Source organism: Mobula hypostoma, chromosome 16, assembly GCF_963921235.1.
Source record: "Mobula hypostoma chromosome 16, sMobHyp1.1, whole genome shotgun sequence".
Classification (NCBI taxonomy): Eukaryota; Metazoa; Chordata; class Chondrichthyes; order Myliobatiformes; family Myliobatidae; genus Mobula; species Mobula hypostoma.
In genome coordinates this window covers 17,507,287-17,579,375 of record NC_086112.1, presented here as the reverse complement: position 1 = coordinate 17,579,375, position 72,089 = coordinate 17,507,287, and positions in this window count along the sequence as shown.

Genomic DNA, 72,089 nt, shown 5'->3' with positions numbered 1-72,089 from the left:
CTTGCTTCTGCTACACCTCGCCTTTGTCTCCACCTCCTCCCGTCTTCACTTGCCAAGCCTAACCTCTGCATTGCTGGAGCTGCCCGTTATTCATAAAGTGTTATTAATAATGTGTTTAGCAGTTTTCTTTGTTTTGTATTTTGCTGCCAGTAAGCTAGAAACATTTGTACAGTGGAGAACGTTCTAACTGGTTACATCTCTGTCTGGTATGGAGGGGCCACTGCACAGGATTGGACAAAAACTGCAGAGGGTTGCAAATTCAGCCGGCTTCATCACTCGCCCTCCCAGCATTGATGTTACCTTCAAACAGTGATGCCTCAGAAAGGTGGCATCCATCATTAAGGACCTCCATCACTCACGAATGCTCTCTTCTTATTATTAGCATCACTGAGAAGGTACAGGAGCCTGACGACACATACTCAGTACTTTAGAAACATCTTCTTCCCTCCACCATCAGATTTCTGAACGGACCATAAAGCAGTACACGAACACTACCTCACTATTCTTTAGCAACACACATCAAAGTTGCTGGTGAACACAGCAGGCCAGGCAGCATCTCTAGGAAGAGGTACAGTCGACATTTCGGGCCGAGACCTTTCGTCAGGACTAATTGAAAGAAGAGCTGGTAACGTATACTCTCTTTTTGCACTACGTATTTGTTTTTTATATATATATATATATATTTATTATTGTTTTTTATGTATTGCTCTATACTGCTGCCGCAAAACAAGAAATTTCATGACATACTGCGTTCTCATTCTGATCCTGGTTCTGGTCCCAATTGTTTCAGAACACTGACTCAGAATTACAATTGCAAAATAGGTTTTCCACCTTTCCAAATACCAAAATTACTCCTGTTCAAAATTATTTACATCATATATGATGCCACCAGCCACTGTAATCTCAGCAATGAGGCCTGGATTAGAGACCATGTTTTAGGAGGAAAACTTCAGAAAGCTAGGGCTTTTCTCTTTGATGAAGAATAAGAGTTGACTCGATAGAGGTGTACAGGACAAAAAGAGGCTTCGATCAAGCGGATAGACAGACACTTTTTCCCCAGGAGAGAAATAGCTAACATGAGGGGGCATAACTTAAAGGTGATTGGTGGAAATTATGGGGTGGATACCAGATGTCACCTTTTTACACAGAGAGTGGTGGGTCTGCGGAAAACCCTGCTAGGGGTGGTAGTGGAGTCAAATACGTTAGAGGCATTTAACAAATTCTTAGATGGGCAAACGGATGACAGAAAGATGGAGAGAAGTGGTAGATTGATGCTGGAAATCCAGAGCCACACACACAAAATGCTGGAGGAACTCAACAGGTCAGGCAGCATCTATAAAAATGAATAAACAGTCAATGGGGGGGAGGAGAAGATGGCGGCGCTACGCGGTGCGCGCGTCCACTCCGAAACGATATCATATGTGTTAACTAGGGGCCATACACAATACTAATTTGACTGAGACAGACGTGAGAAGCACAGAGGAACACCTGGAGAAATTCCTGAAATGCCTGCTTCTCTGCTGCTGCTACTGTGCGATCGAGAATCTCCGGAGGGGAAGGCCCCAAATCCTCGGCTTTGCCTATTGCCTGTTGCCGGGGCCGGGGTCGAAGCGCACGGCAGAGATGGTGCTCGGCGCTCGGTGTCGGGGGGCTGGTCGGAGGCACGAAGTTTTCGAATGGACTCAGGAGTCGGCTGTGGTCGGGTGCTTCCAGGATGTTGCATCGGCAAGTTTGCGGCGCTGGAAGCTCATGGCAGGAAGAGTTTTTTCTTCTTCCTTCTACCATCTGCGTGAGATGATGGGACTTTCAAGAGACTTTGAGACGTTTTTACCGTGCCCGTAGTCTGTCTCCTCAAATTATAGTATTTCTTTGTACTGTTGTAACTGTATGTTCTAATTATGTGGTTTTTGTCAGTTTTTCAGTCGATTTGTCTTGTGTTTCTGTGATATCATTCTGGAGGAACATTGTATCATTTCTTAATGCATGCATTACTAAATAACAATAAAAGAGGACTGCGTGTCCTCATAATCTAATAATCTAATATAATAATAATAATGTTTCGGGCCAAGACCGTTCTTAGGACTGGAAAGGATGGGGGAAGATGCCAGAATATAAAGGTGGAGAAGGGGTAGGGGGATATTTTGGAATATGGGTGGGAAAGATAAAGGACTGGAGAAGATGGAATCTGTAGGAGATGAGAATGGACCATGGGAGAAAGGGAAGAAGGAGGGACGTTATGGGGACAAGATAGGTAGGTGAGGTGAAGAGGTAAGATGCCAGAGAGGGGAATAGAAGAAGAGGCAAGAGCGAGGAAAAAAAATTACCAGAAGGAGAAATTGATGTTCATGCTATCAGGTAGGAGGTTACCCAGACAGAATATAAGGTGCTGCTTGTCCACCCTGAGGGTGACCTCATCCTGGCAAAAGAGGAGGCCATGGATCTTTGTGTCAGAAAAGGAATAGAAATTGGAATTAAAATGTTTGGCCTTCGGGAAGTTCCACTTTTGGCGGATGGAGTGGAGGTGCTTGATGAAGCAGGCCCCCAATCTACGTTGGTTCTCACCACTGTAAAGGAGGCTGTATGGGAACACCGGACACAATAGACAACCCTTGCAGGTTCGTAGGTGAAGTGTTGCCTCATCTGGAAGGACTGTCTGTAGTCCTGAATGGAGGTGAGGGACTTGCAAGGATGTGCCAGGAAGGAGAATAGTTAGGAGGAACAAATGGATAAGGGAATCACAGAGCAAGCGATCCCTGTGGAAAGCAGAAAGTAGTAAAGATGTGTTTGGTGGTAGGATCCTGTTTGAGATGGCGGATGTTGTGAAGAATGATGTGTTGGATACAGAGACTCATGGGGTGGTAGGTAAGACAAGAGGGAGTCACTGTTAAGACTAGAAGGACTCTATCACTACTAAGACAGGAGAGACTCTATATCACTGTTAAGACAGAGGGAAGATGGGGTTTGCACGGATGTCTGGGAATTGGAGGAGATGCGGGTGAGGGCAGTACAATGGTTGAGGAAAGGAAAACCAGTTCTTTGAAGCAGTACACCTCTGATATCCTCGAAATGTGTGTAGTGTGTGTTACCCCTCTGATCTCAGCTTTTCTCACATTCTCTTATTCTAGTGCTGAAAATGAAGTATCAAAACATTTCCATATTATAGAAAATACATGAAAGATTAATATCTTCAGTCTGTCTTCAGATTCTAGGACAGAGTGCAATAGTGAGACATACTAATGTAAAAATAACAATCAACACACATAAAAGTTGCTGGTGAACGCAGCAGGCCGGGCAGCATCTATAGGAAGAGGTACAGTCGACGTTTCGGGCCGAGACCCTTCGTCAGGACTAACTGAAAGAAGAGCTAGTAAGAAATTTGAAGTGGGAGGGGGAGGGGGAGATCCAAAATGATAGGAGAAGACAGGAGAGGGAGGGATGGAGAGTCTGAGTCAAAATGTGGTCGAAAAGTTGAAGAGTCGAAGAAATTACAGATGGGGAACAGTGAGAGATGGTTTCACTGAACCCCCGTCGAAGAGAAGATTTAAACTTCTTCAGTGTAGGCATCACCGGAAGAGGCTTCGCAGTAGTGAATTTAAAAACACAAACACAAGGAAATCTGCAGATGCTGGAATTTCAAGCAACACACATAAAAGTTGCTGGTGAACGCAGCAGGCCAGGCAGCATCTATAGGAAGAGGTACAGTCAACGTTTCGGGTTGAGACCCTTCGTCAGGACTAACTGAAAGAAGAGCTATTAAGAGATTTGAAAGTTGGAGGGGGAGGGGGAGATCCAAAATGATAGGAGAAGACAGGAGGGGGAGGGATGGAGAGTCTGAGTCAAATAAAAATAGCAATGTCTATTTACTTGGGATCCTTGAAGGCTTGTTTCTGACACCAATAAAGATTAGTTAATTACATTTCCATTGTTGCTGTCAGGCAATGAATTTAAGTGAAACAGAAGGTATGAATCTTTATTTATCGATTGGACTGGAGGCCCAGAGGCAGCTTCTCCTGAGGCTGGAGACCTGTTTGGGTGGGAAGGTGAGAGAGATGGGAAAGGAGCATGTTTTGCTGTTGCTGTTTTGTTTTTAGACCATAAGACAAGAACTTGCCTCTATCCCCATCTCTAAGGGCTATGTGCACTCCAAAGCAAATTAAAATGCAATGCATCTCATTCTCTTTTCATGGAACATTTCATACCCATCTATATTTGGAACTATGTTGTAGGTATTAAAATAACAACCGGTTGAATCTCTGGGATCACTGGCGACAAGCTGTTCAAACACCAGCAAGACTTGGAGGTCACTCACACACACACACACACACACACACACACACACACACACACACACACACACACACACGGAAATCTGCAGATGCTGGAATTTCAAGCAACACACATAAAAGTTGTGTAAAAGTTGAACGCAGCAGGCCAGGCAGCATCTCTAGGAAGAGGTACAGTCGATGTTTCGGGCCAAGACCCTTCGTCAGGACTAACTGAAAGAAGAGCTAGTAAGAGATTCTCTCTCTCCTTTTTCTCCCTCTGTCCCTCTCACTATACCCCTTGCCCATCCTCTGGGTTTTTCCCCCTCTCCCCCTTTTCTTTCTCCCCGGGCCTCCTGTCCCATGATCCTCTCATATCCCCTTTGCCAATCACCTGTCCAGCTCTTGGCTCCATCCCTCCCCCTCCTGTCTTCTCCTATCATTTTGGATCTCCCCCTCCCCCTCCCACTTTCAAATCTCTTACTAGCTCTTCTTTCAGTTAGTCCTGACGAAGGGTCTGGGCCCGAAACGTCAACTGTACCTCTTCCTAGAGATGCTGCCTGGCCTGCTACGTTCACCAGCAACTTTGATGTGTGTTGCTTGGACATCACTGTTGCTTAGCTTGGTGCAGAGGACCAAGATAAACTAGAAGTCAGATGGTGTCTATCTTGATCTCCTCTTTTATTCTTTATATTTCTGTTATATAAAGAGTAAAAAAGAGTTGATATTGGATCAGTGGAAAATGACGCTGGTGAGGTAGTAAAGGGGGACAAAGAAATGGCAGATATAGTTAATAAGTACTTTGCTTCAGTCTTCACTGTGGAAGACACTAGCATTGTGCCGGAGGTCTGTGAGTTTCAGGAACCAGGAGTGTGCGCCATTACTATTTCAAAGGAAAAAGTGAATGATCTTGAGGTGAATGTCATCTGGACCAGATGGACTACTTCCCTGAAAGAGGTTGCTGAAGAGGTAACATGGTCATGATCTTTCAAGAATCACTTGATTCTGGCATGGTCCTGGAGGACTGGAAATTTGTCACTCCACTCTTTAAGAAGGGAGAAAGACAAAAGAGAGGAAATTATAGGCCAGTTAGCCTGACCTTGCTGTTTGAGAAATTATTGGAGTCTTTTATTCTTTTATTCTTTATATAACAGAAAAAACTTACAGTATCCTGCTTTATATTATTCGACAGTCTGTCCTCATATTTCATCTTTTCCTTTCTTATGTCTTAGTTGTCTTTTGTTGGATTTTAAAAGCTTTTCAATCATCCAACTTCCCACTCAGTTTTGCTACATTATGTGCCCTTTCCTTGGCTTTTACACAGTGCTTAACTTCCTTTGTTAGCCACGGTTGCCTACCCCTGCCATTTGAGAACTTCTTCCTCTGTGGGTCATATCTATTCTGCACCTTGTGAACTATTCCCAGAAACTTCAGCCATCTCTGCTCTGCCATCATCCCCGCCAGTATCCTCCTCCAACCCACCTGGGCAAGCTCCTCTCTCATGGCCTCTGTCATTCCCTTTATTCAGTTGCGATACCGATACATGTGAGTTATGCTTCTCCCTCTCAGATTGCTGTCTGGAGCCATGCAGTCAAGGGGAGAACATAGAGACTCCTTAAAGACAGTAGCTGGACTAGAAACCCAACCTTACAGCTGGCGCTGTACTCTGTTGTGCAAACTGCCATGCTACCATGGCACTAGTTCCTAAGTGACAAAGATGCCTTTTCTCAAGGCAGCCAAAACTGCACACAGTGTGCTGACCGGCTGCAATACAGCCAGGTATGGGAACACCAATGCCTTTGAGCGGAAAATCCTACAGAAGGTGGTGGATTCAGGCTAGTACATCACGGGCAGATCCCTCCTAACCATTGAGCACATCTACATGAAATGTTGCTGCAGAAGAGCATCCATCATCAAAGATCCTCACCACCCAGGCCATGCTCTTTTCTCGCCATCAGGTAGAAGGTACAAGAGCCTCAGGTCTCACACCACCAGCTTCAAGAACAGTACTAGACCGTCAACCATGAGACTCTTGAACAAAAGTGGATAGCTACACTCATTTAAGAACACTGTTACATTGTTATGTCATTCTTGTTATTTATTGCTATTTATTTATATCTGCATTTACGCAGTTTGTTTACTGTTAGCAGTTCCTGATGTTTACAGTTTACAGTTACCGTTCTATAAAAATGCTAGGTATGCCTGCAGAAAAAGAGTCTTGGGGATGTATGTGGTGACATGTATAATAAATTAACTTTGAACAATATAATGCAGGTGTACTCCTTGCAAGGCTCTGGATAATTGCTCCTATACTCAAATCCTGTTGCTATGAAAGCTAACATCCCACTTGCCTTATGAATGACATATGCATTTTTCTTTTGTATAATTATACAAGAATTGGTTTGTGCATTAACATTTTCCTATCCATCACCACTTAATTTATGCACTGCCTTGTTTTCCTGTAAAAGTGGATAATTTATTCATACCTGTCTCCATGTAACTGCTCAAATACTTCTCTGGAAGTCACTCACCATCCTCTGACAATCGCAATTCCACAGAATATCAAGTCATCAGCAAACTTAGAAATGTTATAAACACAAGATTATGCAGATGCTGAAAGTCCAGAGCAACACACACCAAATACTGAGGAAATCAGCAGGTCAGGCAGCATCTATAGAAAGCAATAGTCAACATCTGGGTCAAAGTGAAAGCCTGTGATTCAGTCACCGACTGTTGCCCTTTAAAACAGGAGTTCTCAACCTGGTGTCCATGACCCCCTTACTTAGTGGTATTGGCCCATGGCATAAAAAAAGGTTGAGAACCCCTGATTTAAAGGATCCATTTATTCCTACTCTCTGTTTCTTGTCCATCAACCAATTTTAATGTACACTCAGTGGACATTTTATTAGGTACACCTGTACACCTGCCCGTTAATGTAAATATCCAATCAGCCAATAATGCGGCAGCAACTCAGTGCACAAAAGCATACAGAAATGATTAAGCGGTTTAGTTATTGTTCAGACCTAACATCAGAATGGGGAGGAAATGTGACCTAAGTGACTTTGACCATGGAATGATGGTTGGTGCCAGATGCAGTGGTTTGAGCATCTCGGAAATGGCTGATCTCTTGGAATTTTTAAATGTATCAGTCTCCAGTTTAGAGTTTACAGAGAATGGTGCAAAAAACAATAACTGTCAGTGGCAGTTATATAAGCTAAAGTGCCTTGTTACTGAGATAGATCAGAGGAGGATGGCCAGACAGGTTCAAGCCAAGAGGAAGTTGACAGTAACTCAGATAACCACACATTACAACAGCAGTGTGCAAAAGAGCCTCCCTGAATATGCAGCCATAGAGTGGACGGGCTACAGCAGTAGAAGCCTAAACCAGGTTCCACTCCTGCACCTAATAAAATGGCCACTGAGTATATGTCAATAAACTCCTTGTCATGGTGGAGAGGCTTGTGAGTTCCTGCGATCCCGAAAGTGATGCCATCTGGAGCTTAGCTTCTGGTAGGGTCACCTGTGGGGGTAAGGTCAAAGGGGAAGTTCCAGACAAAGAGTGATCCAACCAAGACCTCAACAGTGGAGCTAGCAGAAGATGATGATTTATCACAATGGCAGTGAAGGGCTGCAGCAGTGAAGGGTCTCCAGTCGTCTTGGTAACATGCTATAGGACCCTAACCTGATCTGTCAAGGATCATGCAGTGGCTGCCCACACATCAGCCTCCCCATGTTAAACAAAGTCATGCACCGGTGTTCTACATTGACGGAATAACCCCTTGGGAGAACATCATCCTCAACTCGAGTGATTGGTCTACCATGTCAATACATTATTCTCAATTTCATTTATATTGCACTGTTAAAGACCTTCTGAGAATCTAAATACAATACATCCACTGATTTGCCCTGCCGTTATATTTTCAAAAAATCCGGTAAGTTGCATAGATATGATTTCCCTTCAATGTCAGTTCTGTCTAATCCTATTGATATATTCTAAATGTCCTGTTAACATACTCTTTACAATAAAGTCTCACAAAATATAAAATAAATTTAAAGGATATATAAAATAAGTAAAAAGTCTTGCTTCTTTTGCTGTAATATGCTTGGTGTCTTTTTTTTTGATAGGGTTCCTCTTTCGACTGTTATTCTACATGTACGTTGCATGACTTTGTAGGTTAAAAATCAACATTTTAAGTTTGATTTCTGCCACACTTAAAGTTCAAGTTTAAAATTCAAAGTGTGTTCATTATCAAAGTACCTATATGTCACCATACCCTGCAGGCATACTCAATAAATCCAATAACCATAATAGTTTCAATGAAAGATTGTACCAACATGCGGTCAACCAGACTGTAAAGTACAACAAGCTGCAAATACAATGAAAATAATATTTTTCAAAGTCCCAGGTAAATTTATTACCAAACTACACATAAGTTACCATATACAACCCTGAGGTTCAATTTCTTGCTGGCATACTCAGAAAATCCAAGAACCATCAATGAAACAACACAACCAACAGAACGAACAAACACCAAAATGCAAAAGACAACGAACTGTGCAAGTACAAAAGAAAGACAAATAAATATCAATAATCAATAAATTAGCAATGAATATTGAGAATGTTACAACCACGGATTCAGCAGCGCAGCAGATTTGGCAATTGTGTTCGTAAATATGTACATATCAACTAATTATTATTTCATTGTGATAGTATTTAACTCCATTCATTCTGTCGTAGTACTTGTTGAGACTTGGACACAGCACAGCAATGCTTCGCTGCCTGTTTGCATTCGGCCTTGCCTGAGAAACTGGACTGTCAAGTCAACTGACTCTGAAGACTAGCGGTATTCATTTAATATTTAGATGTTCTTTTCTGCCATAGTGTAGGCTTTGTCTTTTCACTTGAGAGTTTCAGTTAACGGCCCTGTTTGGCCTAGTGTTTATTGTTTTCTTCTTCCTTTAACACTGTTTGCATTAAAGTCTGTGAACTATCGACCTGCTTCAGTGTCTATCACTCCGCACTTGGGCTATATCTGCACTGGGTGACAGAGTACAAGAGATGAAGAGTCCTTGAAAGTGAGTCCATAGGTTGTGAGAACATTTCAATACTGGGGCAATTGAATTTGAGTGAAGTTCTTCTGTCGAGTTTAAGATCCTGATTTTTGAGGGGTCGTAATTGCTCCTAAACCAGGTGGTGTGAGTCCTGAGGCTCCTATACCTTCTTCCTGATGACAGCAGTGAGAAGAGAGCATATCCTGGGTGGCGGGGGCTTTCCCGCACCAACGCTCCCTGCAGCTGTGCTCAGAGGTGGAGATGGAATGGGCAGTATGAATTAATGGTGTAGTTTTTGATTACGAACTTACACTCTGCAATTATCGTCATCCATACTTTATCAAAATTGATTTAATTATAATGAATGGACACGGAACAATTAATAAGTTGGCTGATGATAATAAGCCAGGAGGGGGAGCGGCTGTTGACTTTGAAACAACATGCAATCAACTGCAAAGAGATTTTGATCAGTCAGGAAGATGAGCTGAGGAATGGCAAATGGATTTTAACTAAGAAAAGTGTGAGCTGATGATTTTTTGACAGTCAAAGTTGGGTAGGGCACATCCCGTGAATGGCAGGGCACTGGCAAGTATAGTGGAAACAAGGAACTTGGGGGTACAAGGGCACAGTTCACTGAAAGTGGCTTGCGAGTTGGCAGCATGGAGAACAATGTGTTGCCAGCCTTCTGTCGTCAGGGCAATGAGCTAAGGATTAAGGACATTATGATGCAATTATGTAAGTCATTAGTGAGGCCTCACTTGGGATATTATGCACAGTTTTGGTCATACTAATACAGGTTTCCCCCACCATCCGAAGGTAGAGCGTTCCTATGAAACGATTCGTAAGCTGGAATGTCGTAAAGTGAAGAAGCAATTATTTATATGGGAAAAATTTGTGAGCGTTCGCAGACCCAAAAAATAACCTACCAAGTCATATCAAATAACACATAAAACCTAAAATAACAGTAACATATAGTAAAAGCAGGAACGATATGATAAATACACAGCCTATGTAAAGTAGAAATACTTTTCTACAATCATTACCTCACTGTTCTCCGTAGCGAAAATCTCACGCAAGGGCTCTCGGCAGAAACACTCTCTCCAGTAACCTTTAAGCTATGAAGCTGCCAAATCATACCAAATTACATACAAAAATACACAGCCTATATAAAGTAGAAATAATGTATGTACAGTGTAGTATCACTTACGGGAATCTGGAAGACAGCGCTGAGCACACTGATGATGGTGTGTTAAGCTGAGTTGTCGGAGGGTGGGGTGGTGCAATGGTCCCCAACCTCCAGGCTGTGGACCAATACCGATCTGAGAAGCGTGCAGTGGTGCAGCGGTAGCCGGGATGCACCCAACACATCCTTAAGAAAAAAAATGAAATTACAAGCTAATTAATTAGGTGCCGCCCAGCACATAAATTGTTGGCCCAAATCAAAGGCAATTGTTGATTGCGTTGCCTCTGATCTGCACCAACATTTACATCCTGGGCAGCACCTAATTAATTAGCTTGTTTATTTCAGCTTTTTTCTTAAAGATGTGCTGGGTGTGTCCCGGCTACCGCTGCATTCTCTGCGGCAATGTATCGGTCTGCGGCCCGGGGGTTGGGGTGGTGAGACACTGGGGTGTCATCTCATCGTCGTCTGTTTCCATCAGGGCAGGCAGGTCATCTTCTTCTATGTCTGCCTGCCTTGATGTCGAAGGTCGAGGTTTGTCATTTGCTGTGGCTGATGTGGAAGTCTTGAAAAACGACAGTATGCCTCCCGCATTTTTTTATGATTTCATGCAGTTTCTTCACGTTCAGTTCCCGGACAACTTCACTTTCGGTCTGTTCACTACTGCATTCAGTTTCAATTGTTATCCTTTCCTCTTCCAGTTGCTCTTCATCTATCAGTTCTTGGTCATGGGGTGCCAAAACCTTTTCAACATCTTCTTCGTCAGCTTCCACAAGCCAAACTCACTTTGTCCTTACTTCGCAAACACAAGGAAATCTGCACATGCTGGAATTTCAAGCAACACACATAAAAGTTGCTGGTGAACGCAGCAGGCCAGGCAGCATCTATTGGAAGCTGTACAGCCGACGTTTCGGGCCGAGACCCTTCATCCTGTAGGTCTTTTGTAACAGCGAGATTTTGTAAAGCGAACGTTCGAAAAGTGGGGAACACCTGTATAGGAAAGGAATTGTCAAACTGCGGAGGGTGCAGAAGAGACTTATGAGGCCGCTGCCTGGACTAGAGGACCTGAGGAACAGAGGTTGGCCACTCTGGATCTTTATTCCTTGGTGTGTAGGGGTGACGTTACAGGTTTATAAAATCATGAGGCATGTGGATAAAGTGGACGGCCACAGTCTTTTTCTCAGGATGTGGTGAGCATGGACCAGTTGAGCCGAAGGATCTGTTTCTGTGATGTATTACTCGGCAAGTTTTTCTTTCATGGTGCATGACTTCACTATCTGCAGAAATATCTGTACATCCTCCTGTTGATGAATAGGCTTCGCCACTGCAGTATTTTAAAACCCAGAACGCAATTCCCAGTAAATATTAATGCTGGCTAATCTACAACAGAATTGATAAAGGTTGATAATGCAGGAGTTTCTTCTTCATGCTGAACAAATAATAAAGTATATTCATGAATGACATGATAGAATATCCAAAGAGATAAGACTGAATACTATTAAGGAATTAGAGTTTTATATTCATCCACCTCAGTAGGCAGCCAGGTAAATGAACTACTATAATAATAGACTATACAGAACTGTGCAAAAGTCTTAGACACATACAGTATATATAGCTTGGGTGCCTATGACTTTTGCACAGTCCTGTATTTGTCAATATGGAGCAGAGAGCAAGTTTGTAACCTGGTGGGAGCAAAGGATGTTGGGAATGACGAGGGTGGAGTTCTAGGGCAGAGAGTGGTGCAGCTGTAAACACTCCCAGCCCTGAAACACCAGGCAAGGTCATTTGATTCTAAACAATTGTTTTATTGATCATTACAGGATGCCTGTCTGGTGCTTCCCGCTCCCTCCCATCTCCCTTCCGCTTTTCCTCACCAGGATTCTCCTCTCCCTGGCCCATCCCACTCTCAGTCCGCAATACAAACCCATATCAGAATCAGGTTTAATCATCACTCACTACATCACAAAATTTCTGCTTTTTTTGCGGCAGCAGTACAGTGCAATGCATAAAATTACTACAGTACCATGCAAAAGTCTTGAGCACCTTAGCTATATATATATCTGTGCCTAAGACTCTTGCACAGTCCTCTATGTGATAGCTAATTCATTCAGAAGCCATTGGTAATAGGTTGTATCTTGTGGAGATGCTTGTACTGGTTGTGTGAGAAAGATTTGGACGCAAGATCTTGAAGGGATATATGAGGAGAGCTGAGAAATAACATGGCCCTGTGCCAACAAATCATTTGTGTAGAAAATGAGAAGCTGAATATACCCTTGCATCTGTTTTATTTATCACTGGTGGGAAAAGGTTTGATATTTATAGGGATGTAAACTACCTTTCATTTTTCTTTAGGATATATCTATATGGGTCAGAGCAATGTCACCGTTATAGTTTCACCACAATTCCCAGTTTAGAAGCTGGCCCAAACACTTCAGAAAAAAACTGGGCTAAATGTATTCTGTGTCTGGTTCATTTTGGTGCAGAGTATTTCTGGGCGCTATCGCATTGTCAAACAAAGACAGGTACCTCAAAGACCCAATGGTATAGTAGCCAACTAATTTGTAAATTGAAAGTGATTGATATCATAATTAAGGGATGAACTTTGCACTGACAAAGGATATCAAAGAACCAACTAGGTTTTAAAACAACTACTCATTTGTTTCATGGTCATTGCCAGTCTATGGGGGGGGGGGGGGTGGCTGCTCCACAGGACCGAAAGAAGCTACAGAGAGTTCTAAATCTAGTCGGCTCCATCTTGGGTACTAGCCTACAAAGTACCCAGGACAACTTCAAGGAGCAGTGTCTCAGAAAAGCAGCATCCTTTATTAAGGACAGCCAGCACCCAAGGCATGTCCTTTTCTCACTGCTACCATCAGGTAGGAGGTACAGAAGCCTGAAGGCACCCCCTCAGTGATTCAGGAACAGCTTCTTCCCCTCTGCCATCCGATTCCTAACTGGATACTGAACCCTTGAACACTACCTCATTTTTTAATATATATTATTTCTGGGTTTTTTTGCACAATTTTTAATCTATTCAATATACATATACTGTAATTGATTTATTTATGTAATTCCAGCAAGGTTAGACTTTTGCACGTAACTCCAGATATGCCCTAACAGCATTTCCAGCGTTTGGGTGACCCTTTGAACGTGACCATGGGGATTGCGTTCATGGAAAAACAGCCTGCCGTCATTCTAATGCTTCAGTGAAGACCCAATTATCATTATTGTTATTATATCACCTTATTCTACCTCCGTGCACTGTGGAGTGATCTGATCTGCATGAACAGTATTCAAGACAAACTTTTCACTGCAGCGAGTACAAGAATAATCCAATTCCAATTCTAAATCTGGTTCTAGTACCAAAAAATGGAGTGCTAATCATAAAGGGACAGAGATGATAAGCAGTCCACAATGGGTGGACTTCTGAATACTGAAGTACCAAGGGTCAATTAGAAAGGGGAAAAAAATCTGCAATTATACAGTATTTTGTGCATTTCTACAGTACAGGGCAGCACTATTAGTATATCACTTCACAGGGCCAGCAATTACCGAATGGGGTTCAATTCCCATTGCTGCATGGAAGGAGTTTGTACGTTCTCTCTGCGACCATGTGGGTTCCCTCGGGTACACCGGTTTCCTCTCACACTCCAAAGACATATAGTTAGGATTAGTAAGCTGTGAGCAAGCTATATTGGTGTTGAAAAGTAGCAATACTTGCAGGCTACCCAGCACAATCCTCGTGGATTTGCTTTGACGCAAATGTCGCATTTCACTGTATGTTTTGACATCTCAGTGTGCATGTGACAAATAAAGTTAATCCTTTTCTTAATCTTTAATCTCTTACTTGTTAGGAGCGCCAAAGTTCAGGACTAAAGTAATTTCCAACCTATATTCTTTGTTTAGCTTCTTGCCGAAAACGGGTGCCAATCTTCAGATCTTAATGTAAATTGCAAGTGAAAATCAGCCTGAAGTTAAAAGACGGCTTTGCAAAAGCACTGTCCATTGCAAACTTCCTGGTCCATGGCAAGAGGCTAACAGCTTAAGAGATGCAGCGTAGGAAAATGATGATATGTTAATTGACCTACATCAAACCAGACAATGCCAGCTAGGTTACTTATTTCAAGAATCCTGCAGACCAGATCACTTAGCACATCAAATAACTAATATTAATAGTTGGAAGTGTTCTCAAAGGGTCTGATTCACAGTATTATTTGTGGGTACCTGAGAATCTCTGTCCAAAGCTTTTAGACCACCTATGTGAAATGGTACCTGAAAAAAAGATCATATCTGTGTAAAGTTACCCAAGAAGCAAAAAAAACAGTATAGATGTAAGAAAGCAGTCAGGCTTGTTATGAATGGTAAGGAATATCAAGAACAATGACAATGACATAGAGTGAACTGAAATCCATTCCACCACCTTTGACTTTCCTGATGGACAACTCGTTCATCTGCAATGTTGATATGTTTTGTTAGCTTATAGGAATTGTACCTGTGTTTTGGAAATACTTCGTGTTTTAGAAATTGTTTGGAATTTTGAATTCCTTTATAAGATAGAAACTTTCTATGAGTTTTAAATGTGCTTCAAGAATTTTGTCTGGATTTAACATATATCAAGAAAACTTCAATTCTACCAATGCCTAAGAAGAACATGGTAACCTGGCTCATTAACTATCATCCATTGTATTTACATCCATTGTGTAAGTGCTTTGAAGGTTGGTGGTGAAACACATCAACTGCCTGAGAAGCAGCTCTGGATCTGCTCCGGTTTGCCTACCCGCACAACAGGTCCACAGCAGATGACATTTCATTAGATCTTCACTCAAGCCTGGAACATCTGGACAGCAAAGATGCAGGCATCAGGATGCTCTTTTTCAGCAACAGCTCAGTATTCAATACCATCATCCCCTCAAAACCAGTCAATAAACTGCAAGACCCTGGCCTCAATACCTCCTTGTGTAATTACATCCTCGATTTCCTCACTTGTAGTCCCCATTCATTTTGGACTGACAACAACTTCTCCTCCACAATCACCCGCAGCACAGATTCACCAGAAGACTGTGTGCTTAGTCCCTACACTATTCGCTTTATACATGACTGTGAGGCTAAGCACAGCCCCAATGCCAAATTTAATTTTGCTGATGACACCACTGTTGTTGGCAAAATCAAATATTGTTGCTGAATCAGCGTATAGGAGGGAGATTGAAATCTGACTGAATGTCAGCAAGACCAAGGAGCTGACTATTGACTTCAGGGGGAGGAAACTAGAGGCCCACAAACCAGTCCTCATCAGCATATCAGAGGTGGAGGAGGTCAGCAACTTTGAATTCCTCAGTGTTATTTCAAAGGATCTGTCCTGGGACCAGCACGTTAGTGCAATTACGAAGAAAACATGGCAGCACCTCTACTTCCTTAGAAGTTTGCGAAGATTTGGCATGACATCTAAAACTTTGACATCAAGAACCCCCACCATGCAGGCCACGCTTTCTTCTCACTGCTGCTTATTAGGAAGAAAGTACAGGAGACCAGGCTCAGGGCCCACACCGACCCATTCATAAACAGTTATTACCCCTCACCCGTCAGGCTCCGGAACCAAAGGAGTTAACTTCAGTAAACTTCGTTCACCCGATCACGGAACTATTTCCACAAATTAGATTAGTTTCAACGTTATTGTCATTGTGCCGGGTACAGATACAAAGCCAATGAAATGCAATTAGCATCTGACCAGAAGTGCAAAAGAATAGTGTTATTTACAAAATAACTGCGAATAAAAAGTAAGTGCTACAGCACACAAATATAAAAGTACTGAGACAGTACAATACAGATGCAATACTGCTTAGTGCTGTGATGTGAGGTTCAGCAGGGTCACAGTCTCAGGGAAGAAGCTCTTCCTGTGCCTGCTGGTGTGGGAGTGGAGGCTCCTGTAGCACCTACCGGATGGGAGGAGAGTAAAAAGCCCATGGTTAGGGTGAGATGCATCCTTGATAATGCATTTCGCCCTGCCCAGGCAGCATTTATGGTAGATCTCACAACACGCTGGAGGAACTCAGCAGGTCAGGCAGCATCCGTGGAAAAGATCGGTCGACTTTTCAGGCCGGAACCCTTCGTCAGGACTGAAGAGGGAAGGGGCAGAGGCCCCATAAAGAAGGTGGGGGGAGGGTGGGAAGGAGAAGGCTGGTAGGTTCCAGGTGAAAAACCAGTAAGGGGAAAGATAAAGGGGTAGGGGTAGGGAAGCAGGGAGGTGATAGGCAGGAAAGGTGAAGAAAGAATAAGGAAAAACACAATGGGTAGTAGGAGGCGGAACCAAGAGGGAGGTGGTAGGCAGCTGGGGGAGGGGACAGAGTGACATAGGGGTAGGGGAAGGGAGGGGGAGGGAATTATCAGAAGTTGGAGAATTCTATGTTCATACCAAGGGGCTGGAGACTACCTAGATGAGGTGTTGCTCCTCCAACCTGAGTTTAGCTTCATCATGGCAGTAGAGGAGGCCATTTATGGACATATCTGAATGGGAGTGGGAAGCAGAGTTGAAGTGGGTGGCTACTGGGAGATCCTGTCTGTTTTGGCAGACGGAGCGGAGGTGCTCGACAAAGCGGTCCCCCAGTCTGCGCCGGGCTTCACCGATGTAGAGGAGATGTTCTCAGTGGTGGGCAATTGGGTGCCAATAATCCGCTGGGCAGTTTTCACCACCCGCTGGAGTGCTTTGCGGTCTGATACGGGACAATTGCCATACCACACTGAGATGCAGTTGGTGAGTATGCTCTCAATGGTACAGCGGTAAACGTCCGTCAGTATCCTGGGACAGAGGTGAGCTTTCTTCATGCTCTGCAGGAAATAAAGAACTTTATTAAAATTATAGACTCACTTTCAAGAACACTTCATCTCATGTTCTAGATATTTGTTGCTTATTTATTTCTTCTTATTATTTAGTTGCTTTTCTTTTGTATTTAAAGTTTGTTGTCTTTCGCACATTGGTTCTTTGTCCTCTTGGTTGTGGTCTTTCATTGATTCTACTACGTTTCGAGGAATTTCTGAGTATGCCTGCAAGAAAACAAATCTCGGGGTTGTATATGGTGACATACTGTATACATGTACTTTGATAATAAATTTACTCTGAACTTTGAAAAATAAATGAGCTCTGTTCAAAATTATGTCATTAATTGAAAGTATCTCCTCCTTGGTATAGAGGTGAACAACTGCTGAAAAGTGGTTATTGGCAACTAAGCTCACCATGGCGGATAAACAACAAAGTGAAGAACTAGTCTGTGAAGGTTGAGTGGCTACAGTATAATCTCTCTTTCGTGAAGGTACCCATAGCTATTTATATTGGATAGGCTTAAAATCTTTGTTTAGAACTTTGCTGTCAGCAAAGCAAATAAGTATCATTACATTATGTAAGAAACACAGCAGTTTATTTACGGGCATTGAAGTTTTTAAACCAGACGAATTATTTTTAGGTGTTGGTTGAAGAATTTTTTTTGTCAGCATACTACAAACACCTCCCATTCTGCTCCCTCAGTGTTGCAATCTCATGTATATGCACCTGTAAACGCTGTGAGGGCCCCAGCTTAACTTCACTGCCAAATAATTGCATCTCTAATAGTGCTGCATTCCCTCAACTATGTACACAAGCCTCTGGAGCAGGGCCTGAACCAACACTTTCTGACACAGGGCCAAGAACATTACAGCCTGAGACAGAACTGAGGGAGAACTTGAAAGCTTTTGCAGCCTTTTGAAAGGCCTGCTGTCATTTTCCACTTTGAGGCTCTAGATGCTGAGCTGGAGGCTTCTAAACACAGAATTAATGTAGGCCTCAGTAGTAAGCTACGTGATTTCTGTGTCTTAGGCACATCAAAGCCTACTCTGGTTTCTAAATAGCCTGAGAAAGCTCACCCACCATGTCAGATGAGGAACTGCCTTAAGAAGAGAACACTAGCAGCTTTTAAACTAAGTAATATAGAAAGTCAAGCACACTCCAGGAAATGTGTTTAATTTTGCAGGACTCTGCACTCACACGAAATGTGCTGAGCACACAGAGTGTGATACCATGTCAACCAGCATGAAGGACCACTTGCTGGTCTTATCTGAAGGGGATATGCAGAGTGTGCAGCGAGGTCATTGGTTCACTTTTTCTAGCTAATGTTTTGCTTCTGAGGATATTTGTTACAATGCTTGCTTTTTTTTTTGCACCGCTGTTTCTCTTTCCCTCGCAGGTAGCCTGACCCGAACTGTTAGCAATAGTTCTATTGGGACAAAGAAAAAGGCAGATGAACTTAAGAAGTACTTTGCTTCAGTCTTTACTGTGGAAGACACTAGCATCGTGCCAGAGGCCCATGAGTGCTATTGCTACTACAAATGAAAAAGTGCTAGGCAGACTGAAAGGTCTTAAGGTGGATAAGTCACCTGATCCAGATGGACTACATACCAGAGTCCTGAGAGAGGACGCTGAAGAGATAACAGATGCATTGGTCATGATCTGTCAAGAATCACTTGCTTCTGGCATGGTCCTGGAGGACTGAAAAATTGCAAATATCACTCTACTCTTTAAAAGGGACGAAGGCAAAAGAGAGGAAATTACAGGCCAGTTAGCCTAACCTCAGTGGTTGGGAACATGTTGGCATCTATTATTAAGGACGAAGTTTCGGGATACTTGGAGACTAATGATAAAATAAGTCAAAGTCAGCATGGTTTCTGTAAAGGGAAATCTTGTCTGACAAATCTGTTACAATTCTTCGAGGATGTAACTTGCAAGTTGGACAAAGGAGATGTCATTTAGTTAGATTTTCAGAAGGCATTTGATAAGGTGCCTCACATGAGGCTGTTTAGCAAGATAAAATTCCTGTGATATTACAGGAAATACACTGGTATGGATAGAGCAATGGCTAACAGGCAGGAGACACCAAGCAGGAATAAATGGGGCTTTTCTGGTTGGCTACCAGTGACTAGTAGTGTTTCTCAGGAGCCAGTATTGGGACCATTACTTTTCACATTGTTTGTCAATGATTTAGATAATGGAATTGATGGCTTTGTGGCAAAGTTGGCAAATGATACGAAGATAGGCGGAGGGGTAGGTAGTGCTGAGGAAGACTGCAATTGCAGCAGGACTTAGACAAATTGGAAGAATGGAAGATGGAAAACAATGTTTGGAAATGTATGATAACGCATTTTGGCAAAAGGAACAATAGTGCAGACTGTTATTTAAATGGAGAGAAAATTCAAACATCGGAGGTGCAAAGTGACTTAAAAGTCCTCATACAAGACTCCAATAAGATTAATTCATAGGTTGAGTCCGTGGTAAAGAAGGCAAATGTAATGTCTGCATTTATTTCAAGGGGAATAGAATATGAGAACAAGTAGATAATGCTGATCAGACCACACTTAGAGTATTGTCAAAAGTTTTGGACCCTTTATCCCAGAAAGGTTGTATTGTCATCGGAGAGAGTCCAGAGGAGGTTCACGAGGATGATTGCAGGGACTCATGGCCACAGAATCCTCAGGAATCATTTCTCCTACCTTCACTGAAGATCAATGCGGTGCCTTTGTAGGTCAGATGGACTGAGGCAAGTTTCATCTGCTGCTCCAGGCTCAATTACAGCCTCAAGCCTCAGAGCTGACCACTCAGCTTTCAAAAAAAAAAAGACATGTCAGCTTCTTGCCCACTCCACCTATCAATAATTAGAATAAGTGGGCAACGTATGGTACATTCTGTGGAAACAGACAAGCTCAATTTGGTCCAACTTGTCCTAGATTATGTAATTCTAAACTCTTTGATCAGATTTCTCTTCTCTTTTCAGTAGAATAAAAGGTCTGGGTACAGATCCTGTTTTCTTTATTCATTCTTTTGTTCTGAAATCAATCTTTTGGTCTTGTTTCTCTACTCCCCGATGAGAGATATATAAAGCTTGATGTAATAAGCCAAAATGAATGAAAGTACCTCCCAAACAGCAAAAAGAGCTTTACTTCCAGGGCAAAAATATTGACCTTGTCAATAATCTGATGACAACGAACCGTAACAGTAAATGAAGCAGTGGAGAGCTGGAGAATCAGCACAATGCACATTACATTGTACATTACATTATATGCACACATATTTCCCTCCAAAGCAGAATTTCTAAGTCAGCAGCTTCTTTAAAATAAAAGATCTCGCTGACTCTATGTGGATTCTTTGCCATTCTGTTTGCCGCTGTCTTTGACGTATATGCCCTCCAGTAGCTTTGACCTATTCATAACAAACAATTTGATTGGTTACTTTAAGATCTTTGGTGGACTCTTTGTTTGCCTTTCAATTTTCATGTGTCTATGGATGGACATAAACAAAACTGACTGGAATATTGATCCCCTATTTACTTTTCTCTTTGTTCATTTTTCTTTCTGTCCACACAGCATCCATCAAGGACCCCCACTGGCCAGCCCATACTCTCTTCTCACTGCTGCTATCAGGAAAGAGGTACAGGAGCTTTAGATCCCATTCCACCTTTTTCAGGAAGAGTTACTGCCTCTCAACCATCAGGGTCCTGAGCGGGTGCAGATATCTTCACACTGGTTCACACTGGGCTAACTTTCAGGGGTTCTACAAATCATATTCTCAGTATTATTTATTTGTTTGTTTATTTGCTTGCACTGTTTGTCTTCCTTTGCTCATTGGTTGTTTGTCAGACTTTGCATGTAGTTTTTCACTTTATTATCTAAGTATGTATCCATATACAACTCTGAGATTCATCTTCTCCAGATAACCATGAAACAAAGAAAGAACATGAAAGTCATTCAGAGAGAATCATCACACCCAACCCTACACAAAAATAGAATGGCATCCTGACCAGCGGCTCCCAAACCTCCCCCATCCCCATACCAAATGGAACAAGAACATTGACTACAAACACCTTCCCTCCCAGAAAATGGAACAAGAATATTGAACCCCTCCCCCACCTCCCTGACACAAAGCAGAACAAGAACATCGTCCCCAAATCTCTATTCCATCACACAAAATGGGAAGAAATGGGTGAAAAGCACAGAATATAAAAACCATAAGTCTGAGATAGTCCAGTCCATAAACACAATATTCCAATTGATAATGGAATATCAATTGATATCCCATGTAACGTCTTCCTTCGTCAATAAAGAGAGATTATATTTCTTGGTCGATGAATGCCTGATAGAAAATGAATCTCAGTGTAGTATATGGTGACACATACGTATTTTGATAATACATTCACTTTGAACTTCGAGCTCAAATCTTCATTAAAGCATTACAGTGATGATGAACGATGTTGGAAGTGGTGCTCAATTTGTTACGTAGTTGCTTACATGTTAGGATGGATGTATTTAGACAAAGAAAAGATTATATTTAATTTAATTTCAAAGATAAGTGAGTATGTTTGAACAATTCATGACATCTGATTTTGGAAGGAAAACTGTATCTTTTTATCTGAAGATAGAGAATAATCATGATCCCAATAAATGATTTGTTCTCAAAACGTGAAGAATCGTAAAGGGAAATTTACTGAAACTTGATATTGCATTTCAGCTATGACACCTTGCCATCTGAATGTTTCTGTGTCCATATTAGGCATTGGGAAATAAAGAGAAAGAATGGTTTCCTTTATTAAATAGCAATCAGCCAGAAAGTAACCTTACAGTATGAGTCAGACAGTCCCTGAAAGACTCATTATAAATCAGCACTAATCCCTCTCAGAAGTAAGTGTTTCATCTACTGATATCCTAGAGGAAAGGTGCATAACGAAATATTGACAGCTGCCTGGATGTCCAGCTCCAGCAACCTGGAGGTACCTTGACAACATCCAGGGCAAAGTAGCTCATTTGACTGACACCTGTCAACCTCAATCCTTCGTGCTCTGCCTTGGTCACACTGTTTCCATTTACGAAGTGCACCAGTTACTCATCTAGGTAATTCCAGAGATATGAACCAAACCTGTGGTTTCTTCCAACAAAAGGTCAAGGGAATATTACCTGCCTGTTCTTTATTGAGTTACACACTATTTTTACTTAGAAATACATTGCAGGTCTAAATCCTGGAACACTCCATCCATCCGGCATAGTGGGAGGGTCTTCACAAGAAAGATGGCAATGGTGAGAAGGATACCTATCACACCTTCTTGCAGACTGGCAAGAAATGGGAGTCTTGTCAGTGATGCCCACATCCTGAAAAATGAGTAAAGGAAAATATTATGGAAAAGAGTACAGTTGACATTTCAGGCCAAGACAGTATCCTGATGAAAGGTCTTGGTCTGAAATGGTGACTGTACTCTTTTCCATAGATGCTGCCTGGCCTGAGCTCCTCCAGCATTTTGCGTGTGTTGCTTGCATTTCCAGTATCTGCTAATTTTCTCTTGTTTGTGAAAGGAAAAATTGTCTTGTGACAATATTGTGAGGACAAAATATAACAGCTGAAATCAGAATTTTGATAAGCCTTGCAGAGAGTATTGCAGCTTTCAACGAACTGACCTTTGGAAGAGGAACTTTAGATTTCTCCAGATGCTAACTGCCTCTAGTTACTGATTGAACTTTGACTCAGAGAATGCAGAACAGTACAGCTAAGGTACAGTACAGGGAGGGGCTCTTCAACCAACAACATCATGCTGATTGAGCTAAGGAGCAAATCAAAAACATTTCAGTGATAATCCCTCCTACCTGCACCATGTCCATATCCCTCCATTTTCCTTACATTCATGTGCCTATCCAAACACCTCTCAAAAGCCTCTAATGTATTTGCCTCTACCACCATACCAGGCAGGCATCTATGACTCTCCGAGCAAAAATCTTACCCCTCACATCCCCCTTGAACCCACCCCCTGTCTCCTTCAATGCATGCTCTTTGGTATAAGACATTTCAACGTTGGGAAACAGATACTCTCCGTCCACACTATCTATGACTCTCATAATCTTGTATACCTCAATCAAATCTCCCCTCAGCCTCCGGCACTCCAGAAAAAACAACCCAAGTTTATCCAGCCTCTCGAGATAGCATATGCTCTCTAAACTAGGTAGCATCCAGGTAGAACCCTTTTGCATGCTCTCCAAAGCCTCAACAAGCTTCCTACAGTGGGGCAACCAGAACTGTACACGTACTCCAGATGTGGCCTAAACAGAGTTTTATAAAATCGCAACATAACCTCTTGATTTTTGAACTCAATGCCTTGACTAATAAGAGCAAACATTCCATAAGCCTTCTTAACCACCATATCGACCTGCGTAGATACTTTCAAGGAGCTATGAACTTGGATCCCAAGATCTCTCTGCTCAGCAACACTGTCGAGGATCTTGCGCTTAACAGTGCACTGTCTCCTTGCATTTGACGTACTGAGGTGCAACATCTCACATTTATTTGTATTAAACTTCATCTGCCACTTCTCTTCCCATATCTGTGCAACTCAAACCTTACTAAAATCCACATAGGCAACATCCACTGCCCGACTCTAATCAATCTCTCTTGTCACTTTGTCAAAAAATCAATCAAGTTGTAAAGGTACACACTGCCACACGCAAAGCCATGGTGACTCACCCTAATTAGGATACAGGTTTCCAAATCCTCATATATCCTGTCTCGATTAATCTTTTTTCAGCAATTTCCCAACATCTGACATGAGACTCGCTGGTCTATAGTTCCGAAGATTTTCCCTTGTTTCCTTTTTAAATAGAGGTACAACATTAGCCACTCCTCTGCGATCCCACCTGTGGCTAGAGAGGACATGAAGACACCAATCAAGGCCCCAACCATCTCTCTCTTACCTCCTTCAATAACCTGGGGTAAACCCCATCAGGCCCTGAGGACTCATCCACTTTAATACTCATTAGGAGGCCCAACACTTACTCCTCCTTGATCTCTGAATACCCTAATATATTTATACACTCAGCACTGATCTCCTGGTCCTCCATATCCTTTTTCTTGGTAAATACTGAAGCGAAGTACTCATTAAATACCTCACTCACATTCTCTGCCTCCAAGCACATGTTCCTCCCCTTATCCCAAGTGGTCCCACCTTCTTCCTAGTTATCCCCTTGCTCTTGATCCATGTTTAGAATGTCTTGGGATTCATCTTAATCCGACTTGCCGAGGACTTTACATGGCCCCTCCTGGCTTTCCTCATTCCCTTCTTTAGCCTTTTCTGGCTTCTCTGTACTCCTCGTGTTCTTTGTTTGATCCTAACTTTCAAAGCTTTACATATTTTTCCTTTTTCTTCTTGATTAAATTCATCACCTCTCTGGATATCCAAGGTTATCTTATCTTTCCATCCCTGTCCTTCCTTCTAATAGGTACATACCTTTCCTGTATTCTGAGTGAAGGAATAAATGTATGTGATTTATTTTGAATGGTAATTATTAAAGGTAAGTTATCCAATATAGGACTACATAGAGCAATATTTCATGGAGAAAGGCCCTTCTGCCCAATGGATCTATGGCCACCACAGTCCCCACCTATGTAGTTCTAATATCCTGTATTTATAAACGGTTGTAGTTTATATCCCCCACAGCCCTTACCCTCTATCCCTCCATGTACAATTCCAAATGTTTCTTAAAAGATTCTGTTGTACCCGACTCAACTAACTTCTCTCTCTCTCTTGCTCTCTGTCATGAACTTGTGCAACAGCAGATATTCTTCAACCATGCCTCTACCAATTCTGTGAAATTGCTTGTCAACAGATGCACTGGTAATTTTCTGTGATAAATTTCCTTCTGCGGAAAAGAGATTGACTTCATTTGTCACCACCTCGGAAGAGACAAGTCACACATCCCATCATAGTGTGATACTCTACAATTGCACCACCCAGAGATATTAATGTCCCTTTTTGGATCTTCAGTGATTTATCATCCTTCATTGCTGAACTATCAACATAGCATAGATTACATATTTGATTAATATTTACATCACCCAGTTAGCCTTAAATCCCATTTTCTCTTGCTTTTGATACTATATTTTGTTTGATAAATCAAGCAAGCAGAAACATTATTAACAATTCCTGAAAGTTTTGTTCTAAAATTTACAATATCAGAGATAACAGGAAAATTAAAAGAGGTCTTTGTTTTTACCCATTGGTCCAATATTAACCAGTTGTTGTGACAGTGGCTCCTTAAGGTTGTTATAGCTGGGGATGGTAATGGGGACAAGTTCCCACTGCCTATTAAATGCTCCCAATGATGTGCACCTCAACTAGCCCCTGAATATCAAGCCCAGATCCTGGCCTTCACATGTGGCCTAGCTACTAATCCCGTCGAAACCATTTCTGCTGACAAGAGAAGAGGCAAAGTTGGGTTACCAGTACCTTAAAACCAGTCACTTCAGGCAGAAAGAGCTCATCATCTGTGGCAGCTAATCTAGGAGAAAGAAAACTCTGATCTCAAACCTCCACCAACTTATGGCTATACCCCTTCATGAGGAAGGCTTCAGGAGTAAACCCTGAGGGAAAAATATGGAGCTGGATTCCCTAAGTCAGTCCTACATTGAGTTCAATGCTAACTGGCAACTCCTGTGATGCTGCTGGTGCCAAACTGTATTGGTTTTTGCTGTTCCTTGGCACTTATCAGATGTGTGGAGGGGGAGCATTCTACATGGGCAACAGCTTGTTCTCCATATTGTACTGCCCTGACTTGTGTATCATGCAGACAGCTAGGCTGCACCATCCATGGTCAATTCACAAAGAGTAAACAAAAATACATGGAACATTAACTGCAGAGTTCCCAAAAGTGAGTCCACAGCCATGGAGTGCATTGAGTGCTGAGGGCATTAAATGTCAAAGAGCAGAGACCAAAAAGTGAGCCCATAGCCATGATTTCTGAGGTGATGGAACCTTGCAGCATGGGACCCAAGACTCCTGCACCTTCTACTGACTGCAGCGAAAGAGGCACCGGTCAAACGCAGACAGGGCACTGAATGGTGAATTCCTGTTCATTTCCACTCTCCTTTTCATCAGTTTTAATCTTGTTTGATGCTTTAATCATTGCAGAGTATTGGAGCCAACCGTGGATTCATGTCCTTCCATTAGGACTTGATGGCCACCCCTACACTCTCCATTCTCAACCTAGCCGCATCCCCCAGAAGTTTGCAAAAGCACCAGATTATTTCGTCGGCTCAAATAAACATCCTTAAAATGGAAATTACAGGCTGCAATTGATCACAGTTCAGATGAAGAAGTATATTTAGAAGAAAAATATCTTGCAGTTTCGTGAGCTCTCTGCAGGATGTTGCCATTGGTCACTGTTGCCATCTCACTGGAAGTGAAATATTTGATTCAGGTATACAAAATTATGAGGTGTATAGATCAGGTAAATGTAAGCAGGCCTTTTCCATTGAGGCTGGGTAAGAATACCATCAGGGGTCATAGGTTAAGAGTGAAAGGTGAAAATGTTAAAGGGAACATGAGATGAAACTTGTAGTGGTGAGAGTGTAGAATGAGCTGCCAGCGGAAGTGGTGAATGTGGGTTCAATTTCAACATTTAAGAGAACTGTAGATAAGTACATGGATGGGAGTGTATGTAAGACTATGGTACAAATGCAGATCGATGGGACTCTATGAAGGGTCTCGACCTGAAACATTGGCAGTTTATTTCCCACCATAGATGCTGTCTGGCTTGCTGAGTTCTTCCAGCACTTTGTGTGTGTGTTGCTGGAGAGTTATTTGCTCTGCAGGTGAGAAGGATTAGATTAACCTTGGAGTAGGCTAAAAGGACAGCACAACGTTGTGGGACAAAGGGCCCAGAGTGTGCTTACTGAGGTTATGGCAACTTGCTATGTACAAAATGGCTGCCGTATTTCCCTCAATCCTCATCATCGTTATCATGTGCTGAATTGTATGATGTAGGCGCTCATGGTCTTGACCATGATAGTTCTTAGCAAATTTTTCTACAGAAGTGGTTTGCCATTGCCTTCTTACAAGATGGCTGACCCCAGCCATTAGATAGATAGATACTTTACTGATTCCAAAGGAAATTACAGTTTCACAGTGGCATTACAAGCGCACAGATATACAAATATTAGAAGAGAAGTCAGAAAGAATAAAAAATTAAGTTACCACAAACAGTCTAACAGGAGGGGGCCATCACTTCCCAGGCTACAGGTTCACTCATCATAGAGCCTAATGGCTGAGGGTAAGAATGACCTCATATAGCATAATTGTCTTAGTCTATTAATAAAGGTGCTCCTCTGTTCAGCTAAGATGGCAAGCAGAGGGTGAGAAACATTGTGCAGAATTGCCAGGATTTTCCGTAGGGTCCTTTGTGTGTCCATAGTAATAGTCATACTTTATTGTTAACAACAATTGTTCATCCCAGTTTAGCAAAAGAATAAATCAAGGAAGGTAGTGCACCCGTGGCTGACAAGAGAAATTAGGGATAGTATCAATTCCAAAGAAGTAGCATACAAATTAGCCAGAGAAAATGGCTCACCTGAGGACTGGGAGAAATTCAGAGTTCAGCAGAGGAGGACAAAGGGCTTAATTAGGATGGGGAAAAAAGATTATGAGAGAAAACTGGCGGGGAACATAAAAACGGACTGTAAAAGCTTTTATAGATATGTAAAAAGGAAAAGACTGGTAAAGACAAATGTAGGTCCCCTGCAGACAGAAACAGGTGAATTGATTATGGGGAGCAAGGACATGGCAAACCAATTGAATAATTACTTTGGTTCTGTCTTCACTAAGGAGGACATAAATAATCTTCCAGAAATAGTAAGGGACAGAGGGTCCAGTGAGATGGAGGAACTGAGTGAAATACATGTTAGTAGGGAAGTGGTGTTAGGTAAATTGAAGGGATTGAAGGCAGATAAATCCCCAGAGCCAGATGGTCTGCATCCTAGAGTGCTTAAGGAAGTAGCCCAAGAAATAGTGGATGCATTAGTGATAATTTTTCAAAACTCGTTAGATTCTGGACTAGTTCCTGAGGATTGGAGGATGGCTAATGTAACCCCACTTTTTAAAAAAGGAGGGAGAGAGAAACCGGGGAATTATAGACCGGTTAGCCTAACGTCGGTGGTGGGGAAACTGCTGGAGTCAGTTATCAAGGATGTGATAACAGCACATTTGGAAAGCGGTGAAATGATCGGACAAAGTCAGCATGGATTTGCGAAAGGAAAATCATGTCTGACGAATCTCATAGAATTTTTTGAGGATGTAACTAGTAGAGTGGATAGGGGAGAACCAGTGGATGTGGTATATTTGGATTTTCAAAAGGCTTTTGACAAGGTCCCACACAGGAGATTAGTGTGCAAACTTAAAGCACACGGTATTGGGGGTAAGGTATTGGTGTGGGTGGAGAATTGGTTATCAAACAGGAAGCAAAGAGTGGGAATAAACGGGACCTTTTCAGAATGGCAGGCGGTGACTAGTGGGGTACCGCAAGGCTCAGTGCTGGGACCCCAGTTGTTTACAAAATATATTAATGACTTGGATGAGGGAATTAAATGCAGCATCTCCAAGTTTGCGGATGACACGAAGCTGGGTGGCAGTGTTAGCAGTGAGGAGGATGCTAAGAGGATGCAGGGTGACTTGGATAGGTTGGGTGAGTGGGCAAACTCATGGCAGATGCAATTTAATGTGGATAAATGTGAAGTTATCCACTTTGGTGGCAAAAATAGGAAAACAGATTATTATCTGAATGGTGGCCGATTAGGAAAAGGGGAGGTGCAACGAGACCTGGGTGTCATTATACACCAGTCATTGAAAGTGGGCATGCAGGTACAGCAGGCGGTGAAAAAGGCGAATGGTATGCTGGCATTTATAGCGAGAAGATTCGAGTACAGGAGCAGGGAGGTACTACTGCAGTTGTACAAGGCCTTGGTGAGACCACATCTGGAGTATTGTGTGCAGTTTTGGTCCCCTAATCTGGGGAAAGACATCTTTGCCATAGAGGGAGTACAAAGAAGGTTCACCAGATTGATTCCTGGGATGGCAGGACTTTCATATGAAGAAAGACTGGATGAACTGGGCTTGTACTCGTTGGAATGTAGAAGATTGAGGGGGGATCTGATTGAAACGTATAAGATCCTAAAGGGATTGGACAGGCTAGATGCAGGAAGATTGTTCCCGATGTTGGGGAAGTCCAGAACGAGGGGTCACAGTTTGAGGATAGAGGGGAAGCCTTTTAGAACCGAGATTAGGAAAAACTTCTTCACACAGAGAGTGGTGAATCTGTGGAATTCTCTGCCACAGGAAACTGTCGAGGCCAGTTCATTGGCTATGTTTAAGAGGGAGTTAGATATGGCCCTTGTGGCTACAGGGGTCAGGGGGTATGGAGGGAAGGCTGGGGCGGGGTTCTGAGTTGGATGATCAGCCATGATCATAATAAATAGCGATGCAGGCTCGAAGGGCCGAATGGCCTACTCCTGCACCTATTTTCTATGTTTCTATGTTTCTATTGTTCCTGGGGAAATTGGTTTTCATTACAGTTGCACCATAAATAATAAATAGTAATAGAGCCATAAATAGTTAAATAGTAATATGTAAATTATGCCAGTAAGTTACAAAATAAGTCCAGGACCAGCCTATTGGCTCAGGGTGTCTGACCTTCCAAGGGAGGAGTTGTAAAGTTTGATGGCCACAAGCAGGAATGACTTCCTATGACGCTCTGTGCTGCATCTCGGCGGAATGAGTCTCTGGCTGAATGTACTCCTGTGCCCAACCAGTCCATTATGTAGTGGATGGGAGACATTGACCAAGATGGCATGCAACTTAGACAGCATCCTCTTTTCAGACACCACCGTCAGAGAGTCCAGTTCCATCCCTACAACATCACTGGCCTTACGAATGAGTTTGTTGATTCTGTTGGTGTCTGTTACCCTCAGCCTGCTGCCCCAGCACACAACAGCAAACATGATCGCACTAGCCACCAGTGTGTCCAGTTTGACTCCTATAACAGAGCCAGCCTTTCTAATCAGTTTATTGAGCCTGTTGGCATCATCCATGTTGATACCATTGCCCCCGCACACAGCTGCACAGAAGAATCAATACTCTTCAGCGATTGTCTGTCCGGTGTCGGTGGTCGCATAACCAGGACTTGTGATATGCACCAGCTGCTCGTACGACCATCCACCACTGGCTCCCATGGCTTCATATGACCCTGATTTGGGGAGGTGGGTGGGGTAAGCAGGTGTTACACTTTGCCCAACGGTGACCTGCCGACTAGCGGAGGGAAGGAGCACCTTACACCCCCTTTTGTAAAGATATTTCTCCATCCCACCACCCAAATTTCCCACATTACAATACAGTAAATCAAACTCTCTGTAATCTGGGCACCTCCTGAGGGAGGCATTGTCAGACCGCCAGTGTACTTCAAAAAGTCAGTGAAGTGCTTTGAGATTTTCTGAGGTCATGAAAGGTGCAAATCTTTTTTTTCTTTCAGGGGCTCCTTCAGGCTGTATCAACCTGAGGGATATTCTGCTGAATAAAATATCATTTTATTACCGTATTTATGAGGTGGATCATCTCCAACAGTTCAACAGTTGTATAATGGACAGCAGCAGTCAGAATGCATATGAACACCAGCTTTCAGGAAGCAAGGTGAGCTCCCTCTAAGCAACAATGCCTCTCTTGTTGGAATAAGCCATGTGTCAGAATATACGGTGCTCCATTTATCATGGCTGGTCTGCCGGGGTCAAGGGGTCCGTGTTGAATGAAGTAAAACAAACAGTTGACCTTTGACAACACTTGAAGCTAAAGGCAAAGGGGTGTAAACAGGCCATTAATCTTTGATAGGACTTGCAGCTGAAGGTACGAGTTGTGTGAAGAAAGCAAATATTCATCCAGCCTGAGACCACAGTGAGGATCTGCTGGGCCTGCATCTGACTTAAAGAAACTGTCTAAGACCAATACCATTGACAGTTTCTACATTGAAAACAATTGGTATAAAAGGAATACAAAGCGGGAAGCTGCTGTGTTCTGTCTGTCAAGTGGACACAAATTTGGGCCTACCATTGCTTGTCTTAAATACTTTATACTTTATTGTTGCCAAACAATTGATACTAGAACGTACAATCATCACAGCGATATTTGATTCTGCGCTTCCTGCTCCCTAGATTATAAATCAATAGTAAATATTAAAAATTTAAATTATAAATCGTAAATATAAAATAGAAAAATGGAAAGACCGAGAGGCAGGTCCAGATATTTGGAGGGTACGGCCCAGATCCGGGTCAGGATCCCTTCAGCAGTCTTATCACAGTTGGAAAGAAGCTGTTCCCAAATCTGGCCGTACTAGTCTTCAAGCTCCTGAGCCTTCTCCCAGAGGGAAGAGGGACGAAAAGTGTGTTGGCTAGGTGGGTCGTGTCCTTGATTATCCTGATTAAATTTATCTTGATTAAATTTCAATGGACCTGCATTGATTCCCCATTCATTGAGTTTATAGATTCAAGATTTAAGATTGCTTATTGTCATTCTTCAGTTCAGAAGTGCAAAGAATGAAATGATTGCTACTCTGGATCCGAAGCAACAAATAAAAACACAATATAGTTCATTGGCTATATTTAAGAGGGAGTTAGATATGGCCCTTGTGGCTACGGGGGTCGGGGGTATGGAGGGAAGGCTGGGGCGGGGTTCTGAGTTGGATGATCAGCCATGATCATAATAAATGGCGGTGCAGGTTCAAAGGGCCGAATGGCCTACTCCTGCACCTATTTTCTATGTTTCTATGTTTCTAATATGCATAAAGAACACAATAAAAATGAATACATATGAATCCATAAGATTAGCTGATATACATAGATTGATTATATGCACATAAAGTGATGTTAGGTACAGAAATATCCAGTAGAAATGATAAAGTGGTGGTGGTGGTGGGTTAATGAGTGGAGGTGTAGATCAGCCTTGCGGCTTGGGGAAGTAACTGTTTTCGAGTCTGGTGGTCCGGGCAAGGGTGCAGCTCTATGCTGCAGAGCAGATGCAAGAAGAGACTATCTCTTCCCTGATGGGACAGAGACAAGCAGTCCATGGGCAGGGTGGGTGAGATCCTTCCTGATATTGCTGGTCTTTTTCCGGTACATTTCTGCATATACACCTTTCCTTATACAGTGTACAATATATTATTACATTTATTCCAGACCGACAAATCCATGGGATCAAACCTTCAGTAACTTGAGTGCATCTGGACAAGAGATATTGCTTGACCACCAAAATGATCTCCAACTACAAAATTCAAGCAGTAGATTGGGATTTTATGCAACTTACTGCTAGATCAGTTAGGAATGTGCATGGTTGGACATCATTAGTCAAAGGGTTGAGTTCAAGAGCCATGAGGTAATGTTGCTAGGCAATAAAACCCTGATTCAATCACACTTAGAGTATTGTGTTCCATTCTGGTTGCCTTAACATAGAAAGGATGTGAAAGCTTTAGAGTAGAATTTCCAAGATGGATTAGAGAACGTGTCTTATGAGGACAGGTTGAATGAGCCAAGTGTTTATCTCTTCGGAGCAAAGAAGCCCAAGGGGTGACTTGACAGAGGTGTGTAAGATGATAAGAGGCACAGACAGAGTGACTTTTTTCCCAGGGGTGGTAATGGGCAACCGAGCATATTTTTAAGGTGACTGGAGGAAAATGTAAGGGGGATGTCAATGGTAGTTTTTTTTTTACACAGAGAGTGGTGGGTGCACAGAATGCAGTTCATGGCAGAGGTAGATATTTTAGGGACATTTAGTAGACACTTGGATAGGTGCAAGGATGAAAGAAAGAATGGAGGGCTATGTGGAAGGGAAGTGTTAAATAGATCTGAGTAGTTTAAAGGTCAACAGAACATTGTGGCTGAAGGGCCTATTCTGTGTTCTAGATTTCTGTGGACAACTTAAATTTTGTAGTTAGGGGATGAATTATTGGCATAATTAAATATTCAGCCAGATCTCTAATAGAGCTCAATTCTTCATCGTTAAACATGTTTTGTCAAATAATTGTACTGTTGCCTATGATTTATGTATTAACTTACTTCTTCTAAGTTCCTTAAGGTTGTTATAGCCGGGGGTGGTAATGGAGACAAGCTCCCACTACCTATTAAATGCTCCCAATGGTGTGAGCCTCAAATAAGCCTCTGACAACCAAGTCCAGCTCTTGGCCTTCATGTGTAGCTTAGCTACTAAGCCTGACGGAACCATTTCTACTGGCAGGAGAAGGGGCAAAAGGCGGGTTACTGGCTCCTTAAAAGATTCGGCTCAGGCAGATGGGGCTCATTAGCTGTGGTTGGCAGCTCATCTAGAAGAAGGAAACTTCTGATCTCAAACTTACGCTGTCTTGCAGCTATCTCCACTCATGGGGAAGGCTTCGGAAGTAAACAGCAAGGGAAAAATCCAGAGCTGGAGTCCCTACGTTGAGTTCAACACTGACTGGCATATCCTGCAACACTGCTGATACAAAACTGTATCGGTCTCTGCCTTTCCTTTGGGTTCATCAGACGCATGGAGAGGGGGAGCTTGCTACATGGGCAACAACTTGCTCTCCACATTGTACTGCCCGGGCTTACGTACCTAGAGAGCTAGGATGCAACATCCATGACTGACCCTGACCAACGGAGGTCTCTCACTTGTTCTAAAGTTGTTTTTTCTGTTTATCATACTTCCTTTCTTGGGCCTTTAGATCCCAGTGGAGCATGGGCCATCAAGGACCTTCTCTCTCCATTGTCCTCTGAAGTCGATGGTACAGTTGAAGTTCATCAAAGCTTCTGCAAACCATTGCATCCACTGTACAGGAGATTGGCCTACGTAGCTTCGCTCAGCCTTATCCATTTCCACCTCTCACGATGCGGACGTAGGGCTAGACTTTGAGAGGCTCTTTTCATCATAGTGTGATGTAATACTTGAAGTATAGAGGATACAGTAGTAAATAAAGTTATGAAACTTAATTTTATTTGCTATGAGATCCTAAGATCATCTATGACCTATTGTCAGTCTTTGTTAGCCTTAGTTTGTGTGTCGCTTGAATTTCCAGCATCTGCAGAATTCCTCGTGCTTAGTTTGTGTGTTGTTTTTCATTGACTCTACTGTGTTCTACTGTAAATGCCTGCAAGAAAATAAATCTCAGGGTTGTACATGGCGACATATATGTACTTTGATAATAAATTTGTTTCAACTTTGAAGGTAGTTGCTCTATAGCCAGTTTAAAATGAAAACTGGGATTGAGCCTTTCTTTATCCTCTCCTTTGCATGCAGTGCATTTAATGTTCCTATCATTGACTCTACCAAGAAGTGGCTATGCACAGAGAAATTTAGAAGCATCTAAAAGGTCAATAAAAAATTCTGCATGCTTTTTTCTCAGTAATTTATTCAAGTTGCAGCATATCATTCGAACATAAACTACTTCTGATCGTCATGTTAAATAAATGACATTTTCAAGGCCTGAACTGTATTGAAACCATCGTACTCTGAGGAGCATTTAATAATGCTCAGATCCCATTCTTAATCAAATTTTTAGCCTTTTCTTGAATGATGTGAGAAAGAAAATCTTATATTATCACTTCATCACAACTCCCAGGAAACTGAGAAAACTTAATTGCTTTCAGTGGGAATCATTTACACAATTGATGCATTCTAAGTCATAACATCATTTATATTTAGTGTACAGTGTTCATGAATCAGTCAAACATCTCCTCTTGGTCCAGATCAAGAAGCCATTTTATAACTACAATTTCAGTGCCTCTCAGCAGTTTAAAGAGCTAAAATCAGAAATCCAGATCATGTCCCTCAGTATCCATTTTTCTCCAGTGGAGACAGAGCTATGTATTCTCTTCATGTAAGAGTCTTAAATCGGAAACCCCAATTTATCATGAGTGAAACATTCTCCTTTGTGTGAAGTAGTTAAATGTTATATGTAAATGTAATTATGGAATGCAATTGAATCACTGCGTATATTTAAGACTACATGCTAGTGTTACTGGAATGAACTACACATCCATTTTTAAAAGCTCCCAATACTCTAGACAAAGTGCAATTGGAACTCACCAGCCTTTCCAGCAAAGACCAAGCCCATGTGAAAATACAGCTGGCACTATTTAATCTTTAGTACAGACTGAGATCAGTATTGGCGGAAAAGTTTTCATGGACTAAAATGCTGCACAATCAAAGAATAGTTATCTGTAAATTCACAATAATATGAAAGAGAAGAAACAAAAATGGGGAGAAAAACAGTTCTGAACATCAAAGCTCCCAGGTACAGAATCTGTAATATCTTGTGCACAGGTCAATTCCGTTAAGAGAGGGAGAGCGGGAAGGAGGGGGTGAGGGAGAAAGGGTGGGGGGGAGAGACAGAGAGAGAGAGAGGGCGAGAGAGAGTGAAATAGAGAGGCGGAGGCAGTGGGTAAAGAGAATTGCAAATGACAGAAAAAAACTTTAATACAAAAGGTGCAGCGATTGCTTTCAAAATATCCGAATAGACTGCACACAAGGGTGTTAGAGGAAGTGGCAGCAGATATAATGAACCCATCGGTTGAAATTTGTCATAACTCATTTCCTTTTGTGAGCATTGAAGCTAGACAGGCAGTGTTAGGATGGAACATCTAGAAACACCCAGAATGTAAATACAAATACACAATAGGCTGAGGTACAGTGGCACCATTTTGGCAGCAGAAGAAATGAAATTGCTGCTGAAGCACAAGGATATTTCACAGGCAGTCTGGGATGGGTTAATGGTTTATGGTGGAATAACCAGGCATGCTGAAGAGGGTGGAGAATCGGAAACAACTGCAATAAATACAAAAATAACAGAAGTGCTCAAAGGCCAGGCACCATCTGTAGAATGAGAAACAGAGTTAACTTTTCAGGACAATGTCTCTTCATCAGAGCACTATAAAGGAGTGTGAATGTGTTTCAAGATAGAAGTCCTCGAGTTGGAAGATGCAGTTAAGATTGCAGAAGAACTGAATGCCTCAGGCAGATAAGGATACAGAATTGTCTGAAACCGAAAAGATTCTGCAGACGCTGGAAATCTAGAGCAAGAATCATACAGTGCTGAAGGAACTGCTGCCTGAACTGTGAGAAGTTATATTGCTGTGCTAAAAGCCTATTAATACACTACAGCTTTTAAGAAGTCTTATAATCACAAACCTGGAAACAGGTTACATGGCAATGGGCACAAGAAGCAAACACAGAAAGGGAATTTGCACAATTTTACAACTATCACGGATGACACATAAATTACTTTGTATCAGAATCAGGTTGACTATCATTAACATATATCGTGAAGTTTCATGTTTTGTGGCAGCACTTCATTATAATATATTTTAAAATTACTAATGTGTTGTTATATATAAGTTAAAATAGGAAATTCTTGGTTGGTGCAACTGTAACGAAACCCAATTTCCCTCGGGATCAATAAAGTATGTCTATCTATCTTGTCTAAATATAAAAAAACAGAAAGTAGTGGGAAAGAAGAGTGAAATAGTGAAGTGGTGTTCATGGTTCCGTGAACCACTCAGAAATTTAATGGCAGAAGGAAAGATGCCGTTCCTAAATTATTGAGTGGCACAATAGGAGACCGCAGACCAGCATGTTGGAACGGGAATGGGAATCGGCACTAAAATGTTTGGCCACTGGAAAGTTCCATTTTTGGCGGATGGAGCAGAGGTGCTTGATAAAGCTGTCCTCCACACTGAGAGTGCCGTGATGAGGCTTCCCTCAGGATGGAGGATATTCTGTCTGGGTAGCTTCCAAACTGATGGCATGAATATTGATTTCTCCTTCTGGTAAAAAAAATGTTTCCCTCTCCCTCCCCTCTTCTTCTATTCTCCACTCTGAGCGCTTACCGCTTCTCATTTGCCTATCACCTCACCTTAGGTCTCCTCCTTTCCCTACTCTTGTGGTCCACTCTCCTCTCCTATCAGATTCTTTCTTCTCCAGCCCTTTTCCTTTCCCACCCACCTGGCTTCATCTAATACCTTCTACCTATCCTCCTTCTCCTCTCCAGTGCTGAAGAAGAGTCTGGACTGTTTATTCATTTCCATAGATGCTGTCTGACCTGTTGAGTTCCTCCAGCATTTTATATGTGTTGTTTTGGATTTCCAGCATCTGCAGAACTTCTCATGTTTTTTTGTATTTTGAGATAATGAGACTGTACAATGATAGTCCAGGACACAGGTTGACATTCCAGGAGGTTGTTCCAGTATGGAAAAAAAATATCCATGACAAGCATCCTCTCTCCTTGATGAGGAGTATGGTCCACTTCAAAACTTATTCAGAAGAACCAATGGAAGTTTTATACCCGATATAAATCATGGTATGCCATAATGGGTAGAGCACTGATTTACCAAAAGTTATGGTGGACCTGCTAGAGAGACTTATAGACACGTATATGGAGGAATTTAAGGTGGGGGGGGGGTTATATGGGAGGTAGGGATTAAGGGTCAGCACAACATTGTAGGCCGAAGGGCCTGTACTGAGCTGTACTATTCTATGCCTATGTCTATACCAAACTTCTGATTCTGATAGGCATGGACAAGATTCAAAATTAAAACTCATTTGAAATAACATATTCAGCATTCACAAACACTGGCCAAGTCTTGTTTTCAGACATGTTCTCCAAATACAGTTGTATTGTCAAAGAGCATAAGACCATAACACCATAAGACAAAAGAGCAGAAGTCGGCCATTCGGCCCATCGAGTCTCCGCCATTTTATCATGAGCTGATCCCATTTAGTCACACTCCCCCGCCTTCTCACCATAACCTTTGATGCCCTGGCTACACAGATACCTATCAATCTCTGCCTTAAATACACCCAATGCTGCCCATGGCAACAAATTCCATAGATTCACCACCCTCTGACTAAAAAAATTTCTTCGCATTTCCGTTCTGAATGGGTGCCCTTCAATCCTTAAGTCATGCCGTCTCGTATTAGACTCCCCCATCATGGGAAACAAATTTGCCACATCCACTCTGTCCATGCCTTTTAACATTCGAAATGTTTCTATGAGGTCTCCCCTCATTCTTCCAAACTGCAAGGAATACAGGCCAAGAGCGGACAAACGTTCCTCATATGTTAACCCTCTCATTCCTGGAATCATTCTACTGAATCTTCTCTGTACCCTCTCCAACATCAGCACATCCTTTCTTAAATAAGGTGACCAAAACTGCCCACAGTACTCCAAGTGAGGTCTCACCAGCGCCTTATAGAGCCTCAACATCACATCCCTGCTCCTATACTCTATTCCTTTAGAAATGAATGCCAACATTTCATTCGCCTTCTTCACCACCGACTCAACCTGGGGGTTAACCTTAAGGGTATCCTGTACGAGGACTCCCAAGTCCCGTTGCATCTCAGAACTTTGAATTCTTTCCCCATTTAAATAATAGTCTGCCCGTTTATTTCTTCTGCCAAAGTGCATAACCATACACTTTCCAACATTGTACTTCATTTGCCACTTCTTTGCCCATTCTTCCAATCTATCCAAGTCTCTCTGCAGACTCTCCGTTTCCTCAGCACTACCGGCCCCTCTACCTATCTTCGTATCATCAGCAAACTTAGCCACAAAGCCATCTATTCCATAATCCAAATCGTTGATGTACAATGTAAAAAGAAGCGGCCCCAACACGGACCCCTGTGGAACACCATTGGTAACGGGCAGCCAATCAGAATAGGATCCCTTTATTCCCACTCTCTGTTTCCTGCCAATCAGCCAACGCCCTATCCACGTATGTAACTTTCCCGTAATTCCATGGGCTCTTATCTTATTAAGTAGCCTCATGTGTGGCACCTTGTCAAAGGCCTTCTGAAAATCCAAATATACAACATCCACTGCATCTCCCTTGTCTAGCCTACTTGTAATTTCCTCAAAAAATTGTAATAGGTTTGTCAGGCAGGATTTTCCTTTAAGGAATCCATGCTGAGTTCTGCCTATCTTGTCATATGCCTCCAGGTACTCTGTCACCTCATCCTTGACAATCGACTGCAACAACTTCCCAACCACCGACCTCAAGCTAACTGGTCTATAATTTCCTTTTTCCTTCCTTGCCCCCTTCTTAAATAGCGGAGTGACATTTGCAATCTTCCAGTCCTCTGGAACCATGCCAAAATCTATCGACTTTTGAAAGATCATCACTAATGCCTCTGCAATTTCCATAGCTACTTCCTTCAGAACACGAGGGTGCATTCCATCTGGTCCGGGAGATTTATCTGCCTTTAGACTATTCAGCTTCCTGAGTACTTTCTCTGTTGTAATTGTAACTGGGCACACTTCTCTTCCCTGCCACCCTTGAGTGTCCGATATACTGCTGATATCTTCCTCAGTGAAGACTGATGCAAAATACTCATTCAGTTCCTCCTCCTTATCTCCCATTACAATTTCTCCAGCATAATTTTCTATTGATCCTATATCTACTCTCACCTGTCTTTTACTCTTTACATACTTGAAAAAGCATTTAATCCTCTTTGATATTATTTGCTAGCTTCCTTTCATAGTTAATCTTTTCGCTCTTAATGACCTCTTAGTTTCCTTTTGTAAGTTTTTAAAAACTTCCCAATCCTCTGTCTTCCCACTAATTTTTGCTTCCTTGTATGCCCTCTCCTTTGCTTTAACTTTGGCTTTGACTTCTCTTGTCAACCACGGTTGCATCCTTTTTCCATTCGAAAATTTCTTTTTTTTTGAAATATCCCTGTCTTGCACCTTCCTCACTTCTCACATAAACTGAGACTGAGGTCCTTTAACATCTGCCGGACGATGCTGAGGATGTTCTACAAGTCTGTGGTGGCCAGTGCTATCATGTTTGTTGTTGTGTGCTGGGGCAGCAGGCTGAGGGTGGCAGACATCAACAGAATCAACAAGCTCATTCGTAAGGCCAGTGACGTTGTGGGGATGGAACTGGACTCTCTCACGGTGGTGTCTGAAAAGAGGATGCTGTCTAAGTTGCATGCCATCTTGGTCAATGTCTCCCATCCACTACATAATGTACTGGGTGGGCACAGGAGTACATTCAGCCAGAGACTCATTCCACTGAGATGCAGCACTGAGCGTCATAGGAAGTCATTCCTGCCTGTGGCTATCAAACTTTACAACTCCTCCCTTGGAGGGGCAGACATCCTGAGCCAATAGGCTGGTCCTGGACTTATTTCATAATTTCCTGGCGTAATTTACATATTACTATTTAACTATTTATGGTTCTACTACTATTTATTATTTATGGAGCAACTGTAATGAAAACCAATTTTCCCTGGGATTAATAAAGCATGACTATGACTATGATAAACTCCAGCCACTGCTGCTCTGCCGTCTTTCCCGCCAGTGTCCCTTTCCAGTCAACTTTGGCCAGTTCCTCTCTCATGCCACTGTAATTTCCTTTACTCCACTGAAATACCGACACATCAGATTTCGGCTTCTCTTTTTCAAATTTCACAGTGAACTCAATCATGTTATGATCACTGCCTCCTAAGGGTTCCTTCACCTCAATCTCTCTAATCACCTCTGGTTCATTATCAATACCCAATCCAGTACAGCCGATCCCCTAGTGGGCTCAACAACAAGCTGTTCTAAAAAGCCATCTCGCAGACATTCTACAAATTCTCTCTCTTGAGATTCCTTGCCGACCTGATTTTCCCAATCCACTCGCATGTTAAAATCCCCCACAATTATCATAACACTGCCCTTCTGACAAGTCTTTTCTATTTCCTGTTGTAAATTGTAGTCCATATTACTGCAGCTGTTTGGAGGCCTATAAAAAACTGCCATCAGGGTCCTTTTACCCCATGATTTCTTAGCTCAACCCATAACGGTTCTGCACCTTCTGATCCTATGACACCTCTTTCCAATGATGTAGTATCATTTCTTACCAATAAAGCCACACCACCCCCTCTGCCTACCTGCCTGTCCTTCCAATACATCGTGTATCCTTGGACATTCAGCTCCCAGAGACATGCATCCTTTAGCCATGTCTCAGTGATGGCTACAATATCATACCTGCCAATCTGTAGCTGTACAACAAGATCATCCACCTTATTCCTTATGCTGCGTGCATTTAAGTACAACACCTTAAGACTAGTATATGGTACTTTTCGCTTTGATTTCACTGCAACTTTATTGCACTGCAACTCATCCCAATGGCTACAAATTTGTCCCATCACCTGCCTGTCTTTCCTGACATCTTTACTGCTCACTATCTTAGAGTTATTTCTGTTTTCCCCTTCCGCCACTCTATCATTCCGGTTCCCAACCCCCTGGCAAATTAGTTTAAACCCTCCCGAACAGCTCTATTAAACTTTCCCGCCAGGATATTGGTCCCCTTCGGGTTCAAGTGTAACCCGTCCATTTTGAACAGGTCATACTTCCCCCAGAAGAGATCCCAATTATCCAAGAATCTGAAGACCTGCCCCCTGCACCAGTCTCTCAGCCACGCATTCATCTGCCTGATCCTACTATTCTTGCCCTCGCTAGCACGTGGCACAGGTAGCAATCCCGAAATTACTACCCTGGAGGTCCTGCTTCTCAGCTTCCTTCCTAACTCCCAGAAATCTCTCTTCAGGACCTTCTCCTTTGTCCTATCTATGTCATTGGTACCAACAGGTACCAAGACAACTAGCTGCTCACCCTCCCCCTTCAGAATATTCTGGACCCAACCCGAGACATCCCGTACCCTGGCACCTGGAAGGCAACACACCATGCGGGTATCTCTATCAGGCTCACAGAATCTCCTGTCCGCTCTCCTGACTATAGAATCCCCTATGACTACCGCATTCCTCTTCTCCCTCGTTCACACATCTGATACAAGACATACACATAGACATAATCTGATGTCAGTTGAAATCCCAGGTCAGTTCTTTGTTCCGTGAAAACCCAAGATGAAGAGTAAGACAAGGACCTGAAATGAAATGACATTTTGATCAAAGAACTCATAGCAACTTGCCAAAGCTGCTAATATTTGTTCACTGGATGGAGAAAAGCATATATCTGTACAGCAAGTACAAATGTAACTCTAAAAGAAAGTACATTTTGAACAGTATCCTTTACCAAATTCCTGATATCCAGATACACAAAATCCACAGTATATTTTATGTAATTTGATTTATCACATGCTTGTTTGGATGTACACATTCAGAAGTACCTCTCAGAGTTGTTTTTCTACACCATGTTGTTCTATGAAGTTAAATCATTCTCAGAGATCATGCAGTTCACCACAGAAATAAACTTGCAGGCATTGTTCAACCAGGAGGATCACCTTAAAACTGCAGTTAGCATGGGAAATAATCTGCTTATTTTGTAAGAATCATTGAAGCAACATCATCATCTGAATTTGTAATTGAAAGCTCTGGAGTGCCTTGGCAAGGGATAGTCTTGAAGTAAATGCCAACAGACTGAAGCCTGTTCTAAAGAAAGGTCAGCAATCTGAAATATTAATTGCTTTTCTCTTCACAGATTCAAACCCAATATTTTCTACTTCTATTACAGATACACCTGGTGCTCTCTTGAAAGAAAAGCACCCAGAGAATGTTGTAGACTTTCACTTCTCTAAGAATTATGCACCATCATTCCAGATTCATATCTGACCCATGGAGGATGCTTACACTGTTCAGCCAACTTTTTAAGAAAAATCAGAGATCTAAGTTCAAAGTAATGTTTTTATTAAAGTACATAAATGTCACCATCTACTACCCTAAGATTCAATTTCTTGTAGGTATTCACAGTAAATACAAGGAAACACAATAGAATCATAGATAAACTTCACACAAAAAAGATGACAAACAACCATGTAAAAAGGAAGAAAAACTGTGGAAATACAAAAGATATAACAAATAATAATAATAATAATAATAATAAATGATATACAAACAGGTTTGTATAACATACGTATAATATTGAGAGTGTGAGTTGCAGAGTCCTTAAAAGTGAGTCTATAAATTGTGGAATCAGTTCATATTGAGGTGAGTAAAGTTATCCATGTTGGTTCAGGGGCCAGATGGTTGACGGGTAATAACTGACCCTGAACCGGTTGGTGTGGGACCTCCCAGAGTTGCTTTTCTACACCATGTTTTCCTATAGAGTCAAATCTTTTTTTTAGAGATCTTCCAGTTCACCACAGAAATAAATTTGCAGGCAGTCCATGTTACAGATCACAAACAGTTCTGACTAAGGATGCTAAAGCCTTCAATCATGGGTCTTAGAATCTTACAGCACCAAAACAGGTCTATTAGCCCACCATGTTCATGCTGATTGTTTTGTACATTTATACCCTCAACATTTTAGGAACTGTTTCTTCCCATCTGCCATCAGATGTCTGAATGGTCCATGAACCCATGAGCATTATCTTCTTATTCCTCTTTTGCACTATTTACTTATTTTTGTAGCTTACAGTATTTTTATGTCTTTCACTGTACTGCGGCTAGAAGACAACAAATTTCACGACATATATCAGTGATAATAAACCTGATTCTGAGAGGCATAGAGCATTCATAATCTTCTTATCATTTGATGCCTTGCCTATTCAAGCACCTGTCTAAATGCCTTTTAAACAGTTATTAATATTTCTGCTATCTCCCTGGCAATGTTCCAGATATCAACTGTCCTCTGCATAAAAAGCTATCCCTCAAAGCCTCTCCTTGAAACTCCTTCCTCTCACCTCATGCCAATTTCTTCTTCTTCTTATTATTATTATTATTATTCTCCTCCTCCTTCTCTTTCTCCTTATTCTTTTTCTTTTTCTTCTTCTTCATCACCTTCATCTTCTCCTTCTTCTCCATCTCCTTTTTCTTCTTCTTCTTCTTCCCTCCTTCCTATAATTAAATCCCTTCATTCTAAGTAACATCCTGGTGAATATCGGCTGCACTCTCTTCAGTTATAATGTATAAATGACATTTAGATAGGTACATGGATAGAAAACACAGGCAAATAGGATGAGCTTTGTTAAACATCTTGGTCCGCATGGCTTAATTGGGCCAAATGGCCTATTTCAGTGCTGTATCACTTTGACTGATGAACAGAACTGCATACAATACTCCAAGTGTGGCCTTACTAGTGTTTTGTAAAATGGCAACGTAATATCTCAACATTTAAATTCTGTCCCCTGATGTATGGAGGCAAGCATGCTATATGCCTTCTTCACTACCCTTTATAATTATGTTGCCATTTTCAGGAAACTATGAACTTCAACCCCAAGGTCCCTCTGTTCATCAACCTTTCTTTGCATCATGCTATTTATTATACATGTCCTACCTTTCCTGCCCTTGCAGTGGGGATTAACAAAGCTATGTACTGAATTAAACACCGTCTCAAAAATCACCTGAGATGGAAGCTTCCTGCAGGGTTATTAATGAGATCTTACTTGTGAAGCTGCAGAAAGTTAAGTATAGTATGTACTAAATTCAATACAGAATCATTGTGTGCCTGAATATAGGAATACTATTGATTATTCATGCGTAATACAAACACACAACCCTCCATAACCATGCCATGGGAACAAGAGTAACTCGTGGCAAAAAGATATCTCAATAATGATAAGCGACAGAAATAATATTTCCTTCAAAGTATATCTATTAAATGTTTACTGATATTGACAAGAACTTAAGATTCGCAGATATTACTGTTTCAAGGGCAAATAAAGAGAGGAAGGAGACAGATATCTTTCAACTGTGTGTTTCGAAATAAAATCCAAATTAACCTACGCAGGGAACAATATATATAAAAAAAGCTTACATACAGGAAGTGATGTTCATACAAAATGAACTGCATACAAAACAAACTGCACCTCTAGTGGCCAGAATAATACCTCATTTGACTTTTCAAAATAGATCATCTTGAACTTGTAGGGAATAAATTTCATCTGACAGCACTGCGCCCAATTTTCAAATCGAACTGCATACTTAGAACCTCTTTCACTAGCTACAGCATTGTAAGTTTTCACAAATAAAAACAATGGAGGCGTTTTATGTTTAAGGAAAACCATAACAACTCATTTATTATACTTCAAAAAACAGAACACGAAGTGCGGCAAAAGTACTTTAAGTAGTTATGTCATCATGTCAGACCAGCCTCTTAAACTGAATCCCCACCTTGCGTCAGTGTTTGTGAATTTTGTAAGTTTCTGCCAATTACATTACCCTACACAGCCACACCACGCGCCCCCCGCCCCACCAAGAATTCACTAGCCCTCGCACTGTGAGCCTGTCTGGAGCTCAGATGAGCCGCCCAGCTTGGGTCCTATGTTCCAGGGGTAGAGGAAAAGCAGAGGTCTCTGGCTCACCCAGAGATATGTTGGCATGCTCATGGTCATGCCGCACTGCCAGAGGCATGGGAGTGGAATCCTCAAAATCGTTTTTGGCCAGTTTAAGACGATCTAGAACATAGAACATCTACCAAAGTACATTAATGTTTACCCCTCTTATCTACGATAAAAGCCTTTTCCCTCCATTCCAAAACGTGGAACAGGCCATTGTTTAGTGCGTCCTTGGTGACTCCCTTGCTTACATCTTCGGAAACAGTTCCAGTTCCATCTTTAATGTCTCTATTCTTCCCTTTCAGGGCTCTTTTGTAGACCTTGACCCGGAGTTACACACTGACTTCGGTTCTTTACAGGAATGGGACCCGTTCTCAGAGTGCCACGACTGGCCGTTATCCGACACAGCAAGTGCGAGGCCTAAGAGTTCGGCTTGCCTTTGGAGGCCTAGGATCTCGGGGCTCTGCAGATGGGCAGATCAAAGGTAGGTGTCCCAGACCGGTGTGTCGTAGGAGATGGATGATCTTGGGCTGGGTGCCCAAAGACCTGAGATCTTTGGGCACGGAGCTCGGAAAAAGCGACGCACCACCATTATAAACCAGTGAGTTGTTTGTTATGTCTCCTCTCTCACTGTGAAACGGACACATCTCTTTCTCCCTGATCAGGGAGAGAGAGAGAGAGAGCCTGTGGTACGTTGAATACCATGTGAATGTGTAATCTTCAGAGTACTGCAAGTCTGTGTCTTTCCTGTTGCTTTTGCTGTATGCTTGAGTGCTCAGTGGTGGGTGCCGTCGCTTTTTTTTGCCGGAGGGGGGAGGCGAGATCATTGCTTGCTGCCGCTTACGCGCGGGAGGGAGGGGAGCTGGGGGGCACTTTGTGGTTCTAACATTTAACTGCCATGTTTTCTTTGGGGCACTCCTCTGTTTTCGTGGATGGTTGTGAAGAAAAAAGCATTTCAGGGTGTATATTGTATACATTTCTCTGGCATTAAATGTGCCTTTGAAAACTTATATGGAGGGCTAGGGGGATGTTGTTGTGCATCGTGGTGGACAAAAACAAACAAGGCAGATTTAGGTCGATAGGAACCCAAGAGTGCTGTACGCCATGATGGGAGGTAGGAGTAAGTACAAAGGAAATGATTTTACCGAGGAGGGTGGAGTGCTGTTGAGAGGCCGACCAGGTGGTCGTGGCATCAGGAATAAAATCACCTGGCACTTGTAACAGTGGCTCTTACACCAACTCAGCCACGAATGGTGGAAGGTCCTCCTTTGGAGCTGTTCTGAACCCTAGTAGGACCCACGATCATGTCAACACTCATTGAACAGGGAGGCTCTCAGGGCAGCCTCCAAGGAGTGGTGAAACCGCTCACATAGGCCATTGGACTGCGGGTGATATGCTGTGGTGGGGTGCAGCCTAATGCTGAGGTTCTGGGCCACTGCAGCCCAGTGGTCTGATACGATCTGGGGACAGCGGTCAGACGAGTATATCAAAGGGGGGTGCCAAACCGGGCAACCCAAGTGCTGATGAATGCCTAAGCTATGTCCGCAGTCATTGCTGATGCTAAAGGGATGACACCTGGCCACCTGGTCCACCATGGAAAGGAGGACCGTGAAACCATGGGAGGGGGGAACGGGGACCAACAAGGTCCACATTGACATGGTTAAGCCGTCGCTCAGGGACCTCAAAAGGCGCCAATTGCGCCTGAACACGACAGTTAATTTGTGTCCACTGGCACTCCACACAGGCTGCAGTCCAATCACACACATTCTTTCTGAGGCTGTGCAATCAGTTTCTGTGAGGTCTTCGGGCCCAGGTGCGAGAGGCCATGCGTGGAGTTGGACACAGTCCACCGCCAGCTTGCAGGCATGATAGGGCAAGGGTGACCAGGAGAGAAACTTAAGATCCCCGAACTTAATATCAGCCAACCATAGGCACATGAGTGCATTTCAGTAAGCCTGGACCTCTGGGTCAGTAGCTTGGTCGGCTGTCATGCCGGCATATTCAACCCCCATGTGTATGGCCTCAATAGCTGGCCATGAGATGCAATCGGCCACGGCATTATTTTTCCCCTTGGTATGTTGTATATCCATTGTGAACTCTGAAATGTAGAATAGTTGACGTTGTTGCCATGCAGACCAAGGGTCTGACGTTTTGACCATCACTTGCATGAAGGGTTTGTGGTCAACGAAAGCTGTAAAATGGCAAAACTCTAGAACAGCGGTACCCAACCACCGGGCTGCGGACCGGTACCGGGCCGCAGAGCATGGGCTACCGGGCCGCGAGGAAACGATATGAGTCAGCTGCACCTTTCCTCATTCCCTGTCACGCACTGTTGAACTTGAACATAGGGTTGCCAACTGTCCCGTATTTGCTGGAACATCCCGTATATTGGGCTAAATTGATTTCTCCCATATGGGACCGCCCTTGTCCCGTATTTCCCCCACTAAGGTAGAGCATTTCTATGAAACCTTTTGTGCCGAAATGGCGCGAAGTGAAGAAGCGATTACCATTCATTTATATGGGAAAATTTTTGAGCGTTCCCAGACCCAAAAACTAACCTAGCAAATCATACCAAATAACACATTAAATCGAAAATATATAACACTAACATATAGTAAAAGCAGGAATGATATGATAAATACACAGCCTATATAAAGTAGAAATAATGTATGTACAGTATAGTCAGGAAGATGAAGGCAAAAACGACTTGTGGGGAAAAAATCGGCACGTACGGGTATGCGCACATCACATGCGCACGTCACGCGTGTGCACATAGGTGCCCGCACAAGGCTTCGTGGTCATGGTAGTCCTTCCTGGGGTAAAGTGTCCCGGGATTTGACTGCTATTTCTGTCCCTTATTTGGGAGTGAAAAAATTGGCAACCCTAACAGTAAAAGACATGTTGAGGTGAGTTTAACCCTACTTGAACACCCCCCACCCGGTCGGCTGGTCCGCAAGAATATTGTCAATATTAAACCGGTCCGTGGTGCAAAAAAGGTTGGTGACCCCTGCTCTAGAAGAAAACAAAAGTGGCAGACGGCCAGGAGCTCACAGTCAAACATGCTGCACTTCCTTTCGGGGGGATGGAGCTGCCAGCTGAAGAGAATGAGCTGCTGCCACATGCCTCCAACCAACTGCTTGTGCACACGTACAGCCTAGTCTGAGGGGTCAGTAGCAATGGCTATGGGTGCATTGGGGAGCCAGTGCGCCAGGAGGGTCACTTTAGAAAAAGCTTGTCATCAAATGCCCTGGTCATACCCGCTGACCAGTCAAGCACATGATTCAGGGTATTGCCTTTAAACACACTATACAGGTGAAGCATAAGTTCTGCAGCTCGCAGAATGAAGCGGTGATAGAAATTTCCCAGGCCTAAAAACTCCTGTAGTTTTTTTTCAGTAGTGCGGGGCAGTGGGAAATCCATAATAGCAGCTACTTTTAATGGGAGGGTGGGTGGTTTCACACCTTTGGCAGAGATGCGATGGCTGAGAAATTCAGTGGTTGACAAACCAAAATGGCATTTAGCAGTGTTCATAATCAACCCATCTTGGCTTAAGCACTGGAATAGTGTGCGAAGATGGGATATGTGATTGGATTCGGATGCACTGGTGACAAGTATGTCATTCAGGTAAACAAAAAGAAAGTCTAAGTCTTTTAATACAGAGTCCATCAGCCATCTGTGCTGCATTTCTCAGCCCCAATGGCACGTGTAGAAGCTCAAATAGGCCAAACGGGGTTACTACAGTCGTTTTGGAAATGCCCTCCAAGCACACAAACACCTGATGGTAGCCCCTAAGTAGAATGACTTTGGAAAAAATTAACTTCCCAGCTAAACGTGCCAAAAAGTCTTGGAAGTGTGGGACCAGGTAACCATCAGGGGTGGCGGCCTCATCAAGGCATCAGTAATCACCAAATGGGCAGCAACCACCATTAGACTTAGGGACCATTTGGAGGGGCAAAGCCCAGGGGCTATTCAGCTCGCATACAATGCCAAGTCTTTCCATGTTGACAAGCTCAGACTTCACCGTTGCCCGTTTTTCTGGGCCCAGTCTACGTGCGTGGGCATGGACTTGAGGGCCAGATGGGGGATTAGAACATAGAAATCTACAGCACATTACAGGCCATTCAGCCCACAATGTTGTGCCGACTATAGAAACTGCCTAGAATTTCACTAGCCTCTATTTTTCTAAGCTCCATGTACCTATCAAATGTGGTGCTCGACCCCATGTTTTGCAACTGTAGTAGAGAACGTGGGCTTGGCGAGGTCTGAGTATTCACGCAGCAGTCGAGAAAACTCACGTGCGGTGGAGCATGCACTAGGCAGAGTTGTTGTGGAGAACCTACTGGGGGAGCAGGGTAACGACCCAAAATCCTTGATATCTACATACCAGCGTCCCTTACGATCAACTAATAGTCCTAGGGCACACAGGAAATAATCTGCACCAAGCAGAGGTCTAGCCACTTTAGCCAGGATGAAGTCTCATGTGTAACGTCGCCAACTGAAGCAGAGCGTCACTTGCCGTGTCCCGTAAGTCTGGATCCTGCTCGTCTCTCATTGCCTCCTCATCAATAGGCGATGCTGGCAGCACATTCACTTGAGAACCTGTGTCACCCTCAATGGGTGTCTGTAATGAACAGTAGATGTTCCTGGCAGCTGGAACCCATGGTGTTTACAGACTTCGGGTGTCCCGATGCGCTGACACCGTCGAAGCTGCAAGGTGGTCGGTGTTCGTACGTTCATACCAAAGTGAGTGTGGTAAAAACACAGGCTCAGTGGTGCCTGTTCTGCAGCCACAGGCCTCCTTATTTTGGAGGCCTTGCTGACCGGGCTTATTGAGGTGGAGAAAGGAGGAGGAATAATGCATCACTGCCTGGCTGAGTGTAGACTATCAGCTATTTTAGCCATCACGGGTGCATTAGTGAGGACTATGCGAATTTGATCAAGCATTTTCTGAATGAAGAGTTCTTTAAAAATAAAACAAGGATGGTGATTCCCCAGGAGAGACAGCATGTCATCCATGAGCTCCAATGGCTTAGCATCGTTGAGGCCGGGCAAGGAGAGCACTCTGAGCATTCAGACTCTCAGAGTCCAAAAGTCTGTCAGAGGTTTCCAGGATGGGTATTTATTGTGTTCAGGCCGAGTCACCATTCTCGCAGACGTGGAATTGCTGAGCGACACTACCACATAGAAATATTTAGTGTTGTCAGCACTCGCAGCACAATTGGGCCTCCGCTTGTACAAACCAAGCAATGGAATTTTGCTCCTAAATCTCCAGCAGTTTTGGCCAACATGTTCAATATCTCTGGAATAGTTCTAGACGATCAGGGTCTCTAATGTAGATTTTCACAAATAACAATGGCAGAGGCATCTTCAAGTCAAGACAAGTCAAGTCAAGCCACTTTTTATTGTCATTTCGACCATAATTGCTGATACAGTACACAGTAAAAATGAGACAACGTTTTTCAGGACCGTGGTGCTACATTAAACAAGACAAAAACTACACTGAACTACTTAAAACAACACAAAAACTACACTAGACTACAGACCTACCCAGGACTGTATAAAGTACACAGAACAGTGCAGGCATGACAATAAATTATAAACAAGACAATAGGCACAGCGGAGGGCAGTAGGTTGGTAGTCCGGTGGCTTGGGGGAAAATCTGTTACATAAATAAACAGCTGAATGGCGGAGTCCAGGATCATGTCCGTTTCTGCACTCCTGCCGAGTATTTTGTTGGAGTCAGATGTAGTCCAATTTAATGTCCATTGGAAAGCAGAATGGACAGGAGAGCCAGCCGGCTAGGTCTTGCTTTTTCCTGGCACGGACTCCTGCCCGCTCGCCTTGCTTCCACTTCCTCACACACCACTTACGACGTCCCCACCTCCGGCCACTGGCATCAGGTGACTCTGAGGACTGCGGGCCCAATTCTCTCAGCAAGCCGAGGTCGCGCAATTTAACCAGCAGATCTTCATGAAGGATTGTTTTTGGGCAATCTCTGTATTGTAGCAGTATCTGGCGATGGTAGATAGTCACTCTGTTATCCATTGCCCTAAACCCTAATTGTGCCTTAAAATTAAATTAAAAAACTAAATTAAAGTAGCAGCAGATCCGAAAGGCCGCTGCTGCCGTGCCGCGCTGCCTGCTGGATATATGAGATATATATATATCTATATATCTTATGTTTAAGGAAACAGTAACAACTGATTGTTGTACTGCATCGAACTGAATGTAAAGTGCAGTAAAAGTACTTTACATAATTACGTCATCACATCGAACCAGGCTGTTAAACTGAACCTCTGCTCAATGTTGATGGCTGTGAACTGTGTACATTTCTACCAATTACATTACCCTAAACACTACTAATTCTGTCATCTGAAAGCTTACGAATCATATCACCTACATTCACATCCAAGTTATCAATGCATATCACAAACAACAAAAGTCCCTCTACTGATCTCTGCCCTTGGCAAGTCCCTGGTTGTAAAGGTTTGTTGCTAGTGGTTGTATGGTAGAATGCCATTCATCAAAGCATCAAGAGATAGCTGTTGCTCTCTCCAGATTATCACGGTGAGTCCTCTGATGTAGGTAGCAGGATATAATTCCCCATTGCAAGGGATGGTCACAGCCATAGGTTTTGTTCAAGTGACTCAGCAGGACGTGCTCCTAAAATAAATCTACAAACACATTCTGAGCAAAGGAACCAATGTAGAAGGTAGAGTGTTGAAGCCAAGGGCAATAAGTCAAGACAAAGGAACACAATTTTGACTAAGTGAACAAGTTAGGACAGTAAGTAATATTACATTTAGCAAATGAGTGAATCAACCTAAGTGAGTTACACTTGCTCAAGAATCTACTAGATTCTACTATCTGCCGGATCCATTGACATTTATCTATGTGTTTTTTGCCCTCAGTCAGAAGGTCATGGTGCACTGATTGTGCTTTATTTTGAATACACCTTTTCAGAAGTCTCTTTTACTGTTAGATTTAGAAGAAAATTAGATTTAGAGATATAGCACAGTAACAGGCCCAACAAGCCCATACAAAGGAAGGAAAAGAGAGCAACGGGGGAAACCCATACAATCACAGGAAAATGTATAAACTCCTTCCAGACAGCAGCGGAAATGAACCTGGGTTGCTGGCATTGTAATAGCATTACACTACCATAATTGTACCTCTTTTACACCCTCAAGTGGAATGAAAGATTCCATCTTCATACTTTGCATAAGAGCAAGGGAGCTTATCCACAAAAGTCTAGCCTACATCAATCCCTCAAACAGAAATCTTGAACAAAATTATGAAAGGAACACTGAAAGAAACTGGATGAACTCAGCAGGTTAGGCAGCATCTCCAGAAGGAAATGGACCCACCAGCTCTTGTCCCACCCCTTTTGCCCTCTCTTTCTCCTTTCTTTCTTTCCAGTTCTGATGTAGGGTCCTGGCCCGAAACATCAGCTGTTTACTCCATTTCACAAATGCTGCCTGACCTGCTGAGATCCTCAGCATTTTGTGTGTGTTGCTCAAGATTTCCAGCATCTGCGGATTCACGTATGAGGGGTGATTGATAAGTTTGTGGCCTTAGGTCGAAGGAGATGAGTTATTCAGCTCTTTTTACATGCACGTGCAGTTCAACTCCTTGAGTGAAAATGCAGAAAGTTTGAAGTTAATAACTCATCTCCTTCTACCTTAGGCCACGAACTTATCAATCACCCCTGCTGTGGACCACCTCTGGAGGTCCAAGACGCTGACTTCTACAAAGAAGGGATCCGTATGCTCCATGGCTGCTGGACTAAGTGTGTAAATGTAGGAAAAATAAATGTGCTAGGTTTTCTAAAATTGACTCCTTCTACCTTAGGCCACGAGCCCCTCGTATCAATCACATCAATCACCCCTTGTATTTACACTAAGTGAATGTCGTCAAAGTTGAAAGCTCATTTATTATCAAAGTACATATACGTTATACAACTTTGAGATTCCTCTCCTCACAGGCAGCCTCAAAACAAGTAAACCTGTAATAGAAAAGGAAACTGACAAACAACCAACGTGCAGAGAGAAGAAAACAAATAGTGCAAACATTAAAAGTGAGCAAATGGCACTTAGAACAAAGGTGAGCCCCCAAACATGAAGCTGGAACCAGTCCGCAGCCTCAGCCTCAGTTCAGCACGGGGCAGAGTAAACGGCGTGGAGTCTGCAGACACAAAGTTGGTACCAGCTGGATCAAGTCAATGAAGTGATCTGAATCTGCCAGCCGAATGATATTTGGTACACATTGGAAATAAGGTCAAAAATGTTCACGTTGGTCAGATGAGCACGCTGGATGGGGCGTTTAGACTAACTGAAGAGACGTGTGGTGATTAATTATAACTTACAATACTGTTCAAGAACTACAGAACAGTAGTCCAGTCAAGATTCAAGATTGTTTATTGCTATTCTTCAGTACACGATTATAAAGAAGAACGTAATGATTGCTAATGCCCCAAACATTGACTTCTTTAACTTCCGCTAATGCCCCACCTCCCCCTCGTACCCCATCTGTTATTTATTTATATACACACATTCTTTCTCTCACTCTCCTTTTTCTCCCTCTGTCACTCTGACTATACCCCTTGTCCATCCTCTGGGTTTTTTCTCCCCCTTCCCCTTTTCCTTCTCCCTAGGCCTCCAGTCCCATGATCCTCTCATATCCCTTTTGCCAATCACCTGTCCAGCTCTTGGCTCCATCCCTCCCCCTCCTGTCTTCTCCTATTATTTTGGATCTCCCCCTCCCCCTCCCACTTTGAAATCTCTTACTAACTCTTCCTTCAGTTAGTCCTGACGAAGGGTCTTGGCCTGAAACGTCGACTGTACCTCTTCCTAGAGATGCCGCTTGGCCTGCTGTGTTCCCCAGCAACTTTGATGTGTGTTGTTGTAATGATTGTTACTCCAGATCTGATGCAGCATAAAAATAAACACTATAGGCATGAAAAACACAATAAATATAAATATAAAAGCACTTCTATAAAACAGAACATGTAAGTAACTGTTTGAATGTGGCCATATATATATAAGATTTGTGTATGTACATAGACTGAATGCATATATATATAAAGTGGTGATAAATCAAGCCAAGAGGTTGGAAGATCTTCATTTTAAGGAAATAAAACATTAAAAAAGATGAATTTTCTAAGGAAGCCAGTAAACAACCATTCTAAAGTGGAAAATAATGTAGTGTATTTAAGTTTAGTCTGTATTAAGCCATGTGGTTATGGAATACAATGCATGAGGTATGTATACATAGTACCATAAGACATAGGAACAGAATTAGGCCATTCAGCCCATTGAGTCTAATCTACCATTTCATCATGGCTGATTTATTTTCCCTCTCAACCTCATTCTCTCCTCACAATCTTTGACACCCTTACGAATCAAGAACCTATCAACCTCTGATTTAAATATACCCAGTGACTTGGCCTCTACAGTCATCAGTGGCGATGAATACCACAGATTCTCTACAATCTGGTTGAAGGAATTCCTCATCATCTCTGTTCTAAATGGATGTCCCTCTGCTCTGAGGCTGTGCCATCTGGTCCTACACTCCTCCACTATGGTGGAGTGGTGGGAAGATGGCGGCGCAACGCAGCTCTCAGCGGCCACTCCGGTGGTGATGTCCGTTATTTGTCAAGTAGGGTGCCGTGCACAACCCTGATTTGATGGAGACAGACATGAAAGCATGGAGGAACATGCGGTGAAACTTCTGGAATGCCTGCTTCACTGCTGCTGCTACTGTGTGGTCCAGAATCTCCGGAGGAGAAGGCCCCGAGTCCTCGGCTTGCTTGTTGCTTGGCGGCCATTATCAAATTACGGTATTGCTTTGCACTGTTGTAACTATATTCTATAATTATGTGGTTTTGTCAGTTTTAGTCTTGGTTTGTCCTGTGTTTTCTCGTGATATCATTCTGGAGGAACGTTGTATCATTTTTAATGCATCCATTTCTAAATGACAATAAACAAAACTGAACAGAACTATGGGAAATATCCTCTCCACATCCACTCTATCTAGATCTTTCAATAGGTTTTAGTGAGATCCCCCTCATTCTTCTAAACTCAAGCAAGTACAGGCCCAGAACCACCAAATGCTCCTCATACATTAACCCTTACACTCCTAGAATGATTCTCGGGAGTCTCTTCCAGACCCTCTGCAATGCCAGCTCATTTTTTTCTTAGATAAGGGGCCCAAAACTGCTCACAATACTCCAAGTGAGGCCTCACCAGTGTTTTATGAAGTCTCAATCATACAACCTTGCTTTTGTATTCTAGTCCTCCTGAAATGAATCCAAGCATTACATTTGCCTTCCTCACCACCGACTCAACCTGCAAGTTGACCTCTAAGGAATCCTGCATGATGGAAGAGCAATGTGTCGGTGTGCTTGGTATTAGACCAGGTTAAGGTTCATGCTCTTGGTCAGAAGCTGCTGGAGCCTAAGAGACATGATTACCAGCACTCTCAGTACAGCCCAAGGCCCACACCAAACACTGTACTTACCACGTGTACTTTTCAAAGCATTGCATCTGAGATCTGGAGCAGGCACTTCCCAGTTTCTGCACCAGGATACATGTCTTCCAGAACTTCAGAACCAGTGCCTCAATTAAAACTGTGATTACAAGATGTCACATGTGTACAGTCGGGGCCGCACAGTAGCGCACTGGTTAATTTAATGCGATCACAGAACCCAGCCACCCGACTTCCATTCTGCCGCTGTCTGTAAGGAGTTTGTTCATTCTCCCCATCACCAAGTAGGTTTCCTCTACGTGCTCTGGTTTCCTCCCACATACCAAAGATGTAGGTTTGTTGTTTAATGGGAATAACTGGGAAGTGCCTACTTATTGAGCTGGAAGGCCTGTTAGCACGTTGCACTTCTAAACCTAAATCTATATTTAAGTGCCTGCGTCCAATTATATGCAGCAGTAATTTCTGTGCTATGTGTGGAGAAGACAGGAGAATGGGATTGGGTGGGAAGATCAATCAGCCATGATCAAACGTTGGAGTAGACTCAATGGGCCAAATGTACTAATTGTGATGCCACACATGAGGCTGCTAAACAAGATAAAAGTCCATGGAATTACGGGAAAGTTACGTATGTGGATAGGGTGTTGGCTGATTGGCAGGAAACAGAGAGTGGGAATAAAAGGATCCCATTCTGATTGGCTGCCGGTTACCAGTGGTGTTCCACAGGGGTCCGTGTTGGGGCCGCTTCTTTTTACATTGTACATCAACATTTTGGATTATGGAATAGATGGCTTTGTGGCTACGTTTGCTGATGATACGAAGATAGGTGGAGGGGCCAGTAGTGCTGAGGAAACAGAGAGTCTGCAAAGAGACTTGGATAGATTGGAAGAATAGGCAAAGAAGTGGCAAATGAAATACAATGTTGGAAAGTGTATGGTTATGCACTTTGGCAGAAGAAATAAACGGGCAAACTATTATTTAAATGGGGAAAGAATTCAAAGTTCTGAGATACAACGGGCCTTGGGAGTCCTCGTACAGGATACCCTTAAGGTTTACCGCCAGGTTGAGTTGGTGGTGAAGAAAGCAAATGCAATGCTGGCATTCATTTCTAGAGGAATAGAGTATAGGAGCAGGGATGTGATGTTGAGGCTCTATAAGGCGCTGGTAAGACCTCACTTGGAGTACTGTGGGCAGTTTTGGGCTCCTTATTTAAGAAAGGATTTGCTGAGAGGGTACAGAGAAGACTCACTAGAATGATTCCGGGAATGAGAGGGTTAACATATGAGGAACGTTTATCCACTCTTGGACTTTATTCCTTGGAGTTCAGAAGAATGAGGGGGGACCTCATTGAAACATTTCGAATGTTGAAAGGCATGGACAGAGTGGATGTGGCAAAGTTGTTTCCCATGATGGGGGAGTCTAGTACGAGAGGGCGCGACTTAAGGATTGAAGGGCACCCTTTCAGAACAGAGATGCGAAGACATTTTTTTAGCCAGAGGGTGGTGAATCTATGGAATTTGTTGCCACGGGCAGCAGTGGAGGCCAAGTCATTGGGTGTATTTAAGGCAGAGATTGATAGGTACCTGAGTAGCCAGGGCATCAAAGGTTATGGTGAGAAGGCAGGGGAGTGGGACTAAATAGGAGAATGGATCAGCTCATGATGAAATGGCAGAGTAGACTCGATGGGCCGAATGGCCCACTTCTGCTCCTTTGTCTTATGGTCTTATGGTCTTCTGGTCTTCTACACCTGTGTCTTATAGTCTTATGATCTTTCTTTTTTTCCGGAAGGGACTTAAGAATGGGTCGTATTTCTCTTCTGTGCAGTTTTGCATCATGGTTTATCTCAGTTCAGTGAAGTTGAAAATGTATGCATCTGTACCATGGTTTTATATAATTGTCGAGCAGCTACTTGCAACCAAGATTAAGTGATTATTCTGATAGCCGATGGATGTAGAATTATTTCACTGATGATCATCAGTAGTGACTTCAGGGTTTAAACTGATGAGCGGCTTTTGTACAACTAATAGATGAAGTTAATGACTATGTGAATGGCTTCTGCGAAGTGCCTGAGATTTCAAAATTAAATCTATGAAAAAAATTGCTTTAGCCCTGAATGAAATGAACTGATTTGTCAGTTCCATTAATAATGGAATAATGAGAAAGAGCCGTTATATTTTGATTTTGGTTTCAAAATGATAATATGTTATTAAATAGATCTTTTTAATCTTTATTTTGCAATATTCATCGCATTATTGTGAGAAGATCCAGACAACCACAGTTTGAATGATAGCTCTGATTCACTCTCTGACTGGACATAATTTGCAGTCTTTACTGAATTAACAATGCTATTGGTATTAAAATAAAACTCTAAAGGAAATAAAGTATAATTATTTATTAAAGCATAAATCATAATGTCATAATCAGGTGCCAATGAGAACAAATGGAATATGACAACCAACCAAGGAATTAAATCGAAATTAAGTGAGAAGTCATATTTAATCATCTTAAAAATGAAACATTTAAATATAGTACATGAAATGACTGAACACACAATTTTGGCTTTGGCACAATTTAACTGGATTTTAATTGATAGTGTCTGATCAGATGACAGATGGGACACAGGCAATTTCCACCAGTCTGGGCAGAACAGTGGGAGTTTATGTAAAAACTAATCAGTGAACTGATCAATTCATGGCAACCTACTAATTATATAAATAAGAATATCAAAAGCCACAAAAAGTCTTCTTGACTTTTTTATAATTCTGTACTAATAGCTTGCTTTAAGCAGTTGATTCATTGAACTAGATTCTACTGATAGACGTAGTGCCCTGTGAGACACACAAACCGCGATTAATTCACAAATTGTCTGTCAGCTTGTGGTAAGGATGAGGTACTCTTCAGAATGTGAATTACCATGTCACTGCCTTTGAATAACAGCTTTTTGCAGTAAATAGCGGAACAATCATGTAGTAACTTGCTAACCCAGAGAGTTGAGTTCAAATCCCACAGTGCAGTTGTGGAAATTAAATTTTTAATTAAAAACTTTGACTTTTTTGACAAGTTGTCATTAGTGATGGTAATTGCAAAACTGCTGGACTGCCATAAAATCTAGTTCAAGTTGAAGTTTATTGTCATTCAACTGTATGCATGTATAATGCCAAATGAAACAATGTTCCTCCAGACCAAAGTGCACAACTCAGTACATAAGACTCTCACATAAAACATATAAAATAATATTACCATAAAATTAACAAATAATAAGGTCAATTTTTGACACAAGTTAAAAAGTTAACTGTATAATGCTACTGGCAGCTTCATACCTGGTGAAACCTGGAGGGTAGCAGGGAGTTCAGTAGTCTTCAGTCCTGATGGTAGAAGCTGTTTCCTATCCTAATAGTCCTTTATCGTAATTCTACAGTAACTCCAGCCTGATGGCAGGGGGGTCAAAGAGATTGTTGAACAGATGGGTGGGCTCATTGACAATGCTAAGGGCACTGCGTATGCACTGCTCCTAATAAATACAGTATCTGGTGGTTGGAAGGGAGACCACGATGATCCCGTCAGCAGTTCTCGCAATCCTTGGTAGGGACTTGCAGTCAGACAGGCTATCCACAAATCATGCACAAACTTCTACCTCTCATTTCCCCCTGGATCCCACCCCACCTGGTTCTATCTGCCTATCACTTTCTACTTCATCTGGTTCCACCTATTACTTAACAGCCCCTGCCTCACAACTCCCTCTCATTCCTTTAGACCAGATATCTTCCCTCTGTACCACTGATAAATCTCCTTGACCAACCCTTTGTTTTCACCGATACTGCTTGATCTGTAAGTTTGTTTTTCCACTCTTCAGAGTATATCTGAAGTTGTAGAACGGGTTATAGAGGTATGGATGACCAGACCAGAGAGATAAGACAAGAAGCAAAAGTTAGTAAACTTATTATTGCAAGTTTTGTAACAGGAAAAGTAGCAAAAACCATGGTTTACTGTCACACCCACAGGCACTGCTGCCGAGTCTGGGCTCTCTCACTGGTGGCACTCAGGCATGTGAGAATGCACAAATGCCAGTCAATTAGGGTTTCTTTGTAATTGAATTTCCCTCCCTTCCTTTTGTTTCAGCCTTGTCATGCCTTAATCGAAACACAGCAATGACAACACTTCCTGCTTTCCTGTGTCCGCATTCCAGGAAAGAAGGTTGGTGAATTAGGTGGACACCATAAAGGAGAGGCATTAATTTAGTTCGAGGACTAATTAGAATATGTTAATATCAGCCTCTAAAGTGTCTAATCTGTAGAGAGGGAATCATTTAGTGACTAGCTCATCGATTAACAGTTTCTTTCCAAGATGTTCCATGGGCAGCTTGAATGTCTGTGTAAAGGCAAAAGGAAAGGAGTGTGCAGGCAAGAGGGAGTGAATGAACCAGGTAGGGATTTGTTCTGGGTACTGGAGAAATCTCCAGATTACCCTTCACATTAAACACAAGACATTCTGCAGATTCTGACGATCTTGAGAAACACACAAAAAGTGCTGGAGGAACACACAGCAAATACTGGTAGCATCAATGGAGGGAAATAAACACTCAATGTTTTGGGCCAAGACTCTTTATCGGGACTAAAACGGGTTTGAGCTTCATGCAACAACTCTGGTCACAGAGCCTAATAAAAGCACTCTGATCGAGCTCTGTTTCAGAGTAAAGTAGTGGGGGAAGGGGAGAAATTCTTCCACCCACCCCCCACCTTCTTACTCCAACCTCATCTTTTTTTCCAGTTCTCAAGGAGGGTCTTTGCCAGAAACAATGACTATTTACACTATTCCATAGATCCTGCCTGGCCTGCTGAGTTCCTCCAGCATTTTGTGCATGTTGCTTGGATTTCCATTATCTGTAGTTGATGAACAGCATCCTGACATAGGTGTTTGTATTGTCCAGGTGGTCTAAAGCCTTGTGGAGAGCCATTAAAATTGCATTTGCTCTTGACCTATTGTGGTGATAGGTAAATTGCAATGAGTCCAGGTCCTTGCTGAGGCAGGAACTAGTGATTCAGGAATAGCTTCTTCCCCTCTGCCATACGATTCCTAAATGGACATTGAATCTTTGGACACTACCTCACGTTTTTTTAAATATACAATAATTCCATTTTTGCACTGTTTAAAATCTATTCAATATACATAATTGATTGACTGTTTATTTATTATTATTATTATTTTCATTTTATTTTTTTCTCTCTCTCTGCCAGATTATGTATTGTATTGAACTGCTGCTGCTAAATTAACAAATTTCACGTCACAAGCTGATGATAATAAACCTGATTCTGATTCTGAAATAAATGTTTTGGTTCTGAATTTGCTCAGGAGTTGGACACAGTCTATAGAAATGAGACAAAGCTTTTTAAAAAGTGTTCTAAATATAAACAAGGAAATTGTATGCTGGTGAGTCTGACATCAGTTGTGGGAAAATTATTGGAAGGTATTATAAGAAACTGGATATATATTTGGATAGACATGGACCAGTTAAGGATAGACAGCCTGGCTTTATGTGTGGTAGATCATGTCTAACCAATCTTTTATAGTTTTTCAAGGAAGTTACCAGAAAAGTGGATGAAGGCAGGTCAGTTGATGTTGTCTACATGGAATTGAGTGGGAGAGGACAAGAAGCTGTTCCTGAATCACTGAGTGTGTGCCTTCAGGCTTCTGTATCTCCTACTTGATGGTAACAGTGAGAAAAGGGCATGCCTTGGGTGCTGGACGCCGTCTTTCTGGGACACTGCTCCCTAAATATGTCCTGGGTACTTTGTAGGCTAGTGCCCAAGATGGAATTGACTAGATTTATAACCTTCTGCAACTTCTTTCGGTCCTGTGCAGTAGTCCCTCCATACCAGACTATGGTGCAGCCTGTCAGAATGCTCTCCACAGTACAACTATAGAGGTTTTTGAGTGTATTTGTTGACATGCCAAATCTCTTCAAACTCCTAATGAAATATAGCCATTATCTTGCCTTCTTTATAACTACATTGATATGTTGGGCCCAGGTTAGATCCTCAGAGATCTTGACACCCAGGAACTTGAAGCTGCTCACTCTCTCCACTTCTGATCCCTCTATGAGGATTGGTATGAGTGCCTTCGTCTTACCCTTCCTGAAGTCCACAATCAACTCTTTCATTTTACTGATGTTAAGTGCCAGGTTGTTGCTGTGGCACCACTCCACTAGTTTGCATATCTCACTCCTGTATGCCATCACCACCTGAGAACAATGGTTATATCGTCAGCAAATTTATAGGTGGTATTTGAGCTATGCCTAGCCACACAGTCATGTGTATACAGAGAGTAGAGCAGCAGGCTAAGCACACCCCCCTGAGGTGCACCAGTGTTGATCGTCAGCGAGGAGGAGATGTTATCACCAATCCACACAGATTGTGGTCTTCCAGTTAGGAGCTTGAGGATCCAATTGCAGAGGGAGGTACAGAGGCCCAGGTTCTGCAACTTCTCAATCAGTATTGTGGGAATGATGGTATTAAACGCTGAGCTATAGTCAATGAATAGCATCCTGACGTAGGTGTTTGTGTTGTCCAGATGGTCCAAAGCCGTGTGGAGAGCCATTGAGATTGTGTTTGCCTTTGACCTATTGTGGTGATAGGTAAATTGCAATGGGTCCAGGTCCTTGCTGAGGCAGGAGTTCAGTCTAGACATGACCAACCTCTCAAAGCATTTCAACACCATCGATGTGAGTGCTACCAGGCGATAGTCATTAAGGCAGCCCACCTTATTCTTCTTAGACACTGGTATTATTGCTGCCTTTTTGAAGCAAGTTGGAACTTCTGCCCATAGCAGCGAGAGGTTGAAAATGTCCTTGAATACTCCTGCTAGCTGGCTGTCACAGGTTTTCAGAGCCTTTTCAGGTACTCCATCAGGTCTGTCCACCTTGTGAGTGTTCACTCTCTTTAAAGACAGTCTAACATCGGCCTCTGAGATGGAGATCACAGGGTCATCAGGTGCAGCAGGGATCTTCACAACTGTAGTTATATTCTCCCTTTCAAAGCGGCATAGAAGGTGTTGAGTTCATCTGGTAGTGAAGCATCACTGCCATTCACACTATTCTGTTTTGGCTCTACATATGTCTTTTCATTCTTATCTTCCAGGGGATCAATTTTGGCCCTTGCAATCCTTTTGCTTTTAACATATCTGTAGAATCCCTTAGGATTCTCTTTCACCTTGTCTGCTCAAACAACTTCATGCCTTCTGTTATCCCTTCTGATTTCTTTCCTAAGCATTCTCTTGTAGTTCTTATACTCCATAAGCTCTTCATCTATTCCTACCTGCCTATACCAGCTATACACCTTCTTTTTTCTCTTAACCAGAGCCTCAATATCTCTTGGAAACCAAGGTTCCCTATGCTTGTTATCTTTACCTTTTATTCTGACAAGCAATACAAGCTTTGTACTCTCAAAATTTCAACTTTGAGGGCCTCCCACTTACCAAGTACGCCTTTGCCAGAAAACAGGCTGTCCCAATCCACACTTGCCAGATCATTTCTGATACCATCAAAATTGGCCTTTCTCCGCTTTAGAATCTCAACCTGCAAACCAGACCTTTCTTTTTGCATATTTACCTTGAAACTAATGACGTTGTGGTTACTAGATGCAAAGTGTTACCCGACACAAACTTTTTTCACCTGCCCTGTCTCGTTCACTAATAGTATTGCACATCCTCACCTTGGACTTCTACATACTGATTAAGGAAACTTCCCTGAACATGAACTCTAGTCCTTTTACAATATGGGATTCCCAGTCAATATGTGAAAAATTAAAATCACCTATTGTAACAACCTTATGTTTCTTGAAATGGTCTGCAATCTCTCTACAACTTTGTTCCCCTAAATCCTTAGGACTGTTGGGTGGTCTGTAATATAACATGATCATACCTTTCTTATTTCTCAGTCCACCAATAACACCTCACCAGAAGAGTTCTTGTGTCAGTCCTAATGGAACACTGCCGTTACATTTTCCCTGACTAATAATGCCTCTACTCCTCCTTTAATCCCTCCCCCTCTGTCACATCTAGAGCAGTGGAATCCTGGAATACTGAGCTGTAGGTCCTGCCCCTCCTGCAACCAAGTCTCACTAATGGCGACGTTATCATATTTCCAGTTGTTAACCCATGCCCCGAGCTCAACCGCCTTTCCAACAATACTTCTTGCATTAAAATATACACAGCTCAGGGCCTAGTTGCACCTTTCGATTCCTGACTTTTTCTGAGATCTTACCAATACGTCTCCACAGCCTCTCCACTAACTGTTCTGGGAATCTGGTTCCCATCCCCCTACAACTCTAGTTTAAACCCCACCGTGCAGCGTTAATAAATCTTCCTGTTGGAATGTTAGTCTCCCCCCAGTTCGGGTGCAAACTGTCTCTTCTGTACAGGTCCAACCTTCCCTGGAAGAAAGCCCAATGATCCAAAAATCTTATGCCCTCCCTCCTACACCAACTCCCTAGCCATGAGTTAAACTGTATAATCTTCCCAGCTCTGGCCTCACTAGCATGTGGCGATAGCAACCCTGAAATCACAACTCTGGAACTTGTGCCCTTTAACTTAGCACCTCACTCCCTGAGCACTCTCTGCAGAACCTCATCCTACCCATGTCATTGGTACCTACATGGACCACGACCTCTGGCTGCTCACCCTCCCATTTAAGAATGCTGAGGACTCGATCCAAGATGTCCTGTACTCTGGCACCTGGGAGGCAACATACCATCCGGGAATCTCGTTCTCACCCACAAGAGATCCTTTCTGTTCACCTAACAAATCCCTTATCACTACAGCACACCTCTTCTCCCTCCTTCCTTTCTGAGTCACAGAGTGAGACTCGGTGCCAGAGACCCTACAGCCGTGACTTTCCTCTGCTAGGTCATCCCCCACAGTAACGTACCTGTTGTTGAGGGAGATGGCCACAGTAGTACCCTGCACTGGGTCCTTAACCCTCTTCGTCTTCCTAATTGTCACCCTGCTTCCTGTAATGACCTCTCTATATCTCCTGTCTGTCAACCCATCAGCCTCCTGAATGATCCAGAGTTCATCCAGTTCCAACTCCAACTCCTTAACACAGATTGCTAGAAGCTGCGGCTGGATGCACTTCTTGCAGTTGTAGTCATCAGGGAGACTGGAGTTGTCCCTGCCTTCCCTGCATTTCACTACCCTCCCTGACATCTCTACTGTTCTATCTTATCAGATGTAAAGAAGGGTGGGGGACGGATCTCTACCTGCAGTTTTTTGTTTTTGCCTCTCTTTGTTGAAGCCTCTAAGAGCTAAAGTCTCAAAATCTCCACTCTAACTCTGCCCACTCTGATGGTAGCCACTCAGCTTTCCCCTGTCGTCCATTAATTTGTTCCGGCTATCAATCCCAAATGCTGACTGGTGGCTGGTCAAAGCTCGGACCAGTCCGGGTTCCGATGGGAAGGACGCTTCTCCTCAGGTCTGCCATCCTGTTGTGAGCGGTTTTGGGCCTCTTATCTGAGGAGGGATGTGCTGGCATTAGAGAGGGTCCAGAGGTTCACACCAATAATTCCGGAATAAAAGGGTTAACGTATGAGGAGCTTTTCATTGCTCTGTGCCTGTACTCACTGGAGTTTAGAAGAATGAGGGGGGTATCTCATTGAAACCTTTCAAATATTGAACGATCTAGATATAGTGGATGTGGAGAGGATGTTTCCAATAGTGGGGGAATCTAAGATCAAAGAGCACAGCCTCAGGATAGAGAGCTACCCCTTTAAAATAGATATGAGGAGCAATTTCTTCAGCCAGAAGGTGGGGAATCTGTGGAATTCATTGCCACAGGCGGCTGTGGAGGCCAAGTCAATGGGGTATATTTAAAGTGAAGGTTGATAGGTTCCTGATTAGTAACAGTGTCAAAGGTCACGGGAAGAAGGCAGGGGAGTGAAGTTGGAAAGGATAATAAATCAGCCATAATGGAAAGGTGGAGCAGCCTCAATGGGCTGAATACACTAGTTCTGCTCCTATGTCTTATGGTGTTATGGTCTTCTCCCTCTATTGATCAGCATGATTTCAACACCTCCATCAGGAGGTAGAGGAGCCTGAAGACACATACTCAATGTTTCATGAATAGCTTCTTCTCCTCCATTCTGAATGGACAGTGAATCCATCTACACTATCTCAGTACTTCATCTCTCTTTTTGCACTGCCTAGCTAATTTAATTTTCTATTCTATATGTACTTATTGTAATTCATAGGGTTCATTATTATGCATTGCAATGTAGTGCTGCCACAAAACAACAAATTTCACGACATATGCGGGTGATATTAAACCTGATCCTGATTCCATCTTCACGCTACATGATGGACATCAGAAGTACACAGGAGGCCTGATGCCAAGGCATCTAACCTTCAACTCTGCTGCTGGAATTGGCACAGAGCCCAGCCCCAGTTACAGATAATTATTTTTATACGAATCATACTGAGCTGAGGTTTGGTTACGCTTTGCATTCATCCTCACAGCTTAACGTAAACTGTGGGTGGTGTACAGGAGGCCATCTCATTAGTTTGCACATCTGATTTAAACCAATAACCTCAGGTTAAGTATTTTGTTTATTTGTCTTTATTTCATCTTACACTTATCTCCATAATCTATTCGCTGTAGCTTGCTGATTTTAACGAAGTTTGGCATTTTTAACTTAAGCATATTTTGGCAGTGCTACACAATCAGGAAAGCTCACCGTCACCTCTACTTTCTGACGAGGCTGAAGAGAGCTGGACTCTGCACATCCATACTCACGTCCTTCTGCAGGTGTGTCGTAGAGTGCATCCTAACACGCTGCATCACTGCATGGTACGGAAACTGCACTGCAGACCCCAGGAAAACTCTATAACATGTACTCATTTCTGCCCATCGCATCACCAGCACCAACCTACCCACCATCAAGGACATATATACAGAAAGGTGCTGGGAAAAAAAATCAGTAACATCATGAAGAATCCCACGCGTCCTACTCATGGACTGTTTGTCCCACTTTCATCAGGAAGGAGGCTATGTAGCATCCAAGCCAAGGCCACATTTCTCAAAAACAGTTAATCCAAGCAGTTGGGCTGATCAACACCTCCACTCACTAACCCAGCCATCCACACCCTCACTATCATTAATTTATCATTTCCTGATCAACACGCCCACTCACTAACCCAACCATCCACACCCCCCACTACCATTAATTTATCATTTCCTGACAGAGTCACTTAATGTATAGACACTGCTGTGCCTTTCATCACTTTATGGATATGCAATCAATCTATCTACAGTATATAAGCTACATACCTTACATATTTATTTTTATTGTGCTCTTATTGTATTCTTCTGTGCTGCATCCAATCCAGAGTAACCATTATTTCATTCTCCTTTGCACTTATGTACTGGAAATGACATTAAACAATTTTGAATCTTAATTCAATTTAAATTGTTTTTGGCATAGCTCTGAAGTTAAAAGGCATTTAAAAGTGAAGCTTCTGGCAGGAGTGAACTGGTTTTAGGGCCTTAGGCTCTCTGCAATTATGCTTTCAATATCGCAAAATAAAGGTAGAAGATATCTACTTAATACAGTATAATTGTTCTGAAACCAAAACGTAAGTATAATCTAACCTTCCCCTTCTGTCATAGTTCCATTATTAATTCACGCCTCAGTCCTATTGCTAGTCCCACACTATTCCACCTTGTGGAACTCCAAGAAGAGGCCTCTATCTTGGCCCAGTTAAGTACAATGGGGGGAATTAACGTGAAAACAGGGTGAAAGCTATGGGTTTAATTGAGCCTAATGTCTTGCATTGTGGTTTCCTCTCTATTAAAGACAAAATAGGCTCTTCAGTTTGTTCCCCCTTGTCATAGAAAAGCAGGCAAAACAAGCACAACAAGGCATGTACGTTTCCCATGATGCATAATACTATTGACACACACACATTGCATCTATTCCTTTTTGAGTTGACTTGAACATATACAGTATATCGACTAGAAGGGATTGCACTACATCAATGTGAAGTTGTGGCTGCATTAGAACCCTGCATTCTCCTTCCTTGCCTTCTATAAAGCAGGGAGACAGCTCATCAAGTCCTGAGGATTCATTTACCTTTCAGCCTGCTAAGGCTTCTAAATCGGTCTTGATGAAAACTTTGCTCAAATTTTCTGGTATCCTCTTCCCCAAATGCTCCACTGCAATCTCCTCCTCCGTAGTGAATACACATCAGAATTATTTATTTAGAACTTCACCTTCATCCTCCAACCTCATGCACCAATTGTCTCTTTAGTCCTAAATGGGTCTTCTCCTTTCCACTTGATCGCGGTTACCTTATTGTCTTTGATATACATAAAAATGCTTTGGGATTTGCCTTAATCTAGTCTTCCTGTGCTATTCTGCGTATCTCTGTATTCTCTTAATTATTTTTGTTTTGGTATCCATTTACACACACTGTATTTTTGTAGATTTTCTCCTGTTGATAGCATGTGAACATTTTTTTCTTCATCCATCTCTGATTATCCCTTGAAATTCAGTCTGTCCTGACCCCGTTGGTCTGACTTTCACTTTATGCCAGTACATTGGCCCTGAATGACACCTATTGATTTACTGCGTGTAATTGCTCCCGGCCCAGTTTTTCCTGATTCTGGTTTATCATAAATGCAAGAGATTCTGCAGATGCTGAAAGTCTTGAGTAGCACACACAAAATACAAGAGGAACTCAGCAAATCAGGCAGCATCTATGGAGGGGAGTAAACAATTGACATTTCAATATGATCTTTTTTATCATTTTGAAATCAGCCTTCCGCTAGATCATGGTCTATAATTTTCATGACTTCCATTGAGATATCACCATCAGATACATCTCCCTGTCATGTTTGAGCAAGACTGTTCCCTTTTCAACTTTCTAGTTCACTCCTCTAATTCCTCCAATAACCAACAATCTCTTGTTTTACTTTCAATTGAATACCTCGGGCTTCCAATCCCAAGTATAAAATAAGGCTTATATCATCAGATAGAAGAATACAATCTGAATATTTTTACACCCCTGATAAAATCCTATTTGGTACATCTCAAGAATGAGTTTAACAGTTTTAATTAATGATTAATAAAGAAGAATTCCTTGATTATTTTAACATATCAGTTCATGCAAACTAATCATACAGAATATTGTTTAGCAATACTCATTTATGATTCAGCAGTACCCTGAAATTCTATTCCCTGTTTCCACATACATCAGATTAGATTATCTGAACCTGCAAACGGTTTCCATATTCCTCCTCCATCGTTGACAAACATGAGCAATCTAAATTCAAATGAATTATTCATCCTTTCTGTTACCAACCAGATATATAAAAATACATTCATTTTATATTGAAATTGTGAATGTAACCTCAATTATTATTATACAACATATAATCCATATTAATTTAATAAGTATATGCTTCCGATGTCACTCCAAGCAAAAGTGCAGCTTTTTATTTATTAATTTTTATTGGGATTTGGACATCTCTGGTGAACTAGTATCATTACCCTCATTCCTACTTGTCCTTGAGAATGTGGTGATGGGTCATTTTCCTGAAATACCGCCAAGATTCTGGTGAAGGTAGTTCCACAGCACCAACAAGAAGAGATTTAGATTCAAACACACTGAGGGAGCTGTTACTTACACTTCAGTGGTCACTGTATCAGGTGCACCTGTATACCGGCTCACTATGCAAATATCGAATCAGCCAATCATGCGGCAGCAACTGTATAATGCATAAAAGCATGCAGACATGGTCAAGAGCTTCAGCTGTTGTTCAGACCATGCATCAGAATAGAGAAGAAATGTGATCCAAGTGACCTTGACCATGGAATCATTGTTGGTGCCAGACGGGGTGGTTTGAGTACCTCAAAAGCTGCTGCTCGCCTAATACTTTCGCACTCAGCAGTCTCTGGAGTTTACAGAGAGTGGTGTGAAAAACAATTAAGCGTCCAGTAAGTGGAAAGTCTGTGGGCAAAAATGTCTTGTTAATGAGAGAGGTAGTATACAGAAGAGCATCTCTGAGTGCACAAAACGTTAGACTTTAAAGTGGATGGGCTACTGCAGCAGAAGACCATACCTGATTCCTCTCCTGTACCTAAGAAAGTGGCTATTGAGTGCATATCTCGAAGTAAGAATGATGTGTTGGCAAATATTTTTGTTATCAAAGTCCATAGATGTCACCATATATAACCCTGAGATTCAATTTCTTGTGGGCATACTCAACAAATCTATAGAATGATCATCATAACATAACCAATGAAAGACTACGTTCAATTAGAGTGCAGAAGACAACAAATTGTGCAAATACAAAAAGAAGAAATAATAATAATAAATAAATAAGTAAAAAAATATCAAGAACATGAGATACTGAATCCTTGAAAGTGAGTCCACTGGTTGTAGGAACATTTCAACGATAAGCAAGTGAAGTTATCCCCTTTGGTTCAAAGGCCTGATGGTTGAGGGGTAATAACTGTTCATGAAACTGGTGATGCGAGTCCCGAAGCTCTTGTACCTTCTTCCTGATGACAGCAGTGAGAAGAGAACATATCCTGGGTAGCTGGGGTCGTTGATGATGGATGTTGCTTTCCTGCAACAGCATTTCACATAGGTGTGCTCAATGGCTGGGAGGGACTGGGCCATATCTACTACTTTCTGTTGGATTTTCTGTTCAAGGGCTTTGGTGTTTCTATACCAGCCTGTGATGCAGCCAGTCAATACACTCTCCACCACATAGCTATAGAAGTTTGTCAAAGTTTTAGATGTCATGTTGAATCTTCACAGACTCCAAAGGAAGTAGAGGTGCTGCCATGCTTTCTTCATAATTGCACTTACGTGCTGGGTCCAGGAAAGGTCCTCCAAAATAATAACACCCAGGAATTTCAAGTTGCTAATCCTATCCTCCTCTGATCCTCTGATCCACCAGATTTGATTGCCTCTGACCTGGCTCTCAGCAGATTTTGGATCTCATGGTTCATCCAGGACTTCTGATTGTGGAAAACTCTGAATGATATAGTCGGGACACACTTATCTGCAGCTCTTTCAATAAAGTCTGTTACAACCGTGGTAAATTCATTCTGATCCACAGATGAGTCCTTGAACACAGCCCAGTCCAGTGACTCGAAGCAAACCCATAACTGCTCCTCTGCCTCCCATGACCACCCCTTTATTGTCCTAATCTCTGGACCGTTGCTCTTTAGCCTCTGCCTGTATGCAGGTAGGAGTAGAACAGCCAAGTGATTAGATTTCCCAAAATGCTAAGCATTCCATATCTTAGTATAACAGGCGTCTAGTGTGTCCCCAGTGAAATAGCCACTGAGTGTATATTTTTAATGGAGGATAAATGATGAATTTTTGCACTGAGCTGAAATATTTTTCCTGTCTTTCAACAACACTCTTCAATGCCACACTGTCTTTACACAGCATCATTGGGTAATGCTCTCTAGTGATTTGAAAGGAATAACAGATAAGAAATGTTGTATATCATTTTGTAACATAATGAATAATGCATTTTGTCTAATTTGAATTATTGCATTGTATTTTCATAAGTACAGAGCAGACTAAGTAAATCTGTTTTTCTTGATGACAGTCTTGATGAAAGCAAAGATCTTTCATGCTTGGATAATCTGTAGCATATTCTTAAATAGCAATGAAAAATGCAAACATTTCTTAATATTTATTTTATGATTTGAATATAATATATATTAGATTATGTATTAGAGAAGTAAGGTGATTGAATAGACTCCTGTTCAGTAAATTGAAATTGCCATTATATGGTTCAAAGAAATTTTATGCCCTATTTTAAAAATCAAATTTTCAAACACCTCAGATTTCCTGTTCAATTAACTTTTTGCCGACTTTAATCTCCGGATCTTATCAATGAACAGCTGAGGTGGGCATGAAAATATCTTTTCTTCATCTTCCTTATCACAGACATGCAGTATTAGCAGATTAATAAACAGGTGTGTCTATAATTTACAAA